The sequence below is a fragment of the Cajanus cajan genome, chromosome 3 (assembly GCF_000230855.2).
Source record: "Cajanus cajan strain Asha chromosome 3, NIPB_CcT2T_4, whole genome shotgun sequence".
In the NCBI taxonomy this organism is placed as follows: Eukaryota; Viridiplantae; Streptophyta; class Magnoliopsida; order Fabales; family Fabaceae; genus Cajanus; species Cajanus cajan.
Window position 1 is genome coordinate 67,236,090 of NC_138519.1, and position 51,492 is coordinate 67,287,581.

At 34.5% G+C, this 51,492-nt stretch overlaps 6 protein-coding genes across 7 annotated transcripts; 3 read left to right on the forward strand and 3 right to left on the reverse strand.

Annotated features, from left to right (window-relative positions):
- Positions 1-7,504: 7,504 nt before the first annotated feature.
- LOC109817150 (Vacuolar import/degradation, Vid27-related protein) lies at positions 7,505-11,547 on the reverse strand. The gene is made up of 2 exons (XM_020382389.3): positions 9,820-11,547; positions 7,505-8,046 (listed from the first exon to the last, which is right to left on the reverse strand). The coding sequence occupies exons 1-2, from the start codon at positions 11,416-11,418 to the stop codon at positions 7,759-7,761; spliced, it is 1,887 nt and encodes a 628-aa protein (XP_020237978.2). The 5' UTR covers positions 11,419-11,547; the 3' UTR covers positions 7,505-7,758.
- Positions 11,548-22,038: 10,491 nt separating this feature from the next.
- On the forward strand, positions 22,039-25,870 carry LOC109803576 (Leucine-rich repeat (LRR) family protein). The gene is made up of 9 exons (XM_020365212.3): positions 22,039-22,297; positions 22,514-23,054; positions 23,851-24,314; positions 24,538-24,673; positions 24,849-24,920; positions 25,016-25,084; positions 25,198-25,269; positions 25,452-25,498; positions 25,602-25,870. The coding sequence occupies exons 1-8, from the start codon at positions 22,054-22,056 to the stop codon at positions 25,483-25,485; spliced, it is 1,632 nt and encodes a 543-aa protein (XP_020220801.2). The 5' UTR covers positions 22,039-22,053; the 3' UTR covers positions 25,486-25,498; positions 25,602-25,870.
- Positions 25,871-27,321: 1,451 nt separating this feature from the next.
- Positions 27,322-32,143, forward strand: SCO2 (protein disulfide isomerase). Of its 2 annotated transcripts, none has more exons than XM_083071128.1 (3): positions 27,322-27,916; positions 28,304-28,430; positions 30,095-30,458. In XM_083071128.1, exons 1-3 carry the CDS (start codon positions 27,575-27,577, stop codon positions 30,097-30,099), a joined length of 474 nt encoding a protein of 157 aa, XP_082927254.1. In that variant the 5' UTR covers positions 27,322-27,574; the 3' UTR covers positions 30,100-30,458. The 2 variants fall into 2 exon arrangements, with proteins under 2 accessions (XP_082927254.1, XP_020220756.1); XM_020365167.3 differs by lacking the exon at positions 30,095-30,458 and adding an exon at positions 31,811-32,143 and having other exon boundaries at positions 27,327-27,916.
- A 146-nt stretch (positions 32,144-32,289) lies between these two features.
- On the forward strand, positions 32,290-33,124 carry CML30 (Calcium-binding EF-hand family protein). Its single transcript, XM_020365154.3, has one exon. The coding sequence runs from the start codon at positions 32,332-32,334 to the stop codon at positions 32,887-32,889; it is 558 nt and encodes a 185-aa protein (XP_020220743.1). The 5' UTR covers positions 32,290-32,331; the 3' UTR covers positions 32,890-33,124.
- Positions 33,125-44,126: 11,002 nt separating this feature from the next.
- LOC145955854 (serine/threonine-protein phosphatase 7 long form homolog) lies at positions 44,127-49,137 on the reverse strand. The gene is made up of 5 exons (XM_083071129.1): positions 47,080-49,137; positions 45,617-46,316; positions 45,098-45,524; positions 44,929-45,013; positions 44,127-44,840 (listed from the first exon to the last, which is right to left on the reverse strand). Exons 2-5 carry the CDS (start codon positions 46,032-46,034, stop codon positions 44,589-44,591), a joined length of 1,182 nt encoding a protein of 393 aa, XP_082927255.1. The 5' UTR covers positions 46,035-46,316; positions 47,080-49,137; the 3' UTR covers positions 44,127-44,588.
- A 140-nt stretch (positions 49,138-49,277) lies between these two features.
- On the reverse strand, positions 49,278-51,249 carry LOC109803129 (Tetratricopeptide repeat (TPR)-like superfamily protein). The gene has a single exon (XM_020364581.3). It carries the CDS (start codon positions 51,178-51,180, stop codon positions 49,471-49,473), a length of 1,710 nt encoding a protein of 569 aa, XP_020220170.1. The 5' UTR covers positions 51,181-51,249; the 3' UTR covers positions 49,278-49,470.
- Between the last annotated feature and the right edge of the window lie 243 nt (positions 51,250-51,492).

Here is a 51,492-nt window from a genome sequence, read left to right on the forward strand (position 1 = left end):
ATTCTGAGTAATTTTAATTTTTTTTTGGTTTGTGGTCCAATTTGCGCGAATCTTGGAAGTGGCACGGCCTGTTCCGAAAGCAGAACGGCCCGTTCTGCTTGCACACGTAAACTGTAATTTTTTAAATTGGAACGGCCGAAGAACGAGCCATTTTGCTTCCGGAATGGGTCGTTCCAATTTCAAAAATAACAATTTACATGTGCAAGCAGAACGGGTTGTTCTGCTTCCGGAACGGGCCGTTCCAACGCAAAGTGAGCCACAAACCAAAAAAAAATTAAAATTACTCAAAATTCAATTTCTCGGGAACTAAATTCTGAGCACAAAAAAAAAAATTTTAAGCTCAGAATTCGATTTTTCAAGAACCAAATTCTGAGTATAAACGGTGAATGGTGCTAGATGTGTAAATAACTTTGTACAGATGCCTTTTTGTAATTTTTTTTAAAAGAATTCTATATCCGTAAAAAATTCCCTTTTTACATTACGGGTTTGACGCTCTTTTGACCTCAACGGAAAGGACGCAGCCCCAAACGTCAGTTATACACTATTCTTAATGACGTCATAATCATTACGTCAACATGGTTCCAAACAAAATTAAAATAAAACTGGGCTTGTTTAAGGAAAATTACGCATGGCCAATCTGCGGGCTTTTTAGTCAACTTAAATAAAAAAATAATTTTTTAAAATAAGTATTTACTTAAATGAATTATTTTTCAACAGTGACATTGGGCGTTTTACATGTGAAGCATACATGTAAAATAAAATAATAGACGTAATGAGAATATGTGTTTTCACGAAGGCGTTTTCGTTTTAAATTCGATCCTAGAGCATTTTATTGAATTTCGAATGAGTGTTGATCCAACGTTATGGAGTTATTTTTAAAATTAATTATGTGAATAAAGTTATTTTAAAATTATTTTCATCTTTAAGATTGTTTTACTATAGAACCGCATATAAGTTGGTTTTTATTTATAATTGTTCCGGTTATAAATTTGTGATCTCGTCATGAAAATATCAATATACAAATTACTCTTTTTTATTGTGTAGTATTTTTTTTAATAAATTATTATTTTTAAGGTTTTTACATATTTATTTAACCTAATTTCTTATCGTTATTTTTTATATATATTTTTTAAGTATTTGCGGTATATCTTTTAGAATCTTATTAATGTGTGTCTTGTATGTCTGACATTTCATATTTTAATTTTATCATTTTATTTAAGATAATCCTTTCATTTATGATCCAAGTAAATTATGTATTTGTGTAAATCTCGATCTTGAGTTGAGATTCTAAAGCGAATAGGCTAAAAAGGGAGTTTGATTTCGAATCGTTACAAGCTCAGTTGGGGGCTTCTTAACACCCTTTGAAGGTGAAAAAGCTCATCCCAAAACCTAGATCTTTTCCAAAAGATATGTTCAGAATTCTTGTTGTCTTATACCCCCCTAGTCTTGCACTAGTGAAGCAAAGAGACTATAAAGCAAGAAACATTGTAACACTATTAGTCGAGACAAATCTAGTTATGAAGCAATTAAAATAACTAAGTTAAAAAAGTCAATATAAATATGAGCTTAAAGAATCAAATCAAGACAAGTCCGAAAACTTGAGTTTAAAATAATCAAGTCAAGAAATACCTGAGCCCAAACTAACTAAGTTAAGAAAAACTTGAGCCCAAACTAATCAAGTCAAGAAAAAATTGAGCTCAACTATGATGTTTTTTAAGAAATGAACTACTATAAACAAAGTCATGAGAAATCTGAGCTCAAGATAATCATGTCAACTAAAATCCAAGCTTAATTAATCAAGTCAATAAAAATTTGAGCTCAAACTAATCGATCTAGTCACAAAAAATCTGAGCTCAAGCTATGATTTAAAAAAAAATGAATTATTATAAACGAAGTCACGAGAAATTCGAGCTTAAGATAAGCAAGTCAACTCTAATTCGAGTTTAACTAATCAAGTCAAAAAAATCCGAGCTCAAACTAATTAACTCTACCTAAGTTGCATTTAATCACGTCACAAGAAATTCAATTTCAAATAAATTGCAAGTAATTAATTACCTTAGGCCAATCAACTTGTGTTATTCTCAACCTTAACATGACTCATTGATCATACTAAGGTTGGTTCTTGTTGTTCGCAATCTTAACATGACTCATTGATCATACTAAGGCCGGTTCGTGTCATTCGCAACCTTAGCATGACTCAGTAGTCATACTAAGGTTGGTGCATGTTGTTCACAACCTTAGCGTAACCCAGTGATCATACTAAGGTCGGTTTGTGTCGTTCACAACCTTAGCCTGACTTAGTGATCATATTAAGGTCGGTTTGTGTCATTCACAACCTTAGCATGACTCAATGATCATACTAAGGCCAGTTCGTGTCATTCACAACCATAGCATAACTCATTTGATCATACTAAGGTTGGTCCATGTCGTTCTCAACCTTAGCATGACTCATTGACCATACTAAGGTCTGTTCGTATAGGCTGGTTTGTGCATACTGTAGCACTCTAAAATTTTAATGCTTGATATTTATTTAATTTATAATTATTATGATACAAAAGGTATAAATATATATATATATATATATATATATATATATAAAATAAATAAAAATTCTTGTTTATTTGGTACGTAAAATTATTTATTCTATTAACACATGATTTTTTTTCATATCTATGAATTTCATTATTTTAAGTTGTGAATTATTTTTTTAGGAAATGAATTTAAATATTTTATTATGTGAAAGATTAATTTTGATTTGAAAGAATATTTTCAATAAAATTTCAAAATTTAGTTTCCACCACATATTTTTTTTAACAATTAATTTAGTATAAGTACTTTATGTTTATTTTGACTATAAATTAAGCATCAATTTTACTCTTCTTCCTTTATTTTTTTATGATCATATGGATTCAAGAAGGAAAAGAAAAGAAAGAAAGAATAATAATAATAATAATACTACTATTCATTGATTTGACTCAACCCTATTCAATACTTATTTTATTCCTTTTAATCTAAAATCAAACCTCTCATTTCTCACTTTTCTCTTTTTCTTAGGAAGCTTGAAGAAAGATGGAAGGAGAAAGAAAACTTCTCTATTTCTTTGAAGTTTTTTTACAACTAAGGCAAGTTCTTAAGCTTTTGGAGCTTTCTACTTCATCTTCTTTTAGTTCTTTTCTTCTATTTCTCTTTTATCTTACCTTAATCTTGTTCTCTTTAGGAGAAAGTTCTAAAAAGCTTGTTCTTTTGTCATCCTATCTTATGTGAAGCTTCTTTGAGGTAAGGGGAATTGATCCCAACCTTTAAACTCTTACTTGTTGTAGTTTCTTTTGATTTTGAAAAGTTGTTAAGAAAAATTCGTCACTCCCCTGTTTTGGTATGCATTTATATAATTGTTATTTTCAATTTTCGATGCTAAAAATGGATTCCTTGGGTATGAAAATCTAAGATTTGGTTCAAAGATATTTCAAAACAGAATTTTCTAGCAAAAGATATGAATAAAACAAGTTTTGAGCACTTTTATGAGATCAACTGTTTGGAACATGAAAATAGTGTATATTTTTTGTTTGGTTACCCTACTTTAACATTGTTTTTAGTGTTTAAAATTTTCTAACAAAGTCTAAAAATGCATGTTTACACATTTATTTTGTGAAAAAATTGGTTTTTGAGCAATTTAGCACTTATATTTAAGATTTGGTACTTTAACGCACCTATTGTTTTTTTTTTGTTTTAGTTGGTTTCTAAAATGATTTAATTTTGTTACTTTGACCTCAAAATGAATTTATAATATGAATAAAATTGATGTTTGTAATATGAAATATTTATTTTGAAACCTTAGGTTAGTTGCCAAAATGACAAGATCGTGAAAGTGTGAACTCCAACAATTTAACTATGGCATGCGAATTTATTTCTTGTTTATATATATATTTTGGATTGTGCGACTTAGCTGAGTTCGAGGTGTTTGACCTTCGACATATTTGTTAGGATGATATTGTAATACATGGTTATTGTTTGTGTTGATCTAACTTATTGGAATGAACTGTTTGAGGTATATAAGTTTATAGTTGTTATTCTACTCGTTTTTTTGTGACTTTTCTTGTATTTTATTTTCCTTTGAGTGCTAGTATGCTAGAAATGTTTTGTATTATTTTCTTTCAAATTGGTTTAATTCTTATTATGGTATGTAGAATTAAGGAAACTTTAATTGGTCGTGTGGGTAATTACAGAGATACACTTAGGTATAGAAAAAATGGATCTTTTGACCTTGGAAAGTTGGAAAGTGGTGAATCTGACCGACATTTAGTGTACACATTTGACGTGTTAGAAATCACAGGCCTCATGTTCCACTTCTAATGTTGATGTGAACTATACTTTTAGCCAGGGGTCATATGCGCCGACATTGTATCTGTCTAGAGCATTGACCAACTGGCAATTATCCACATGTGGCATAAGACCATCATGACTTAAAGGTTTTGATCGCGGTGTTTGGGCCCAAGTTAACAAATTAATGTGTTAATGATTCTTTTAGAATACTTGAAAGTAAATTGTTGAGAAAACCATTAGGAATTTGATGATTATGTATTTGTTTATTTTATGATGCATTATTGTATGTTTGTTTTTGTGTCTATGGAGTTTGAGGAGCGGGGGAAACTCACCCTTATAGCCCATATTTTAGGAAATGACAACTCCACAAAGAACACTCTGTCTTGCTAAGTATCGATATACTCATGAGATAGCTATAAAAGTTAGGATGCATGTATTTTATAGACTATTGGTACTTACCTTAAGTGAGCAACCCCAACCACTAATTACAATAGAGGTGAATGTGACTTTTATGATGCCTTCCAATTGGAGACCAGACATGCAAATCCATCATGTTCGATACTACTACGTTTATTATGGCACAAAGAGACCTGCAAATGCTTTGAGGTTTTATTAGAAACTCTTTGATCATGATGTTTTTGGTAGGCCTACCCGTCAGATTTTTCAATAGGACACATGAGTTCAAGTACTGTATGCTAATGATGGAGACTATGATCTTGAAGACTTGACTCTAGAGGAACAGGAATTATGTGATAGTCTGTTTGGGGAAGGTTAGTTTATATAGGTTGTTATTTTGCTCTCTTATTTTGTATAAATTGCTCATTGTATAGGTTATTTCCTTTTTAGTTGTATATTTAGGATGAGAATTTTTTCATACTCTCCATGCTAATACTCAGTAATTTACTTGATACCTACATCTCATAAATTTTGTTTGGGGTTGCATCTTTCATCTTTTTTGAAAAATAATAATGGATGTACATATTATAGCTATATGTATGGGGATATGACTTATTGACCGTCTTTGTACACTAAATTACTTATCTTTTAAATTATTGTCCTTATTTAATTATGCCTATTTCATCAATATAGGTTCAATTTATCTTTATAATTTTAAAGGGGTAACTAAAATATTTTTATTATTTTATTTTATATTGATTTTATTTAACTTAACTTTATGATTTAATTTAAAATAATTCTAATACGAAAACATCTCCTTAAACATATACATGTCTTTGGAAAAAAGAATATTTGTATGATTTTTTTGTTTTAGTTAATGGTTTTAAAGTAAAGGGAATTATATTTTAATAGCATATTTTGGGCGTTACACTTGCTAAACCTCAAAGCTCCTTTATTAAACAAATCATTAAGAATGTAATAAAAAACTAAAATATTAGTCAACAACCAGGAGCTAGGGACATACAGTGCCTCGTTAAAAACCTTTTGTGGTGTAGAGTTCTACTTCTCCTCAACCTTCTTCCTCGTTTGATTTGCCTCTTCCTCTACATAACTCAAAGTGAAAGACCTCACTTCTGTCATGGATCGGGGCTTTCTCCTTCCCAACTCTACACTAAATATACCTGACCGTAAACCCTTAAGAAAAGTCGCAATAGCCATCTTGTCATCGATCATAGGTATCCTCAGGCAACCCATTAAATCTCATGAAGAAGTCGTTTAGGCTTTCTCCTTGTTTTTGCTTTAAGTCGAATATATCTTTAATAAGAGTGGGCTTACACTTATTGGCTACGAACTGGGCGACAAACAATTGACTAAATGTCTCGAAGTCGGTTATGGATCGATCCGGGAGACTAGTGAACCAGTTCATAGCAGCTTTCTTCAATGTCCCCATGAACATTTTGCACCTAATGCCCTAAGATCCTCCATTGATCATCATCTGGGCCCAGAAGTTTGTGAGACGAGCATTAGGGTCTTGTGCCCCATCAAACGGGTCTACCTTCAGGATTTTGTAATCCTGTGGGACTTCCTCTTCCTCGATTTCAACAACGAATGGTTGAAAGTCCCTCGAAACATCCATCACCAAACCTCCTTCTTTCGCACATAGGTTTGTATGAATGGTTCTATACAACTCCTTAGCCCTTTCCCATTATTGGTCCTCCCTCCTTCACGCTGCTACATTTTCTTCCCTAAGATTGTTGATCATTGTCAACTACTCTTCCATTGTCAATTGGGCTCCGATGTTGTTCGTTATTGGCGCTACACCTCTCGCCATTTTCCCTCTTTGGTCATGTCTTCCCCTTTGTTTACACTATAACGGGCGTAGAATAATGTTCTACCTACCTCACGATGAGCGCCAAAATGTTCCAGTCACAAATTGGTGATCTCTTCACCGGAGTATCAATATACAAATTACTCCCTTTATCCAAGATAATCCCTTCACTCATGACCCAAGTAGATTGCATATCTATATAAATCTCGATCTTGAGTTAAACTAATAAGACGAATAGGCTAAAAAGGAAGCTCGGTTCGAAACCGTTACAAGCTCAAGTAGAGAGTTTTTAACACCCCTTGAAGGTGGAAAAACTCCTCTCAAAACCTAGATCTTTTCTAAAAGAAATGTTCAAAATTTTTATAGTCTATTAAGTCAATATGAAACCCAGGAGGATACAATAATTATAACACCACCCCCTCTTCATTTATTCACCCTTAACTTCTTTTTTACGTAGCAAACTCCTCCTCTTTTGTTCTTGAATTTCATTTGGGGTGTGAGTGACGATGATAAAGTTAAAGAGGTGAAGGTTGAGAGAAAACGTGGGTGGAACAATTGAAAAAGATAAAAATATTTTAAGAAAAAAAAAACTCATTAAAATAGTTTACATGTCACATGATAGTCATATTTAGAGCAAGGTTAGGAGACTTTGATATAACATTTTTTTTCCAACTTTTGAGTGATTTTCTGTAAATTTAGATTAAGAAGAGGTATCAGTCACAATCTTTAAAAAAAATACAGGAAATACAAATGTATTTTACTATATAAGTTAACTTGAGCATAAAATTTCAACTTCATGAAAATAATAATTCATCATATGTTTTACTTTCTTCTATTATAAAAGTACTTATTAAAAAACTTCCTCATCCATGACATGAACAGACCATAAGTAATCCTTTAATTACATTAAAAATAGAGAGAGAGAGAGAGAGAAAACTCCAACGGTGGAACTTACGGTACTTCATATCCAATAAAATTTTCTTTTATTTGTAAACAAAGAAGTACAGTTCAGTCTGCAAACCCAAACTTGTAATAACAAAATGAACACAGTATAAGAAAGAAAATAGATACAGAGCAACCTAAAACTCGCTGTACAGAAGAATATCAGCATCTAAGACTTGAATACAAGCAATACATTCTTCAAAGGCACTCCTAACAATAGAAATTTGAAACCTTAAAAAAAAAAAAAAAAAAAAAAGGTAAACAAAGTTTGTTTAACCACGTCGCTTTCCGGAGAGGCTGATGGAGCTGACTTTCATAGGAGTAGCCACCACCAACGGAGCTTCTGGAGAATCACTGACAGCAAATTTGTCGTGCATAAATCGCGATTCTACAATTGACTCATCTTTCAATACTATCTTATAACAGTAACAGCTCTTCAGCCCTTGTTGATTCCTGTAGCATTCATGAGCACTGTTCTTCACCTGCTGAAAATCCCATATCACACTAAACTTCCCCACAGTCGCAACAAGGTGCCGTTCTTGTTTACCGTTCTCGGTGACCTGAAACACAAAACACGAATGAGATACTTCCTAGATGCTGCAAGTTGACTGACTCGATAAACTAATAATGATCATCAGTTTCAAACAAAATTTCTAATTTATACATCACATGCAAGTATGCAACATGGAATAAGCAAGGAATTCTATCTTGAGATACATATTTATAGTTCACTAAATATGACAATTAAGGGAAATCTAACAATACACACTATTTTAAAAAAAAAAAATACACATAGTATATGAAAATGTTCTTTTACAACCATTTTCCTGTTACTAGAGTCTTTTACAATCACGGACAATTTTTTCGCAATTCAGCTCAATTAACAATTGTAAAAATTCCACTAGATGTAGCAATTTTTGTATCACAACATTTTTTCATCGTGCCTAAAGCTATGTCCTACAAATCTACACACCGTGATCGCATATTTGCTTGCACCACTCCCGTAATTCTTGCATCCCCCTTTTGCCAATTTTTCAAATATCTTCACTTAGTCATTGCAAATCTACCCGTTATCATTTATCCCGCCTATCATTTTTCAGTCAGCCACTTGAATGTCTTGTTCCATTTCCACCACATATCAGTTTCATAATAATTCCTACAGTGATCTGATATGTGAATCACATGACCATTATATTGTTATCATCTACAACAAAACCTACACGGTTACACCCCTAGGCCCATAAATAGCATAACAGTATTCAAACAATAAATAATAAGGAATTTATAATGATGGTTTCAAAATGGAAGACTTGTTTTCATCAATATCCAAATACAAAGTATAAAATTCTTCCAAATATATAGGCAGGTCCTTGAATAAAAAAGTAGGCGCCCCAGAACAATGGAAGATATACTTGTCTTTTAATATGCTAGTTAAGGCAATAAACTATGTAGTTGATTAAGACTATTTGTCAAACATGTTTCCATAGATCAAACATTCAAACTTTATGGAAAATAAAAGTTGCCTTCACTAACTTTCCTTCAAAGGAGAACATACATGAATGGCATGGCAGGGGCATATAAAACCTCTAAAAGCATATTTATTTGTGAAAATTTTCTACTTGTGTAGTTGGCACTTGGCACCATTCATTAGTGTGTGTAACTTGGTAAACATTGTCAGTGTAACCAAAAACCAAAGGAACAGAAAGCATCTGAATAACAACTTCTGTTATGATAAGAGGCCAATAATCAGGAGAAATAATTGCACCATATCAAAAGCATAGCTAAAATGAGATTTGCAGAAATGTTGGTACTATAAGCAGCTACAAGAAGCTTTTTTCTAATAGGTGAGTTTGACTAACAAGAATCATATTACACCATAATATTCTATTGTAAGTTATATCATATCATTATATCATAGATAAAAATCATTTACCCTTAAATCCTTTTTAATGCTTTCTACCATAGCTTTCTCAATCTCCTTCTACATCTAGTGATTAGACTACCCTCACTCTAATCTACTCTAATTACCAAGGCTTCTAACAGTCTTGTCCACACGTCCAAACAAGCTAAGGCAAAATTCTACCATTTTTCTATGATAAATGTTATCCTAATTTTCTCTCTAATGCATTCATTTCTACTCATATCCTGCCAAGTATAAACAAAAGCTTGTTTTAATAGGTCATAATTAAAAGTCAAGGTTCTCCAAGATCAATGAAAGACAATTAAATGCAAGTTGAAGATATTGAAAAAAATTTCATATACAAATAACTACATGAAAGATGATGCTACATGGACATGTTACATGTATCAAGAATTTAGATCTTAAAACTTACCCACGAGAAATGGCCACCATGAAACTTATTGCTCGCGCCAGCCAAATGCGAATCCAGAGGAGTCAGCTTCAAGAGCCTAGGAGCAGGAATTCTGTTTCCCATTCGACCACTAAACCCAGTCTTTGTCTTCCCATCTTTATCAGTAAACAACGTACAAATAAGCACCAAGTAGGTATCCGTAGTGCCAAGCACCCACTTGCCATCATAAGTAACATCAACACTAGTAATCGGCGAACCAAGCCCGGGAAACGCCGTCTTCGCCATTCTCATCGAAGTATTCGAATACAACCTTATCTTCCCATCAAGAGACCCCACTACAATGGACCCATCACCGGTGGTGGCAAAGCACTGAAAGTTAGTCCCTCTCGAAAACTGGTGCCCCTGGCTCCAATGCAAAACAGGGGAAGAACTAGCCGTGGCAATGTTCTGAACAATCCCCTTCTTTTCACGCATGTCCCACTGACACAACCTGTTATCATCCAACCCCAAAAACGTTGACTCCGAAGGGTCCAACTGCGACCCTTTGGTGTCATTGGTGATATCCCTCATCGTTATGTCAGCACCGTCCTTCTCAAACTTCCACTCCGTGACAATCTTCCCCGTTTCGATATCAAGCTGGTTAAGCTTCGAAGCATGGGGCTTCCCATCGTTTAACGGACTCATCAGCATCATGTTCGTCTCCGCGCGCATCAGAAGCGCCTTATTCGGCGTCTGCTGCCGGAAACCACCGCCGCCGTCGAACTTCACGGCGACGCCCTTGCCGTGGATCCCGCGGTCGAAATTGCGGTACACGTGGACGCCGGAGTCGTTGACCATGAAGCTGTTGTCGAGCGCGCCTAGGGTTAGGGTTTGGACGCCGCCGTTCGCGGCCTCCTCAAACTCCTCCATTAGGTCGTTTCTCCGCCGCGACGGCGACGCGAACACGTCGCCGTCGCCGCCATCGGCGGCGGCGGCATCCTCCCAGACGGAATCGTCGGCAGCTTCGGGCTTCACCCAGCCGATGAACTCCTTGCCGTAGATTTTGACCTTGTTCTCCTCCGTGCACTCGAGGCCGTACACGTTTTCGAACATGCAGTTCTGGAAGTCGGTGACGAAGCGGCGGTAGGTGTCGTCGGAGGGGAATTTGAGCGCCCAGACGCCGTCGGCGACGAAATCGACGCGACGCTGGTCGCCGAACATCTTCAATTGCATTTCGGAGGAAACCCTAGCGCGGACCTTGGAGCCGACGGTGAGGAACCAGACGTCGTCGTTTTCGGTGTCTTTGAGGAAGGCGTAGGTGGTGCGCTTGTCGGAGAGGATCCATTTGGCGTTGGGAGTGTTGCCGCCGATGTGGAGGTAGAGCTTAACGGCGTTTTGCGGAAGCGATTTGGCGGAGGAGGATGAAGGTGTTCGGTATTTGAGTTTTAAGGCTTTGAGTTTAGCGTCGACGTCTTCGAGGTCGGTGGAGTGGGAAGCTGAGGTGGTTTGAGCGTCTTTGTAGTGTTGTTCATTTTCTTCTTCTTCTTCTTCTTCGTGTTCGTGTTCGTGTTCTTGTTCTTGTTCGTAGTCGGAGTCTGAATCGGAAACTTCGAGGCCCTCGCGGCTCTGAGAGGTGCCCATGGAAATTGGTTCTCTGATTTGGTGGAAGGATCGAAGGAGCCAAATGTAATGAAATGAATTTGATTTTAATTTTGATTTTGATTTTGATTTTCGAATTCAACGGCGGTTTTATAGCGTCCCTAGCGGCTAGTCAGGCGTGGATTTAACGCACTTTTAAATTAAATTAATTAAATAAATAACTTTATATCGGAGCCAAGCGGCGCCAAGCTTTGTGTTGAGGTGTCGTTTACTTTGTAGCTAAGTTTGGATTTGGATTTGGAGTGAGTGATGGCTTTTCGGTATTGGGCTCGCGTTTGGACCGTGTCACACACGCTATTTGCACTTCTTTTTCTTTCTATATCCATACTTTATTTTATATATACCCGAAAGAAAGAGTGATATTCTTTGCCTTTTGTTAAAAAAAATAAAATAAAAAGATCATTTATCATTGATTAAAGTATAAAAAATAGTTCCACCAAATCGCAGTTATTCCTATTTAAAATTTGAGATCATTAATTTGAATAAATATGATATATTTTTTTTGAACAAGAAAATATTTGCTAAAAAAAATAGTTTGAATAAATCAGAATTTGAAAATAACTACTTAAATTAAATTTAATTCATTGAAAAATTTTAAGCTAAAAAAAATGGGTCGCAACAACTTTTAAAATAAATAAAATGTAAATTATTTCAAAGACACCTATGAGAATACTTTCTACTTCAAACATGATAATTATATAAAGTGAGTAACTTGAAAAAGCATGTTTTATGGATTAATCGAAATGAATAAATTATATGTATAAATTTCAATGTATTGATAAAAAAAACAATTATTAATCCACAAATTGTTATGATTACTTTACATTAATCTTAAGACATTTAAAAGTAAATGATGGAATTTAATCATGTTATTGAACTTAGTAACTTGTTTTAAACATGTTATTGTAATAAAATTCTAAAATAAAACTTGATCAAATAATTTAAAATTATGTCGTAGATAATAAATAACAATAAATTAAATAATTTTAAACTATAATTCAAGGTCACATATTTTATTAGATTACTTCTTATTAATTAAACTTCATTACTAATGTTATTAATGAGTATCACCTATATCAACATATATAACAAATAATATAGAAATAAGGAGAATAAAAAATATCTTATTCTGACTAATAACATAAAATAAGGTTGGATAGCCAACACACAAAACATAACATGTATAACATCAACAACATAATTACACGAAACATTAACTCTCATTATAAGAATTAAAAGCTCATTCACAACGTAACATATCATTAGTATAAATGAACAATACATATTCACATTCACATATGAGATGAAATGCAATGGATATCAACTATGATTTGCATGTATGGTAAATAAGTCATATTGACAAGCAAGTAAATTCTGTTTATTACGTTTTATCTCAATGGATCCCTCGTAAATGAGAGTCAAGGTGCCCCACATCATTTTTGCATTTTTAAACTATGTACCTTTCCATATTCATCCTTAAAGAATGCACACATGATGAAGTTGTGGGATTTGGAATTGAGGAGATATCCCTACTTCTATTTAATCATCACTCCATCAAGCTTGTGGGATCTCGTTCATGGTTTCATCCATGGGAATGTAGTTGCCCCTGTCTATTATGTCCCACATGTCTATGTGGCATCCATAAAAGTGAAATATATCATTTTTTTTGGTTCCTAAGAAGTTAAACTCTGATACCAATTGAAAGTGAAACAAACACTTATGGTGTGTTTGGATGAGAAATTTTACAAATTCAAGAAATTTTAAATTCTTGGTATTTGAATTACTTTGATTTCAATTTCTATCATTTTTAAAATAGTTTGTTTGGATGAGTCAATTTAAATTTCTTAAATTTTAAATTGTTAAGTTGAATATGATAATTTGATTCTATCATAATAAAATTGATTTTAAAAATATATTTATATGTTGAGATTTTTAAATTAAATTTTATAAAAATAAATATTAATTTATTTTTAAATATTCAATAATTTTAAAAATTAATATTAGATAATGTTTAATAATTTTAAAAATTAATATAAGATAATATTTAATAATTTTAAAAATATTTTTGAATATCCAATAATTAAAAGAATGAAGAGATAAGATAAAATATATAGGTGAAATAAGAAAAACAAATATGAGGAATTTCAAATTCTCCCATTTTTTAGAGAATTTGAAATTCTACTATTTTAAGGAATTTCACAAATGCTTGAATTTCAAATTCTTTGTAAATTCCTCATCCAAACAAAGCATTTCACCTCAAAGAATTTGAAATTCCCTAAATAAATGAATTACCCTATATAAATTCCTCATCCAAACACACCATTAAAGAGGTTGAATGTGTGTTTGAAGATTTTTTTTGCAACTTTTTCGCAAAGGACAAATATAATAGTTATTTGTTTGCAAAGACTTTCATTTAGGAAAACTTGAAGGATAAAAGTTTTGACACAATTTGCTTTTATACCGGTTCATTTAAAAACATTCCTTTCATGTGCATACATGTAAAATGGAAGAGAAAAAAAGAGACGCAGGAAGAGAATGAAAAAGGGAAAAGAAAGAGGAACAATAACTTACAAAATGAATAATATATGTTGAAAAAAATCAAGGAGATCATAGAATGATTGGTGAGGAGGACCAAAGACATAAATGTGACTTGTGAGGACACTACAACAAATTTGTCATATAATGACACACATCCTATAGTAACACTATACATGTCACTAAAAATTATTTTTACCGACACAATAATTACAATATATGTTGGTATATTATTAAAAAGTGTGGGTATAGACTATTGTGACACACAAAATATGTTGTTAAATCTCATTTAAAATCAACACTAAAATTGTGTGTAATTATATGTCAAATAGACATATATATACCTACATATAGTGACACTTTTTATATGTCACTATATGTAACATTTCTTGTAGTGAGAGGATGTCTATGGTGGGATTTTCCAAGGATGGAGAGGTTAAAGACTTAGGAGTAACTGTGGGTACAAGAAAAACAAACATAAACTGGTGTGGTGTGACACAGATTAAGGTTTAACTTAATTGACAATATTTATATATATTACATTAATTTTGTAATTGTATTAATAGAGAAGAAGGGACAAACAAATAAGAATAATAATGAATCAAACTATTTTAAAAATAGTTTTGAAATTTGATTTAATAATTAATTCGTTGAACTTAGTTCATGAATCAAATGAGTTGAAATTGAGTTAAAAATTAAACTTAATATATAAATAAGCTGAACTTAAATTGTACATAATTCAACTTACCTAATTCATGAATTAGATCAACATATAAATATATAATTTATATCCATATTTTTAAAATTTGATCGATTATTAAACCAACTTAAATATTAGTTTAAGTTTCAATAATTGATATTAATAAGATAATAATAATAATAATAATTTATTATTATTATTATTATTATTATTATCATTAATGAGAAAATAATATTGAATATATAAGGTTAAATACCTCTTTTGGTCCTTTACAATGTTTTTTTGTTTCAATTTAGTCCCACTTTAATTTTTGGTCTCAATTTGGTCTCTAATAACTTAATTTAGTGCAATTTGGGACTTCCGTCCAAATGATTTAGACGGAGTTAACTGTTGGCCACGTGGCATCTACGTGGATGCCACGTGGATGCGCACGTGGACGCGAAAATTCCAGAAAAAAACCTGAAACCAAAACGGCCCGTTCTGAAACCAGAACGACCGTTCTCAAACTAGAAAGGGTCGTTCTGCTTTTAGAACGGGTCGTGCTGCTTTTAGAACGGGCCGTTCTGAATTCAGAACGGCCCGTTCCAGAACGCCATGCTTTTTATTATATATATATATTTTTTATATCTATATTAATAAATATATAATAAATAAAAAATACAATAAATTAATATTCATTTATGAATAAAACAAAAAAAATCAAATAAGATAAGACCTTCCAAAATATTTCTTTGATTTGAATTTATCCAGTTCAAAATCTTGATTAAAATGCCGCAATGTATTTCAAAAATTGAAAATAAAATTTAGGGTTTAGGGGTACCTCCTCAAGAACAGGTTGTTATTGTTGGGGTACATCGTCAATGACTTCAAGGAAAAATACTGTTTCATTTTATCCTTGACTGTATAGTGTCAATTTGGTAGTAAGTGGTTCACTCTAGTTTGACTAACAATGAAATAAAACTTGTTACCATTGTCCTTAGTGATACACTGCATCATCCTTAATGATATATTGTATAGCCCAAATGTTTAGCAATTGAAGTTATTAATCCTCATTAACAATATTACCAAATCTAGTGTTTGAAATACTTTGTATTTTGGTTTTTTTGGGCACGAAATTCTAGACCAGAACGGCCCGTTCTGAAACCAGAACGGTCTGTTCTGGTTACACTGTTGGTGTGTTAATTTTGGACCTGGAATGGCCCGTTCCAGGTGCAAATTTTACACACCAATAGTGTAACCAGAACGGGCCGTTCTGGTTCTAGGTGTATTCAAGTATTTTTTGATCCACCTACGTGGCATCTACCTGGCATCCACGTAGCCACCAGTTAACTCCGTTTAAATCATTTAGACGGAAGTCCCAAATTGGAACGATTTAAATTATTGGGGACCAAATTGAGACCTAAAATTAAAGTGGGACTAAATTGAAACAAAAAATATTGTAAGGGACCAAAAGAGGTATTTAACCAATATATAAAATATCATAAACCATGTCTAGTTGTTGGGTAGAAAGGAATTGGGATAGTTAGAAGCATGAAGATCTAGGTTCAATCCTTATTGCGACCATCTTTGTAATTTTTCTATTTTTACCAAAAAAAAAATATATAAAATATCATAATTTTTTAATACTAAAAATTAAATAAAATTATTTATGGGTTCTTGACATTCAATGTATACACAAAGTCCAAACTAAATATAACATAATATTTAAAAGTTTAAATTTTAATAAACTAAAATAATTTTCATTAACATTAACAAGTTTACATCTTAAGTTAATAATATCAAATTAATATAATTTAAATTATAAAAACTCAAGCTATAAAAAATTGCAAATTAGATAAATGATTTATATATATATATATATATATATATATATATTTATTTATTTATTAAATATGTACTTTTACTTAATTAATTAAAAATTTTAAATTAAATTTTAAAATATTTATTCTTTAATTTGACCAATTTAAACTAGTTTTGTTATATCCATTTTGCACCACTTTTGGCTCAGCTCAACTGACACTTGACCAATTCGCATTGATTTTAATTAAGATGCTCCTCTCTTCATTAGTTATCAAATTGATTACCAAACCAGTTCCTAGTTTGACTAGTTGGTCCAATCCAGTTTTCAAAATTATGATTTATATAATTGACTTTTTATTTAATTTTAACTTATTAAAATTTTAAAAAAATCCTCAAAATTTAGTTTAAATTAATAATAATTAAAGAAATAGACACCTTAAAATTATGAGATAAATTTTATTATTTTATGTAAAATAAAATAATTTTTATTTATGCAGCCTTTAGTTATAATTATATATATTTCTTTGAAATCATACATTATAATCAAACAAAATTAATAAAATAATTTTTTTATATTTTAAAAAATTAAAAAATCATTTATCTAAAAATTATTTAATAAATTGAATTTTAAAATAAATAAAATTCAAAATATTTGACTTTTAATTCATGTGATTCAAACTAACAAATTGATAAATTTTAAAAAAAAATATATTAAATTTTAATTAAATTTTGAATTAAATGAAATATTATCGAATTAAGTTAAGCCGAATAAAACTTAATCAATACAACTCATTTCTAATCCTACAAGCAGATATAACATTCTTGTACATGTCTCTGCCTCTGACTTTAATAGTAAAAAAAACCTAAACTCAAACTTAATCAAAATAGATTTTTCCCATCAAAATGTGAGCGAGTACCTACGAGTTTGAGTTGATTTGCTATGCTTACTCTGTTGTAGGCAGGCCAATTTATCACTCCAATTATATAAAGCAAATATTTAAAACATGAGGACTTCAATTTTCTTGTATAGTTATCACCAATAAAACTAGGATATTGCATTTCAAGTACTAAAGGACCATACGACACAAAACTAATTGCCCTTTTATATATATATATATATATATATATATTAAAAATTAATTTTATAAAAGAGAGTGTTTATTTAAATAATCACTCTTCTTATTACTTCAGATCTTATAATATAATGTTTATTTAAAAATTATTATATAAATGACTTTATATATACTAAATTTTGGTGTAGTGTCTCTTATATAAATGTAAAAGGCACCTCGTGAGTGAAAAATCACCTAACTTTTTTTTTTTAATTGTTCCGGCCAAGGGATGGACTAGGGTTTTTTTCTAGATCAAGCCTCCGAGCCAGAACATTCAAAAGTGTAATTTGTCTTCTTAACTCTAGGGTTTTGGATTTTATAGTTTCTTGTTCACGGGCCTTATGGGCCCCGTGAATATGGGGATCTCTTTAGATGTTACAATCTGGAAAATAATTGGTGAGTGAAGGTGGGACCTCGCCATTTACTGAGTGTCCAATCGGATAATGACCGAGTAAGCCTTTATGGGTGGGAGTCGATCGGTATCTGGCTCTGAGAGGGAGAGTCGGCCAAGATTACAGTCGGGTGAGTCGGCCAATGTTACAGTCGAGTGAGTCGGCCAAGGTTACAGTCGGGTGAGTCGGCCAAGGTTACAGTCAGGTGAGTCAGCCAAGGTTACAATCGGGTGAGTCGGCCAAGGTTACATTCGGGTGAGATCAGGTCGTGAATCGGCCTAGGCAGTGCACATGTTTATAGTCGGCCTCACACGCATAGTAGCCCTTATATTCGGCGATACCAATCGTCCTACGGGCGAGACGGTCCACTTGCCTTCCAGCCTTGAGCCTATAAGGAGAAAAGGCTTAAGGTGTAGTCCTTATAGTCCGAGATACCAATCGGCCTACGGCCCAGTCGACGATACCAATCGGCCTACGGCCGAGTCGGTGACACCAATCGGCCTACGACAGAGTCGGCGATACCAATCGGCTTACGACCGAGACAGTCCACTTGCCTTTCAGCCTTGAGCCTATAAGGAGAAAAGGCTTAAGGTGTAGTCCTTATAGTCCGAGATACCAATCGGCCTACGGCCCAGTCGGTGACACCAATCGGCCTATGACAGAGTCGACGATACCAATCCGCCTACAGGCGAGTTAGCGATACCAATCGGCCTACGACCGAGACGGTCCACTTGCCTTCCAGCCCTTAGCCTATAAGGAGAAAAGGCTTAAGGTGTAGTCCTTATAGTCCGAGATACCAATCGGCCTACGGCCCATTCGGCGATACCAATCGGCCTACGACAGAGTCGGCGATACCAATCGGCCTACAGGCGAGTCGGCGATACCAATCGACCTACGGCCGAGACGGTCCACTTGCCTTCCAGCCCTTAGCCTACGAGGCGAAAGGGCTTAAGCAAGTACTCCTTAGATCTAAGTCGGAAATAAACCGATATATTATATGAGTCATCATGTGGAAAAACTTGAATTTTTGCAAACCAATCGCCCAAACTCCGATTAAAACAATGAATGAAAAATTTTCTAGTTAAAACTTGTATTTTGAAAAGGCAGTCGCCTACACGCCGATTACATACGCCGACCTTAAAAAATGAGTGACAAAATTCTTAAGTGTTATTATCTGAAAAGGCAATCGCCCATACGCCGATCGCACATGCCGATCTCATACGCCGACCTCAAAAAGAATGAAAAAATTCCTGTTATTATTTGAAAAGGCAGTCGTCCATATGCCGATCTGCATTACCATTGAAAAATAATCCAAGTTAAGAATTCAATATCACATGGGATGATCGCCCAAGTTCTGACTCTTTTTGGTGATGAAAATGACCAGGTTACAACATCTAATGAGTTATTTATACTCGCCCAGTAGGATTTTTACCGATTAATCACGAGTTTGGTCTTCGAGTTATTTATACTCGCCCAGTCGGATTTTTACCGATCAATCACGAGTTTGGTCTTCGAGTTATTTATACTCGCCCAGTCGGATTTTTACCGATCAATCACGAGTTTGGTCTTCGAGTTATTTATACTCGCCTAGTCAGATTTTTACCGATCAATCATGAGTTTGGTCTTTGAGTTATTTATACTCGCCCAGCCAGACTTTTGCCGACAATCACGAGTTTGGTCTTCGAGTTATTTATACTCGCCCAGCCGGACTTTTGCCGACAATCACGAGTTTGGTCTTCGAGTTATTTATACTCGCCCAGTCGGACTTTTGTCGACAATCACGAGTTTGGTCTTCGAGTTATTTATACTCGCCCAGTCGGATTTTTACCGATCAATCACGAGTTTGGTCTTCGAGTTATTTATACTCGCCTAGTCGAATTTTTGCCGACAATCACGAGTTTGGTCTTCGAGTTATTTATACTCGCCCAGTCGGACTTTTGCCGACAATCACGAGTTTGGTCTTCGAGTTATTTATACTCGCCCAGTCGGATTTTTACCGATCAATCACGAGTTTGGTCTTCGAGTTATTTATACTCGCCCAGTCGGATTTTTACCGATCAATCACGAGTTTGGTCTTCGAGTTATTTATACTCGCCCAGCCGAACTTTTGCCGACAATCACGAGTTTGTCTTCGAGTTATTTATACTCGCCCAACCGGACTTTTGCCGACAATCACGAGTTTGTTGCCTTTAAATAACACACCTGTCGATCATGGAAAGATAAAAGAGATGGTATTTAATAAAATTGGAATTATTGGTTAGTGGTGCCTCGTTAAAAACCTTCTCAGCAAAAAACCTTTTCACATTTTTATATGGAATAAAAATATCTTGGGACGACCCCAGCTTCTCGGCTTTCAGCTGCCCTTTTGTTGATTTGTCCCTTCTCCGTCTTGATGTGACTCAGGGTGAAAGCTCTCACCTCCGACATCGTTTGACAATTCGCTTTCTCCAGCGTGATGTCGAAAGCTCCAGACCTTAAGCTCTTCTGGAACGCGATGACTGCCATCCTTTCATCCAAGGACGCTATCCTCCAGGCGACCTCATTGAACCTTTGCAGAAAGTCCTTCAACGACTCCTCCCGCTTCTGTTTGAGGTCGAACAAGTCCGACGTGATCGGTGGTTTCTTCTTGTTAGCGGCGAACTGTGCCATGAAGAGCCGACTAAAGACATCAAAGTCGGTGATTGATCGGTCAGGGAGACCACTAAACCAATCCAGTGCTGCTTTTTTGAGTGTACCCATGAATAGTTTGCAGCGGACTTCCATACTTCCTCCACAAATCAACATTTGAGCGCGAAAATCCGTCAAATGCTGACTGGGATCCTGAGTTCCATCAAAAGGTTCGACTTGGGGAATCCGATGATCCCTTAGGATGGTCTCGGCCTCTATGGCCTCCGAAAAAGGTCGAAAATCTCTGGGGACTTCCATCATGACATCTTCCTCCACCGTCCTGGCGTTGGCCGTTATCATAGCTTGCATCTCGTCCGCCCGCCTCATAATCTCCTCGTTTTCTCGTTGAATAGCCTCCTCTCTCTCCCTGGATCGCGCATTCTCCTCCCTCAAAATGTTGATCAATGCCATCATCTCCTCCATGGTAGGGTGTTGTGAGTCGCTGTTGGATGTGCCGCCTCTTGCCATGGTAAAGTGCGGATTCTTCTGTGTTACTTGGGGCGTAGGAAAAGTTTCACCGTAGTCCCACGGTGGGCGCCAAAATGTTCCGGCCAAGGGATGAACTAGGGTTTTTTCCTAGATCAAGCCTCCGAGCCAGAACATTCAAAAGTGTAATCTGTCTACTTAACTCTAGGGTTTTGGATTTTATAGTTTCTTGTTCACGGGCCTTATGGGCCCCGTGAATATGAGGATCTCTTTAGCCGTTACAATCTAGAAAATACTTGGTGAGTGAAGGTGGGACCTCGCCATTTACTGAGTGTCCAATCGGATAATGACCGAGTAAGCCTTTATGGGTGGGAGTCGATCGGTATCTGGCTCTGAGAGGGAGAGTCGGCCAAGGTTACAGTCGGGTGAGTCGGCCAAGGTTACATTCGGGTGAGATCAGGTCGTGAATCGGCCTAGGCAGTGCACAGGTTTATAGTCGGCCTCACACGCATATTAGCCCTTATATTCGGCGATACCAATCGGCCTACGGGCGAGACAGTCCATTAATAAAAAATATCGTTTACAAAAATGACAATAATATTAATATTTAAGATTTTGTGCATATACCAGTTAATTTTCTTACTAGGCCAATCTTAATAGGTTTAAAAATGAAACAAATATTTAATACCGACAATATTAAGCAAATATTTCGATTTTGAACTTGCATTATCCGAAGAGAAATCCTAGAGACGCATGTCAAGGAGTCACATGTATTTTTTATTTTATTTTTATGTATAATTAGAATAATGAGAGGTTCCAACACCTAACGTGTATTAACTTGTAGAATGTAGGAACAGAGATAATAAACAATAACATTAATATTATAAAAGAAACTTCATGACAATATTTAATAATCCAAGGAAACTATTTTCTGATTAATACCAAGTAACACCAAAATCGCTTTAAAAATTACACATTGGGTGGGATGTATGACCAAGTCAAGCCACTATCTTTCAGGACAGCCTTGGACGTGTCAACTCTTCTGAGTCTCAAACCATGCACGTTCTCTTTCTCTTCCGTTTTCAAACAAAACCACCACAAAAGCTTCCCAAATCGCATGCTCTCAGGCGGGGCAGTGGCTTATGACAGTATGTGCCCCTCCGTCTTCCTCCTATGGCTTGTCACTATTCCTGTCCTCGCCCACTCTGCTCTAGCTTCTATCTCTCTAGGTACAAACAAATCATATCAAAATAATCCCCCGATATGATATATAATTAACTAATGAATTTCCATCACTATAATTGATACATTAATTGATAAAATCTTGTCTTGTGGTTTGTACCAAATAAGGTTTTCTTCTTGATTGTTTATTATGTTCATAACTTCATATATCTATATATATTAATGTAACATGTGACATTATATTTATGCATGCATTCATGCAGGGTATTATTTAGACTGTGGGGGCACGAAAGAGGTAACGGTAGACAATCTCAAATACATTCCTGATGGAAGCTACATCAAGGTGGGAAACACCACCCCCATCAACAAACCAGACTTGTTGCCCATACTGTCCACGTTGCGTTACTTTTCGGACACATCGGCTAGAAAATATTGCTATTCATTTCCCGTCTTCAAGGGCGGAAAATACCTCGTTAAGACCATGTACTACTATGGAGGTTTTGATGGAGGGAAGCAGCCTCCGGTGTTTGATCAAATCGTTGAAGGGACCAAATGGGGCGTTGTGAACACGACAGAGGACTATGCCAAAGACCTTAGCTCCTACTTTGAGATTGTGGTGGTGCCAGCGGGGAAGACGCTGAGCGTGTGTTTGGCTAGGAATTCACACACGGGTAGCTCAAGCCCCTTCATTTCAGCCTTGGAGGTTAAGAGCTTGGATGCTTCTTTGTATAAATCTACTGACTTTACCAAGTATGCCCTTGTAACCGTTGCAAGGAATGCTTTTGGAGCTGAAGATATCATTAGGTAAATTGATGTTTGTTTCATCTTTAATTTATATTTTCTTTGGAGTATAGGGTAAAATCATTTAATTTTATATAGGGTAATTACTTTTAATCTTGTATGTAGTCTACATTTATAATTTTTGCATAAAATTGTTATCAATGTGTATGCATTAGTTTCATTTTTATAACTCACATAATTAATCAATAAAAAAAATTATTGTTAGTAAAACTTTTAAAGTTATGCATGAATCAAACTTTTGATCTGAGAACATAGAATATCATTGAATATCATTCAGAATAGCAACATTAGTTATAAAGGTGGTATTGTTTCTTATAAAAGTAAAACGAGATTAACCGAAGATGTTGAAACAATTACATGTCATCTAAATGGTATTCATATACATTAAGAACTTTAAATTCAACAGTTGAATCGTTGAAATTTAATATAAAATATGAGTTATTGAACGAAATAAATCTAAATAGACTTACTCCTGAAATAAACGGATCCTGAAATAAAAGGATCCTTCCTCGTATATATATATAACAATTTATATATATATATATATATATATATATATATATATATATATATATATATATATATATATATATATATATATAACAATTGAAAATTTTATGGGTTAGTATGAGATCGTAGAGGGTGAGGTTGTTTGATAGAATATGAAATTATGAGTGTATGGACCATTTTCTCTTTATGTACGTCTTAAACTTGTTTAAAGAAATAGTATAGAAAATGAGGTACTAATTACAAGCATGGTGGGAGTTCTAATCACTAAGATGTTTATATGTGGACCTAGTTCTCCAGATGACAAATTCAACCGAATGTGGCAACCATTTAAGGACGATAATCCTGTTGTGAAAACTCGTGCAAATGTTACTCCTTCAGACTTTTGGAATCTCCCTCCAGTTAGAGCATTTAGTTCTGCAATCACCACTAGTCGAGGGAAGGCACTTGAGATTCAGTGGCCTCGTGCGTCCCTTCCAAGCACCTATTACTACATTTCCCTCTACTTTCAGGACAACAGAAATCCAAGCCCTTACAGTTGGAGAGTTTTCGACGTTTCTATTAATGGCCACACCTTCTTTTCCAACCTTAATGCCACAACTAACGGTGTCACTGTTTATGCTGCACAATGGCCACTCTCGGGGCAGACCAAACTTACGTTGACCCCTGGTAGTGGAATACCTGTTGGACCTGTGATCAATGCTGGAGAAATTTACCAGATTCTACCTCTTGGTGGCCGAACTCGCACTAGAGATGGTAACTTACTAATCCCACTAAGTCTAGATCTATTTAGGTAAACGTTTAAAAGAACTTTTTAAAGTTTTTCAATTAAAAAATGATTTTTATTTTTCGTAGAAAAATTCTCAAAAACTCTTCTAAGAATGTATCCAAACAAATTTTATTTTGCAATGTCGTTGACTAAATTAAATCATGAAGCTACGTATTGTTTGAATCATTTAGTTGTTGTGGCTATCCATAGTAATTGTAATGGAAGATTTGGCAAGAAGCCTTCATAATCCACCTGTTGATTGGAACGGTGATCCTTGTCTACCTAAGGGAAATTCGTGGACTGGAGTCACGTGCTCTAGTGATTTTCATGCACGAGTCGTGACACTGTAAGTTCACGCCAACATATCTGTAAAGTATGCTTTATTTGATTCATTTGACTTCCTTCTTAACTTGTAAGTAAATGAAAGTGGAAAATGGATCTATAAGCAATTGTCAATCACCTTGTTGTGCCTTCCATGTTTAAAGGTGGATTAACATGTTTCGGTTTTTGTATATGTGAAGGAACTTGACAAATGCTGGGTTGACTGGGTCACTTCCTCCAACTCTTGGCCATCTATCTGGACTTGCTCATCTGTATGGAATGTTCCCTGTGACTTGAAGTATCTCAAATGATTCCTTTTTCTTTAACCACTAAATCATGTGATCACTTTGTGAATATTTGCTTATAGGTGGCTTGGGGGAAACAAACTCACAGGCAACATTCCCGACTTGAGTGGACTGAAGGAGTTAGAAACTTTGTATGTGGCAAATAAGATACATCATGATCACTTTATTCTTAATTTTTGAGATTTCTTAAATTGTCCATAGCAACCTGATCTTTAACTCATTTTTTTCTTTGATCATTGTTAAGGCATTTGGAGAAGAACAACTTTGAAGGATCGCTTCCTTCATCAACAGAGAAACTCCCAAAACTGCGTGAAATGTAAGATTTTGCCATTTCAGAACAAAAACCCTAAAATGTTTTTCTTCTTTCTCTCTATACAATTCCACTAGGTTTGACAAATATATTGAAAAGGATCATGTCAAATTTACCGTTCATTTTCCCCCCACTGGTTTCCTATTAACTTATGTGTGCTCTGTGACAAATGGTGTCTGTAAAACCAGTTCTTCCGATTTTCAAAAGGCCAACACTAAGTGAAGTGAAAGCACAAGTAAGCACATGCACCACCATACTTTTGTGCCTTTGCTAATTATAACGAACACTTACTTTGAATCTCGAGTCCAAATTGCTAGTTGATAATGGTGTGTTTTCAGTTTCAAGGTGGCATTAGAGATTCATCGGTGAGAATGAGCATAAAGCCATCGCAAATTGGGCCAGATTTGTATGTGACTGGGGAGGCTTCAATACAATCGTAGTGTCATGATGGGAAGTGAAGATTGACACATATATACCAATATCCCATTATTTCTTTATCGCGTTGGAATTATGGTTGTATGCTTTTGTTGCTGCAAATATTAGATGCATGTGTAATTGTACCATGATATATATATTGAGTATATATGATAGAATATGATTGAAAGAATCTATTGAGTACAAATATTTGCACATTCGGTCGGTTTTGTTTTTAATGTTTTACCTCCTTGATGAGACAACATCATGTGTCTTACATTCTACTAGTTATCACTTACCACAACCAATGCTAATCTTGCCAATATATCACCAAGTTGATAGATTTGTAATAAGTATTCTCCCCAACGATACAGATTTTGGCCAGAACATTGTTGCAAAGGCAATAGAGGATCCTGGTTCCCTGGTCAGATTATTTTCGTGTAATAATAATAATAATAATAATAATAATAATAATAATAATAATAATAATAATAATAATAATAATAATAATAATAATAATAATAATAATAATAATCTTTACCTATATATAAAAGACACTCTTTGTTTTGATGTGCACATTACTTTTGATAATTTTAATTATATATGAAAACTATTTGAATCATATGATAATAATTAATAAAAAATATAAAAAAATTGTATAGAAGTTTTATTCTTGAAATCGTTGATAAGCGATAACTGCACTAACATGTGTATAAGGGAGAATATCATGATGGTACGAATTTCCTTCTTTTCATTTCCTTCTTTTCCACGATTAATAATTATTATTAAAATGATAAACTTAATAATATACAAGTTTAATATTCTATGTTTATTAGATTTTATTTTTAATTTCTAGCACTTATTTATTATTTCACTTGATGCAATTCATTTTATTTTTAGTATTACGTATTAAATTTTTTTATTTTTATATTACAAATGATGATAATTTATAATTTTTATTTTATCCTATAGTGTTTAAAATTATTAAAATAACATTATATAATTTTTTTAATGATATTTAGTTTTCATATTTTAAAAAGTGAGTGTCTCACATGTCAATTCATTTGACTTCCAACCTACCAAAGGATGAATTGAGCAAGCAAAAATTTATTTTATTATTAAATTAAATTGGCGACTCAACCCAACTCAAATTTATTAATTTATAATGAACTAGTTATTCCAAATTAACACGTCTTATATTTAGTGATAATTACTTTTAAGAAAATAATCACTTATTTTTTAAAATAAAATTAAAAAATTAATTTTTAATGCTTATTTGATATGATCGTATATTCATGTGTTCTTAGAGTCAATTTTTCTGGAACGGGACAAGATTAATGAGTAAAAAAAATTAAAAAAAAATTCTCCCGATTTTCAATATTCGATAGTTGATACAATCTGTATTATTTAAAATACTAAAAGTAATTCCGATTAAAAAATGAAATTTAATTTTTTAAGTAAAAGATGAAACTAATTTAAAAAGAATAATGAAATTAATTTTACTAAAAGTTTGTCTAAAGCTTGTTGCCGACCAAAAAAACTAGCCATTTCCATTTTCCAATGATGACAACTTATTTCCATCTCTCTTATTTATTTATTTATTTATTTTTATCACATTTTAATTGTTGTATATTTTCCCTTCCTTTCCAATAGTTTCCATGTTCACGTTTTAAGTACGACATGAACCGATAGCAGAAAGACTCATAAATTCATCCACTTGAGACAAACGTAGCCATAAAATCCGTTTACACATATAAATATATCCGATAATAAAATACTCTGCTTCAGTGCTTCTGCAACCGTCACCAATCTACACGCACACAAATAATAATAATTCCCCCAACAAAAACAACAACTCCAATCTCCTTCATCCAACCGCGGTTTCATTTTCCTGCGAATGTTCGCTGCCAATGCCGCAACCAACCTCTTCTCAGCCTGCAGCCCCTCGTCCTTCCGGTGCCGCGCCTCCGCCGGAGACCTCTCCGCCGGCCCCTCCTTCTTCCAGTCCGTCGCCGGCGGCCTCAGGCTAGGCCAGTTTCCCGACGGCGGAGGACTCGCCGCGGAAGGGCGGCGCGGCGGAGGGAACGAGCCCATAAGGGTGAAGAAATGGTCGCGGAAGAGAGAGAGCTACTTGGATAACGATTCCGAGCCTCTTCCCCTTCCCATGACGTATCCCGATTCCTCGCCTGTTTCTTCGGAGGAGATTGATAAGCGTCTTCAGTGCGATCCCCAAGTTGAGGTTTTAGTCTCTTATCCACTTTTTTGACTTCTAATTTGTCTAGTGAGTTAGTTCCGTTTGAGTATTTTACCTAGCTATGAAAATATGTTTCACATTATATGATTTTTTTTAAAAGTTTAAATTAATCTTTTTTTGTAAATTTTTATTTTTAATCTCTGAATAAATTTTATTTAGTTTTAGTTATCAACAGAAGATCTTAACCTGACGACTAAATATATTAACTAGAGAAAAAGTTTAGGTACTAAAAGAAAATGAAAATCGACAAAATTTTAGGACTAAAAAATAAAAATAAAAAATTGTTCCGAAATTAAAAGTGAAAATTTTGAAAAAGTTAAAAACATTTAATCTTTATTTATTTATTTATTTTTTGTAATGTGCGATTCTTAGGATTGTAAAGAGGTGGTGTATGAATGGACTGGCAAGTGCCGAAGTTGCCAAGGTTCGGGATATGTGAGCTACTATAACAAGAGAGGGAAGGAGACTACCTGCAAATGCATTCCTTGCATGGGAATTGGTAATGCCTTTGCCTTCAACATGCCTTGTCTTTAATATTTCGTTGTGTGACTGCTTGGGATGGTGTTCATTGGGATAAAACTTGTGTGCATTGAGATTCATTCATTGTGGAGAGAAGTGTAATTTTAATGAACATATGTTGAGTGTCATGGGATGACCTTTAAATGTCGTTGCTACATAAATGTGTTTGCCCAACGAACAAGTATATTATATTTGAAATAATCACTCACTTTAACCTTGAATTTGGAAGATACTATTCTATTAGTTCTGGAAACTGAAAAATTGTTAAATAAGTCTCTCAAAATGCAAATTGACAATCATATTAGTAAAAAATTCAAAAGAATGTGCAAATAAAGTGTTAATATATATATATATATATATATATTTATATTTATATTTATATAGATAGATAGATCAAAAATAGTGGTTAGTAGTTAAATTTAAGGACTTATTTGACATTCTAGAACTTTATTTGACAACTTCTTAGTTTCAAGGACTAATATGACAGGACTTTCCAAATTCAGGGGCCAAATTGGGCATTTACTCATTATACTTGTGACACTAGATTATTTAGAGAATGAGTATTGAGTATTCTCCTGTAGGTTCAAATTAGCATGACAAGTGGTTCATATTCTCTTGTATATAGTTTTAGAATTTTCTCTTTATTCTTTTGTTTGTTTCCAAGAAATTGGATCCATCTAACTCTCTCCACTACCCAACAATGGTGTGAGCCTTGTGTAATGGGCCACTCTTATAGTGAGACAAGGTTTGGTGGTGGTTGTTATTTAGGGTTTAGGGTTCAGCTGAAAATGTGTGTGTCTTCAAAGGAGCAGGGGAAGGATTATAGTGATATTTGGCTCTGCCTTTTGTGCTAGGCTGGCTCATTTTTATGTGGAATGTTTAGGTACATATCTAATTTACCCCCCTTCTGCAGGGATAATTGCTGTTCTTTTAGCAAAGCACCAGAATAAAAATTAACTATTTCTGAACTGTTAAGCATCATGGATGTCTTTGAAGTTAGGAACTTAGCTTCAATATGGTAAAGATAAAACCGGTGATATCCTTGATAATAATCTCTGATAATATTCACTACGTCTCCTTTTTCTGTTAGCACCTTTACTATATTCTTGAATTCTAAATAAGCCAGCTTATCGGTTCTCAAGTTTGCTTGATTAGCTGCCTTAGTTCATGGATAATTTTCATTTTTATGCATCAACTTTTTGCTCCTGTAATCACAATGACTTTCTTCCTTTGTTTGCAATCTATTATCTCTTTTTCCCTCTTGCCCTTGGTAAAAGATAGAAGCACCATTGCACTTGCACTCCTATGGAAACATACCTTTTTTTGTTGAAATTGGTACATTGTTTATGTGTGTAGTATATTTTTAATGAATATATAATATATAATTAGATGAATTTTGTCTTATTATGTATACATCATCTTATTTTGAGGCATATTTGCATATAAAAGCTTTTGAGTTGAGAGTTGTGATCCAAACCTGTCTAGATGTAATTGTTCCATGATATCCATTTGCTTGGTTATCCTTCAGTCACGACTCAACTTCAATGTCTTTCTATTTGTGATGGTCGTGCTTTGCATTATTAATTGTTGCGTGTGGCATGACTTTTCTGTAAATTTAGTTTTCTGCAATCTTAACCGTTTCAGCATAGAAGAGAGGAGGGTAGAAGAGTGATTGATAAAACTTGAGAAATCAACTGGCTGATTGGGTTTTCCCCAAGGATCCCTAGCGGGTTTGTGTCTTAATTTTATAAGATTTGGCACCAGCAGAGATTCTAAAAGGCTTGACACTGCTCAATTGGCAATTATTGGATGTATCTGGTTGGAAAGAATGCTAGAATCTTTATTGGGTGTTAGTTACCTTGTGTTCATTTGGGATCAATCAGTTCAACTAGTTTCTTTGTAGCGTTCTGCTACTGGTGTTTTGTGTTAGACTAGAGAGATTGACATGATGTATTACATGTTTCTTGTTCTTAGTTCTTTTATTTGTTTACCTTTTATTCTTGTTTTAGTTCTTGAGCATTTCTTAACCTTTTTCTTTTGTACCTCTCTTTTCTCTTTTAACAACTTTTTTTTTTTTACAAAAAATCATGTACGATATAATTTTATATCTTATGTATCTGAAATATGATTATGTGAACTGTGAACATGTTAAATTACCATTAGCCCATGTAGAATACAGGGAAAGTTTTGCTGTTGCTGAATTTTTTGCATTCATGGCACCTTTATTTAATGTATTGCATGGCTATAGCCATGCCCCATTCATGTCAACTGATTTGTGACTTAGGCAAGCTATATTCCCCATAGTTATCGATCCTTGTTAACAGTGCAGAGTTGCTGAACCCAAAAATACTGTAGCAGAATGAGTGTGAAAATAATGGGAAAATGTGTAATTTATACTTGAAAGACATAAGTGCTCAAAAATCAAAGGTTTCCCAAAATTATGAACATATTATCATTAATAATCATAACTTGTAGTCAAGAGACAATCACCATCAATCTAAAGCATAATTAACTAGCCAATAATAGCAAGGACTAACGAGAGGCTGAGGCTAAGGTGCTATGTTGGGTGGTTGTAAATGAGATGATAGTTTGTTAACCATCGCAACCATGGTCGTTTGTCCTCAGCGCACAATTCAGGCTGCTATGAGTGTATACATATGCTACATGGCAATAGTTACTGAATAATACCAAGTACACACTTCTTTGCAGTCTTCTGTTGTTTAGCAGTTGTGGCTTCATATATTTTTTTTTTCTAAGACCTAGTTGTTTCTTTCAATTGCACTTTTTAACTATGATAAGTTATCTAGATATGATTTAGGATGTTCCCTGTTCCCTTTTGGATATTTGGTTTATACTATTTTGAAACGTGTGATGTGAGAGTGGTTGATGATATAGAACGCTTTGTTGCGTATTGAAGTAGTATTTTGGATAGGAATTAATATTTGCATTGTATCCGTCCCCTAAGTCCCCTCTCCCGTGGTGGGTTTACCTTCCATGTAGGATACATTCTTAGGTACTTTGGACTGTTGAATATATACCACTTTAACTATAACAGGACAAAGCAAGTGTGTCTCTTGCTTCGGGGTCACTTTATAATTTCATTCATATCAGTGGGTTATTCCTGTTTAAGTGTTTTTCCTTATATGTAAACTTTCTGCTTAAGTAGTAAGCCTTTTCCTAAAAATGACATACAGACTTTCCTAATGGATATGCATGACGTTTCTATCAAAAACATTCCTGAGTGACCTTAATTTTGTGTCAACTTTCTGAAATTTTATATGTTCTTTTATCTTCACTTTTATCAACTGTTATTTTCAAGAATGTCAACTTGGAGTAATTTGCCGAGTGTCTGTTTTGTAGGTTACGTGCAGAAGATAACAGCTCGCAAGGATATTGACGTAATGGAGGATCTGGAGAATGGAAAACCGCCATGATGGTTGATGGTCCTCCTTCAGTCTTTTATTCCCTTTCTCTCTCCACCTCGGAAATTTATACTTTATTTATCTTGATGAGTTATATTCTTCCATAATAGTTCCTCAAAATATTACGTTAATGAACATTTATATGATTAGACTGATAAAGATTGTACTCACTAGAAAATTGACTTGGAAAAAGAAAATCCCACAAAGGAAGATAGGAAAACACACTTGCATCTTTTGGAAAGAATATATTCTTTTCCATAAATTATGGTTATCTTTTGGCGCACACCATTCTTTTCATACCTCGCATTTCCGTTTAGCATCTTGAATTTCGTACTGATGAGGAATTACTGATGGACCAGGATAGATAGGCATATAAAATGTCACCGCCTTTTCCATTTCTCGCTAATATAAAAGACCATGTTCTTTTTTCATGTCAAATGAAATCCATTGCAGCATAAAATGTCGAGGGCAAGTTTCCTTGATTTCCAATACAACCTCTCACAGAGAAAATACCTGAGGAAGCCATCACGTATGTTCTCTCGGGACAGGCAGAACTCTGGGCTGAAGGGTGCAATTCTTCAGCCTAACGATGATGAGATGAGGCAGGTGTTTGACAAATTTGATTCCAATAAAGATGGGAAAATTTCTCAACAGGAGTACAAAGCCACCATGAAAGCTCTAGGCATGGGAAACTTTGTTCATGAAGTGCCAAGTATTTTCAGGGTGGTTGATTTGGATGGAGATGGATTCATCGACTTCAAAGAATTTATGGAGGCTCAGAACAAAGGTGGTGGGATTAGGACAACGGATATACAGAGTGCATTTCGGGCATTTGATAGGAATGGTGATGGGAAAATAAGTGCTGAAGAAGTTAAAGAAATGCTAGGGAGGCTGGGAGAAAGGTGCAGCATCGAGGACTGCCGGCGAATGGTGAGAGCAGTGGACACTGATGGAGATGACATGGTTAACATGGACGAGTTCATGACCATGATGACACACTCTCTGAGACATGTTTGAATGTTTATTGCTATCTTGTTTCTTGATGTTGAATTTAGGCCACCTGATATGAAAGCCTTGTGTGTTGTATTTTAGATTTATGTATGCTCTCAATCAAGCTGGATTTAAAAATCAGTTGTACAATGCAACTGTAATGTTAAAAGGAAAATGGACAATGCCAAAACCTCCTCCCCGTCTTTTCTATTGCTTGTAATGAATCATACTAATAATATAAAGCCCTGTGTTTCAATTTTTACCTTTTCTTCAATATTTGTGGAAAATCACGTCCGAAGAGTCAAGCCTTTGCCATGCTTGTAAGTAATGTCTTTTTCCTGCTAAAAGAATAGCTGAATATGAAATCATAATCAACCAAATGCAATGTAAAACCCTCGCACCAGCACAAGTGTTACGAATGAACTCACTCTTTTTGAAAAGAAAATCCTTCTTTTTTTTTCTCTTTTATTATTTTTTCCTATCAGGAATTATCCATGCCAAAAAGTTAACTTGATTAAGGGAGTGTTTGGACAAAAATTATGTTACAACCTTTGATCAAATAAACACTACAAGTTTTATAAGCTTAATAGTATGATAAACGTTACTTTAAAGAAAAATGAAAAAGATCATTTCCAAATAGAAAACGAAATAAAATATAATTTTTTCTTAAAATCAAATGAAACAAATCATTTTGATTAGACGATGACAAATGCAATGTTTATGCATGGTCTTATCTTGTGAAGTTTTTCATGTAGTCTCATTACATTGTCGGAACAAAAGGCTTGGACAATTTGCTGAAGTAAAAAGCATATAATAGAAGTATAGAAAAAAGGTAAAATAAAGAGAACTCACACTTTGCCTTGACACTGTGTTGGTTGTGATGAGAGAAATAATGGAGAAATAATTGAATAAAAATAGTTAAGAAAAACGGTGGAAATAAGGATGTTGGTTTGAGAGAAATAATTAAAAAATGGAATAGAAATAGTGGTATAAATTTGTTTAGTTTGAATGTATAGAGAGAGAAAAAAATTATAATTAACGAAAAATTAGTTTTTCTTTCTACATTACGTACCAAAGTTTTTTTTTATTTTGAATTTCTATTCATTATTCATTCGAATAAAAATACATCATATTTGAATAAATAAATTAGCACTTACAACATATTCGAATAAAAAATCAAATAGTAGTCAGAAACTTGTTGATCTCGTGACAAGTGTACCAAAGTCAACTTGTAACAGTGATGAGTAAGGTCGTCTCCTCAGGGACTAGGTAGATTGATTGATTCTCAATTAATTTAGAAAAGTAAAAAATAAATACATATTATATATTCACACTTGTTCAACATCTGATTCATTAAACTCAAAGTTAAAATTAATAAAACTTAAAACAAGTGACAAATATGCAAATTCAAATAAGTATTAGAAAAATTCATATATGAGATGCTTGAGACTGGATTTCACCTACTACACCTCTTTGTAATCTTAATAAGCATACATATGTTAATCCCTCTCCTACAATATTATCTTGGATTACAATCACTCAATACTAATTCCTTAGTAAAGAGATTCTAATTTTTCCCCTTTAAATATCAATTCCTTGCATATTTAAATAAGGGAAAACTTGCATTAAGAAAATCCTTTAAAGACTAATGATTTTAGCTCTATTCCTAGCAACTTAAACCATTAGGTGATTCATTTTAAATCATGATCTATAAAACATTTTCCAATCGAGTTCTAAATCAAAGCTCCAAATACGAGTGATCAAAACGTAAAGGCATTAAGAATGAAAATGAATCACTAATAAATAGAAGAGATCATAACATATAAGTGAAAATCAAGAGTTACATTAAGGTGTAAGAGGTTACATCCAATCCCAAAAGGAAAAGAGTAGCTACTCATTTCCATGAGAGCCAACCAACAAAAGAAGAAGAAGAAGAACAATCTAGTAGAAATTGTTGTCGTTCCGTTCCCGAAACGTCGGAATCACCACCAAAATCTTCAACTTGGATGATCTTCGAGGCTAGAGAGAAAGAGATGGTTCAGGTGTGTCATTTCCTCCAAAGCTCTCTTCGTCTTCCTTTTCTCCTCCTTTTATATGTTATGATTTATAACAAGGGGTCATTTACTGCCACAAATTGGCTTAAGCTATTTCGGATTGGCTCAAGCCCTTTTTTAAGTACTTCACCATGAAGGAATTGAGATAGCTTAAGCCTTTCTGGAATGGCTTAAGCCTTTCTGGAATGGCTTAAGCCTTTTTTTTGGCAGATTGTAATCTTAATTTCTCTGGAATGGATTAAGCCCTTTTGATATAGCTTAAGTCTTGTTGAGTTGATAGAGATAAACATATTTTCTTTCATGAATCTTTTTGAACTTCATTTCTTCTTTGTGTCTTGATTTCTCTTCTCTTAACCTACAAAGCAAAACCATCATAATTAACCAAAAAATTACTATAATTTGATTGGATTGGATTTCTATAACATAATTTACATATTTATATATAATATTCACATCTGTGAATAATGGTTCCAGATGCTTTATTCCTCAATGGTCTGTTGTTTATATACACGAAACTGTTCCCAAAATACTCCTAAAATATCTCTTAGATTCTAACAGAAAATTAAATAATCAATCTTTTCTAATTTACATAACAACTTCAGAATTATATTTTATATAATAACAAACTTTGTTAACAATCTGTTAACAAGTTGTTACGGTATTACCCCCCCTCAAGTTGGAGCATGGAGATTGATAATGCCCAACTTGCCTAAGAAGGATTCAAACTGCGGTTTTCCCAAAGCTTTTGTGAAGATATCTGCTAGTTGATCGGTAGTGGAGACATAGGTTGGAAGAATATTGTAGCGAAATACTTCATCACGAACAAAATGACAATCTACTTCTATGTGTTTGGTACGTTCATGAAACACCGGATTTTTAGCAATGTGCAAGGCCGCTTGACTATCACAATGAATGATCATAGGTTTGGTATGAGTGATGCCGAGGTTGGAAAGAATCCCTTTTAACCATTTGAGTTCGCAGGTAGTAGTTGCCATGGACCGATACTCAGCTTCAGCTGACGATCGAGAAACAGTTTGTTGTTTCTTTGTTTTCCAAGAGATAGGGGATTGACCAAGCTGGACCAGCCAACCGGTAACGGAGCGACGTGTAAGAGGGCAGCTAGCCCAGTCGGAGTCGCACCAGCCATGAAGTTGTAGATCACAGTTGCGAGAGAGCAATATGCCTTGACCGGGATTGCCTTTGAGAAACCGAACCACTCGGAGAGCAGCTTCCCAATGCTCAATTCGTGGCTCTTGCATGAACTGAGATAGCGTGTGAACGCTGAACGAAAGCTCCGGGCGTGTAAAACACAGATAAATCAATCGCCCAACCAACCTGCGGTAGCGTTCTGGATTGGCAAGAAGAGCTCCGGTAGCAAGAGACAAATGATGATTTTGCTCTAATGGGGTGCCTGCAGGTTTAGCTCCAAGTAGGCCAGCTTCAGAAATAATATCGAGCGTGTACTTACGTTGACAAAGAAAAATGCCCGTAGGATTGCGAGCAACCTCAATACCTAGAAAGTACTTCAATTTTCCAAGATCTTTCATGTGGAAGCATTCATTGAGGTAAGCTTTAAATCGTTTGATGGCTGAGGAGACATTGCAAGCAATAATTAGATCATCAACATAAATAAGAACAACAAGTTGAACCCCTTCTTGATGCAAAGTGAACAGAGAATGATCAAGACATGATTGCTGAAATCCATAAGATATAAGTGCATGAGACAATTTAGTGAACCAGCAACGCGGAGCTTGCTTTAAGCCGTATAACGATTTTCGAAGTTTGCACACCATGTTTGGTGTTGAGACAGAAAAACCAGGAGGCATGCGAATGAACACTTCGTCATGGAGATCACCGTGTAGAAACGCATTGTGTACGTCCATTTGATGAAGTTCCCAGGATTTGGCAGCTGCCACAGCAAGAACAGTTCGCACTGTTACCATCTTTACAACGGGAGCAAACGTTTCAGTGTAGTTGATGTCTTTTTCTTGATGATTTCCGAGCACAACTAAACGGGATTTAAATCGCTCGATGGTGCCATCAGAGTTGTACTTAATGCGATACACCCACTTGCATCCGAGAGCTTTCTTCCCTGAAGGCAATGGTTGCATGCTCCATGTATTGTTACGTTCCAGTGCATCTATCTCAGCTTGCATGGCTTGTCTCCATCTTGCATCTTTCACTGCCTCATGAAAGTATAAGGGCTCTTTTTCAACGGTGATTGTTGCAAGGAAGTGTCTGTGTGGCAAAGAAAATTTGGCACAATTTACATAGTGAGCAATAGGATAAGGAGTACCTGAAGGATGTGATGGAGTTGATGAGCTAGGGGAAGGACTCAACTTCTGCGCAGTGTGTGTTACATACCCTTGAAGTCTTGTTGATGGCTGTTTTACACGATACCCACGTCCAAGTAGCAAATTTTTATCAAGATTACTGGGCATTGTGGTATTTGTGGTGTCTGGAACGGAGTTTTCAAGAATACCACCAGTAATGTCCGAAGTCTCCATTACGGAGCCTGTGGCTTCTACAGTGCTTGTGTGTGTACCCCCCTTGTCGAGAGCAAGGTCTGTTGATGATTCCATGTCATCAAGAATAGTGTCTACCATATTATCAACAGGCAAGGAGTGAGAGGATTCTTTTTCATTTTCAGAACGTTGATATGGAAATTTGTTTTCAAAGAATTGCACATCTCGTGAGATAAAAAATTCATGAGTTTCAAGATCATAAACTCTCCAACCCTTTTTCCCATAAGGGTATCCCATAAAGGCACATCTACGACTTCGACTTGCAAATTTGTCACCATTGGTGTGTTGGTTGCGAGCAAAACACAACGAACCAAACACACGTAGGTGATTGTAGGAGGGTTTTTGTCCATGTAACACTTCATATGGTGTTTTGCCTTTTAGAACTGTGCTTGGAGTGCGATTGATCAAATATCCTGCTGTCAATACACACTCTCCCCAAAAATCAATAGGCAAATTACCTTGAAATCGCAAAGCTCGGGCAATATTGAGAATATGTCGATGTTTGCGTTCGACCCTTCCATTTTGCTGAGGTGTGTTCGTACATGAAGTTTGAAAAATTATCCCACGATCTAGAAAATAATTTCTCATGCAAATGAATTCCGTTCCATTATCACTTCTCACAGTTTTAACCTTTTTGTTATATTGCCTTTCTACCATAGAAAAGAAATTTTTTAGCACTTTCATGACTTCTTTCTTGTCAACTAGCAAATATATCCATACTGCACGTGAGCAATCGTCAACAATTGTAAGGAAATACGAAGCACCACAAGATGAACAAGTTCTATATGGACCCCATAAATCGCAGTGTATCAAATCAAATATATTAGAAGCTTGATTATTACTCAAAGGAAATATTTCTCTAGTTTGCTTTGCTCTTTGGCATGTATCACAAGCTTTATTTTTGACAGTACTAGTTCTACTTCCATTGACATTGAGAATTAATTGAGTAGTTTTCCAACATGGATGTCCCAACCTTTTGTGCCATACTTCTAGCTCATTCATTCCTTCAACGTTGCACACCTTCTTCATGAGGGCCTCTCGAAAGAAATAGAGTCCATCCCTTCGTTCACCCGCTCCAATCAGCATCTTCGAGGTTCGGTCCTGTATAGCACACATATTACCAACAAACTGGACATTACAATTTAATTCATCTGACAATTGTGATATAGAAATCAAGTTGCATTTCAATTGAGGTACATAAAGTACTTGTTCAAGGTTTAAATTATCAGTAAGTTTTACTGTTCCTTCCTTATTAGAAATAACAGTGTGTCCATTTGGAAGCCCAACAGGACATCCAGACACGTCCCTCACATTGCACAGGTGTTGCAAATTTTTTGTCATGTGATTTGATGCTCCACTGTCAAGTATCCATGCATTATTTTTAAACATACCAGTCATGCTTTCATTTGGAGTGACTTTGGATGAATTAAGCATTTCTACTAGAGTTTTCCATTGCTCCTTACTTAGTCCTCCGTGTTCTGCATCACCACCAAGATTAGAATCAGATTTTTGTACTGCATTAGCGCGTACAAGTCCCTTTGGTGCACGAGAGGTAGTTGATCCTGTTCCTCCACTTCGGTTTTGATTTCGTCCTCGTGCAGCTATTTTTCCATTGTTTCTTGGACGGTCTCCCCACCATTCTGGGTATCCTATGAGCAGAAAACAATCGGCTTCATCGTGTCCTGCCCTATTACAGTGTGTGCAAACAATTTTATTTTTGTTTTCACGCCCCTTGACCTTCCCGCTTGCTTGAACTGCTAAGGCCATGACTTCCGGACGCTCTTCTCTTTCTTGGGTGATATTCCGTACTCGTTCTTCTTGTACAAGAATTGAGTATATTTTGTTCAGGGATGGCATAGGGTCTGTAGCGAGCAGATTGGAACGAATTGTTCCATACAATGCGTCATCTAGCCCCATCAAGAAGGTGTGGCATCTTTCTTCTTCCTTGCGTTTTTCAAGCTTTCCCGCAAGGCCACATGTGCACCCTTTACAGGTGCAAGTCAAGGCTGGTTCATGGACAGCTAAATCATCCCACAGTGCCTTTAACTTCCCGTAATAGGCTACCATGGACAGCCCTCCTTGTTTGCATTGTGCCAATTCTGATTTTATGCTGATGAATTCTTGGGCCATTCACAACTGAGAATCTTTCTTTTATGTCATCCCACATCTCCTTGGCAGTTTCTAAGTATGACATGGTTGTTCGCAAAGTTGGCTCAATTGTATTCAAAATCCATGACACCAACATTGCTTGAACAGTCCACCAATCTTCCAAATCTGAAGATCCTTCTTCGGGTTCTACTATGGTTCCGTCAATGAAGCACCATTTTCTTCTTGCTCTCAAAGACCGTTTCATAGCTCTAGCCCATTCATCATAATTGTCGCCTTTCAGCTGTACTTGGGCAATCACGTTTCCAGGATTGTCACTAGAATTCAAGTCGTAAGGCGAAGGCTTTTTCTTCTGAGCACCTTTATCCATTGTGTCTGCCATGTTTGCTCTGATACCATGTGAATAATGGTTCCAGATGCTTTATTCCTCAATGGTCTGTTGTTTATATACACGAAACTGTTCCCAAAATACTCCTAAAATATCTCTTAGATTCTAACAGAAAATTAAATAATCAATCTTTTCTAATTTACATAACAACTTCAGAATTATATTTTATATAATAACAAACTTTGTTAACAATCTGTTAACAAGTTGTTACGGTATTAACATCCTTGGGCAATTTAAAAGGGGAAAAATGAAAGCATGCCAATTTTTACATAATAATATTCATGAAATTCAAGTAAAAATAACAACTAACACCATATATATTCGAATAAAATCAAGAAGTATTTGAATGAAGTATCACTTATTTGAATAAACATTCTATATATTCAAATAAATATCCTTAGTATTCGAATACGTCATCTAGCTATTCGAATATGCTCCCCTAGAATTCAAATACACAATCTAGCTATTTGAATAATAATTTTATTGATAAAGATCCAACTAGCTAAGTCAAAAATCATTGGAAGATCCCTCATTCTTAGCATGTTAGACTTCATCTTAAAATTAATTGACATTAAGTGAAGTTGTTTAACAGATATATAAATCTCATTTGGAGAATTGATATTATTTCTAATATTCAATCATATAATAGAAAATAGAGTAATGGCAAATTTCCTATTTAACACTTATCACTAGAAGAATAATAGTGATAAACTTTTCTATAAGAGTCCTTCATTTCAAATTGTCTCTCCACTTTGTTAGCTTTAATCATTGCAATCCTCATTTCTTTATAATGCTCAGCTACACTCTTTGATCCTTGAGAAAGAGGTTGCAACTAGTTGATAATGATTAAGCTTCATAAATTTATCTTTGTAAGACAATATTGTTTGTAAGCTTTCATCCAAACATTTTCTTAGTGAAAGTGATTGATGTTTGAAAATATTTTATATAGAGAATGTCTATTATATTGTTTAGAAAAATAAGTCAAAGAATATTCTATGTTGAAATTGAAGATATTTCACTAAAAAAAATTGTAACCAATATTAAGTTAGTGAAAATTTTTAGTGGGTTAGTGAGAATTAGACATAGTCTTAAATTAAGACAAATTAATATAAAATTGTTGTGTTTATATCTTCTCTTTTCTTCTTTTTACAAGTTTGTTTTAAAGAGAAAAAGAAATTTCTTAAAACAGAATGTTTATCTAAAAGTCTATAGAAAGAAAAGAAAAGCTATATTGTTTATTAAAAAGATTTGAAAAAAAAACTTTAAAATAAGAATTCAACTCTCTATTATTGTATTTGGGAGCTTATGGAGGATTTGTTGGGGGATAGCCCAAGCAGAGTTATGGACAAAGCAAGCAACGGAGACCCGTAAACGGAGCTTAAGCCTCTCCGAAATATTCAACACATCAACAATGGAAGTTTTCATGCACCAAAGATCAGTCCAAAAATTAACATTGAAATCACTCTTCAAGACCTAACTCATGTTGGTATTTATTGTATGCCAATGACAAAAGATGGTTGACCTTCTTGATGCATCAAGGAATACCACATTCCCACTGAGCATTAGAATGAACAAAATTCCACGTAAACGCAGCGTGGCAGATTCATTTAAGGACGAGAAAGATTTCATGCCAAAACCTCCATCGTGTAGAGGATGACATATCTTCTTCTATGCCACCGTTATAATCTGAAGGATGAAATTAACCATTTATTTATTTATTTATTTATTTTATCTTCAACATACATTAATGGCTAACCAATTCATTGAATACCAGCTTCATAGAGGAACTTCAGATGATAAATCAGTAAATAAAGATCAATAATTCAATATACATTACAGTGGTTCATTCTCGGCGTCTCATCATCCAAGGAGATTATAACAGCTTCCCAAAAAATCAATTGACAAACAGTGGCACAAAAAGGTTATCCTATTAAACATAAAGGTAAGTTTATAATTTTTTTGGTACATCGTAAGGTTATAATTTATCAATAAAAAAAATGGGAAAATGAAATATTTGAAAAGCAAGACTTCATATTGAATTCGTAGATTCTCTGCATACATACATTCATGACTAAGTTTGCTTTTAGTAAGTTTATATTTCATGCTCTGGCTAAACGACTAATTTGGTGTAGTTTTACAAACTAATTACTAAAATGGGGTTGTTTTGAAACATATTACACCTTTGGGGCTGTTTTGTACGGTGTCGCTATGGGCCATAGCGACACCAATGACACGTGGCAATTTTTTTTTTTAGGCTGGATTGGGCTGGACCAGTGTCGCTGTAGGCTTGCCCATCACGCAAAAGTGGCGCTGTGGCTCACAGCGCCCCCTTTTTATATATTTTTTTTTCTTTATTAAATTATTTTTTACATTATTTGCTCAAGAGGCGTTGTGGCCCAGCACGCCTGAGTGGCGCTGTGGCTCACAGCGCCCCCTTTTTATATATATATTTTTTTATTAAATTATTTTGCTCAAGAGGCGCTGTGGCTCAGCACGCCTGAGTGGCGCTGTGGCTCACAGCGCCCCCTTTTTATATATATTTTTTTTCTTTATTAAATTATTTTTTACATTATTTGCTCAAGAGGCGCTGTGGCCCAGCACGCCTGAGTGGCGCTGTGGCTCACAGCGCCCCATTTTTTTTTTTTTTCGTTTTGTAAATAATTTTTTAACATTATTTGTTTTGCAGGGGCTATGGCCCAGCACCTAAGTGGCACTGTGGCTAACAGCGCCCCACGTTTTTTATTTTTTTCGGTTAAAATTTTTTTTTTACATGATCTGTTGCAGAGGGGGCAAGTGGCGCTGTGACTCACAGCGCCCCATGTAGTGGCGCTGTGACTCACAGCGCCCCATTTTTTTTTTTTTTTCAATTATTTTTTACATTATATTACTTATTTTTTTAAATGTACATTTTTTCTTCTTTGAAACCTTTTTTTTTCTTTTATCTAATATTTTTTTATAAATTTTTAAGCAAATATTATAATTAAAAAATATTACATATATTTTTATTACAGCCGCTGTGACCTACAGCGACTTGTACACTATATATACCCCCATTCTGAAAAATCACGTCAATATCTCAACTCTATCTCTGCCATAGTATTTTGTTACGGTATTTGTTATTTTTTCAGTAAATCAGTCAGGTTGGTTCTTTACTCCCGTGAAGTTAAGTTTTAAATTGTTATTTATGATTGAAATTTTTTGTTATTTAAATTGTATGTGTTGTACTAATAATTGATTTTTTCTGCAGATATCATGGATCAAATTATAGCTTATATTTACACTGGAAGGATGTATGAAAGTGCAGAAGGTGTAACATTTGAGGGACCAAAAAAAGGGATGTATATTAAACGAGGTTTAACTTTGGATATATTAAAGAGAAGGATTCACAACAAATTTAATCTTAAGTCAAATCAAGTTATATTATCTGTAACTTACAGATTTGTTGTTTCACAGCATGATGAGAACAGATATTCTTCATTGGAATTGAGTGACGATGATGATGTACAATGCATGATAGAAGGTTTTATGAGTCAGAATGTAATGACAATAATGGAATTACATGCTGAAATAGGTAACTTAGAATCTTCAACAATTTCGTTAGAAAATTTGTCAATTGAACGATCACCGGTGATGACAAGAGACGAAGATGAAGATGACGAAGATGATGAAGACTATCATGTTTCATTGTCATATGAAAGCAATGATGAATCAAATGAAGATGAAATCGATAATTGTGAAGTATCTGATAGTGACGTGGAGTCAGATGCTATTATTGAAAGTCCAATGGTTGAACCTATTTCAATGTATCCATCTACTGAAGGTAACATTTAAAAATTAAATTTGTTAACAATTTGTGTTATTTGTTTAAAAAATATTGTTTAAATTTACATTATTGAATTTAAAATATTTACTATGATTAAATTAGGTGGAAGTCAATTTTGGGGTAATTTACCTCACTACACTAATATCAATTGGAGTCATCCCGATGAAGAAGAAATCCCAGGGATGGATGTGGCTAATAATTGGTCTATTGGCGAAGATTTATATGTTGGATTAGAGTTTGAGAATAAAGATGCAGTAAAAAATGCAGTAAAGCAAAATGCAATGAGAATGCATCAGAGTTTTTATGTTGTTGAATCGAAAACGACAAAGTGGGTTGTTAGATGTCCAAATGCGCATGATGGATGTCCATGGTACATGAGAGCTATTGAGTCAAAGAAATCTGACAAGTGGAAAGTGACTCAATGGGGTGGACGTCATACATGTTTGAACATGTCTTTGTCACAAGATCATAATAAGTTAGATTCTGAGCTAATTGCATCATTTATACAAGGTAAGTTCTCAACTGCAACTTATAATATTATATTAATAATAATTTATATCATTGATTTTGAATATTTAATATGTAGGAATGGTTAACCAAGATCCAGCAATCAAGATTAGCCTTATCCAAGAAAGAATAACATCTCAAACTGGGTTTAAGATATCATATAGGAAGGCTTGGATGGCTAAACAAAAAGCAATTGTTAAAATATTTGGTGATTGGGAAGAATCTTATGCTTTTTTACCCCGGTGGCTTAAATACATGAAGGAAATTGCGCCTGGATCCTTTTATGATCTGTGTCATGATGAGTTTTTCGTTGGTAATCGTTGTCACCGTGGCATTAAAATTGTAGCCCAGTCATCGTCTACCTTGCCGCGTAGGGTCAACGCATGCACATTTGTAGGAGTCATTGGAGGATGTGGAATTGGTTGTTGGCAACCAAATTGTCTCATCACCCTATCTGGCTGATGCCATTCACAAATACACAAACAGAGTAAGGGAACTACAGAACCCCAAATCTGCATCCCCTGTGTGCAGTCAGCAGGCATCTGTTCAGCAGGGGGATATGGCTGCCAAATTATCTGTAAAATAAACCTTTTAATTAGAAAATTAAAATACAATTAATATTGATAAAGTTATATTTAAAACTACAAAACGTTAATTACTTACCGATTTCCTAGTAGTACGCTCAAAGTATTTGCGATAATATTTGATATCATCGCTCATACTTATTTTAGTCCCTGTGTTTGACCACCTGAAAAAACATATTGTAAATAATTAATTAATATTTTAACAACTGATTAATTGTCAAAATATAAAGTTCCAAATTTGCTCGTACCTTAAACCAATTGGACTGGCTGGAGGAATAGGTGGAAATGGTGAAGACATAATGGTTGGGAATCGTTCCCATGCCCATAGCTGTAACAAAAGGGTAAATCCACCACAACTTGGGGTTTTGTAATCGGTTGAGGTGCATAAATTCCGATACAAATATCCAAGCACAGCTGCACCCCATGCATAAGTCCTAATAATATCTAAATCGCGCAGAAATAGCAACCATCGAAAGGACACATACGCTGAAGATCTATCAGGAAAAAGCAGTCCTCCTAGATAACGTAATATCCAGGCTCTAGCATAACGAGCCAAGACATCTACATCCTCTATGTCATCAGGAATGTCCCCAAACATTGCTGCCAACCAAGATAGCCTAACGCGATGTCCTTTTATTTCAGTTTGTGGTGGAACAACCCCTAACAGCTCCTGAGCTGCATAAAATCAAACAAAAGAATTAACTATTATTAATATTATATGAATATACTATAAATTTAGGAATAATTTAAAGTCAACTTATAATTACCTATTTCCAATATATTTGGATCGCCTCGAGATACTATCGGTTCACCATCAATCGGTAGACCAACAAGCATGCCCACATCTTGAAGAGTAATTGTGCACTCTCCGAATGGCATGTGAAATGTATGTGTCTCTGGTCTCCAACGCTCTACCAAGGCTGTTAGCAAACCAGGACTCACTTTGATATAACTCAAACGCGCGATCCAGCCGAAACCAGCTTGATCTAGCAACGGAATTATTTGTTGTGGAATTCCTGTAATTCCAGTACGCGATGGAGCAGCACGTCGTGCTACTAGTCTCCTGTCTTCATCTCTGTTCCAAACATGTTGCGACACATGCATATGTTGCAACGACAATAAATCATCGTCGACTGGTCCACATGTCACACGCATGCCCGTAGAAGATGATGATGATGATGCCATCTATAACAAAATGTAATCAAATTAATAATTTTAAAACATATCATTTATTTTTTAAATTTCATTGACATTATTAAACCAAAATAATAAATAATAACACACTAACATCATATATAATTTTCAAATAAATGTCAATAATTAATCAATTAAACTAATAATTTCATAAAACCTATACCGACTACTTAATTTTAAAAGAAAAATAAATATTCAAACTAAAAATGATAAATACCTGTAATATCTGATATGACGAAATCCACCAATAAATTCAAATTAACTAACAATAATCTGAAAAAAATAAATAACATAACAGTTATAAAAAAGTATCTTCAAAAAGGTTCTTAAAGCAATTTAAAATATAAATATAAATAATTTTTATTTTTTACCATAAATAAATACAACACACAATTAAATTAAATTAATTTAAAATTTAAATAAACTTATTTTCTAATTAAATAAAATTAACACACAATTAAATTAAATAAATTAACTTATGAAAAAAAAATGAATCACACACAAATAAATTAAATCATTTTAAAAATTAAAATTAACTTTTTAATAAATATAAATTACACAGAAATAAATTATACCAATTTATATTTTAAATATATTTATTTACGAAAATAATTTAAATTAAACAGAAATAAATTTAAGCAATTTCAAATATAAATAAAATACTTATTTATTTAAATAAATAAAAATCACACAGAAATCATTTTATAATTTTAAAAATTAAATATATTAATTATTTTAATTAATATCAATTATACTGCAATAAATTAAATCAATTAACATAACACATAAATAAATTAATTAAATAACAGACAAATCAATTCACATAACAGATAATTAATTAATATAACTAATAAATAAATTTATTTTAATTAACTTAACAGATAAATCAAAAATTTGAACACATTGCATAAATAACACAGAAACAAAATAAAAAACTAAATTTTAATTAACAATTATTAAGTCAATATTTTTGAACTTTAAATATCCTATAACGACTTTAAAATATTTATAAAAAAAAAACTTAAAAAAAAATTACCTCAAATGCAGAAACTCACGAGCACCAACAATCCAGCAATCCAAATCAACAATAATCTAATTAAAAAGTATAAATTATTATTAATCAAAATGTAATATAAATAAAATAAATTTTTAATAAAACAAAATTTAAAAAACTGAAGTAGAAAATAAACAAAAACTTACCCGGAGAAGGAGGACAAAACGAAGGTAAAAGTGGGGGAGGGGAGGGGGGGGGGGACCATCTGCATTTTATAAGGGTAAAAAATTAATTATCTTAACGGCAGCGCCACGTGTCAGCCTCTCATTGGCCAAATCTGCGGTGAAAACGTGAGGCGCTTTGAACCCCAGCGCCTCAAACGCACCCATGGCCACGTGTCACTACGTCATTGGTCAAAATTGCGGTAACAGGAGGCGCTATGAGCTGTAACGCCTAAGAGGCGCTGCAAGCCATAGCGCCTCATTTTATATTTATTTGTTTTTCCTTTTCAATTTTCATTCACGTTCTATTACTTATTTTTAATAACTAAAATTTGTATAAATGTCATTTTTTTTTTCTTTTCTATCAGACATTTTAAAATTTTTTTTTTTGCATATTATAAATTTTTAAAATATTATAAACATTTACACAAAAAAACGCCATTTGAGGCGCTATGAGCTGTAACGCCTAAGAGGCGCTGCAAGCCATATCGCCTCATTTTATATTTATTTTTTTTTCCTTTTCAATTTTCATTCACGTTCTATTTTTTATAACTAAAATTTGTATAAATGTCAATTTTTTTTTCTTTTCTATCAGACATTTTAAAATTTTTTTTTTTGCATATTATAAATTTATAAAATATTTTAAACATTTACACAAAAAACGCCATTTGAGGCGCTATGAGCTGTAACGCCTAAGAGGCGCTGCAAGCCATAGCGCCTCATTTTATATATATTTTTTTCCCTTTTAAATTTTCATTCACGTTCTAATGCCTATTTTTAAAAACTAAAATTTGTATAAATCTTTATTCTTTTTTGGTTTTTTATCAGACATTTTTTAAAATTTTTTTTATCATTAAATAAATTTAAAAAATATTATAAAGTTCAAAAAAAACACTAGTTGAGGCGCTATGAGTGCTAACGCCTATGACTCTATGAGGCGCTGCCAGCCATAGCGTCTCATTTTTTTCTATTTATTTTTCCTTTTTAATTTTATTTCATTTTATATTACTGTATTTTTTTAACTTTATATTTTCTAAAATATCAGTTCTTTTTTGTCTTTTTTATCAGACTTTTTTAAACAAATTATTTTTTAATTTTTATATTTATAAAATATTAAGTATTTTTCTTAAATACGAGGCGTTGGAAGCCATAGCGCCTCATATTTTATATTTTTTTTTCGTTTTTAAGTTTATTTCATGTTATATACTTTATTTTTTCTGTTTATATTTTTTAAAATTTAAATTCTTTTTCTGTTTTTTATCAGACATTTTTATAAATTTTTTTTTTTAATATTTATAATAATTTTTTTTATTATATATTATTTATATAAAGGTGGTGTTATAGGCTACAACGGTTGTAATTTAAGCCAGGATGAGGCGCTATGGGCTATAGCGCCTCTTCAGAGGTCTCTAGCAGCTACAGCGACTCACACAATATGGCTTTCATGGCTTATATTCAAACTCAAAAAGTCCACGTGTCACGGGTGGCGCTATGGCCCATAGCGATACCGTACAAAACAGCCCTAAAGGTGTAATATGTTTCAAAACAACCCCATTTTGGTAATTAGTTTGTAAAACTACACCAAATTAGTCGTTTAGCCTCTGCACCACGTGTAAAAAGTTCTGACTTGTCATTTCTTTTTTGCACGGGGTGAAAGGAGAATATAGGTTCAGGAACGACCAGCAAACAGTGCCAGGTGTTTTATTACATTACCAGCTGCTGTAGATTACAATTTCATATAAGTGCTTAACAAAGAAAAACGATTTCAAGGTTAACAGCTCAAAATCACATACATGTACCTAATAACCTAAAGGCTATTTTTTTCTCAATTCACCGTCTTTAAGTATGAAGATTGAAGAGAAGCTTCTAAGCATCTTTTCAAAACCAAAAACTTGTTCTACAAATTTTCATGGATCAATCAATACAGCCAAGTGTAAAGTGGCTGAAACCAAAAAACTAACATACAAAACCAATGTAAGAGCAAATTTTGATGCGAACTAGAGTAATAGCCCTGAGTAGTAGAGAGACGGAATAATTAAGGGAATATTTGAACAAGAAGCAAATACATTCTAAATCAGAGCATACTACATATTTCATTTTCTATCCTAGTAGTATTAAAGCTTCCACGAACAACAGTTGTTTTCACAACATAACGGATGCCGGGTAGAAAATGATATATCCATGCTAACGTAGGATTTCAAATAATGATTTTTCACCAGTAATCACCACAAGAGCATTTACCATCCTTGAAATGATGAAACCTTTTGTTATCTCTGACAATCAATTCTCTCCCTACAATCCTGGACATGATCTTGATGGCATTGTGACAGTCACCACAGACACGAAGGTTCTTGATGATTCTAAGAGGAGTTCTTGGTGGAGTACTAATAAGACCGTAGGCAATTGCGAGACGCTCACTGTGGTAGAGCAAGGCTTGCTCCTTTGCTTCCTGATCAATGTCATGAAGAACATATCTTGTATCAGGCACATACCCTGCTTCTTTCATCCCACTCAAGGCCTTCAACTTTTCATCATCCTTGTAAAGAGTAGGATTCTTATACTCAATAATTCTGTTCCTGCCATCAAGCATGCTAATTGCAGTATACTTCTTCGGAGGTGGCGTGGGGATCTTATTTGCAACAGCCTTTGATGGGTCAAGACTAACCATCAACTCTTCAGCATAGTCTTCAAGATCAACATCTCCATGAATGCGAGCATAATGCTTGAGAGTCTCCCATACAGTTGACGTAGGCTCGAATGGCAACTTGTCAATAAACTCCTCAGCTTCCTTGAGATATGCAGATTGTCCAAGAACATCCAAAAGCCCCATGTAGTGCTCCACCCCAGGCTCAATTCCATACTTGCTTTTCATGGACTCAAAATGTAGGTAAGCATCCTCCACAGCCTCTGCACTGGCACAAGCTGATAACACTTCAATAAAAGTCTCTGAAGTGATCTCCAAACCCAGCTCATTCATCTGCTCAAACAACTGCAAGGCCTCATCTCCATTGGTGTTATTTGAGTAGCCACGCATCATTAAGAGCCAAGAATCCATATTCCTGTTGGGCATATGATCAAACACCCTGCGTGCATCAGTCATGCTTTTACAATTCCCGTACATTTCAATCACCTTGTTGTTCAACTTGAGATCACTCCTAAAAGTGGATTGCAGAAAGTGGTCATGAGCCTTCTTGGCATCCTCAAGGGACTTGGATTGGCCACACAAGTCAAACAAAAGGTCAAAGCAACTAGCATCAGCTTTGACCCCTTTGTCCATCAATTCAATTGCCTCTTTAACTTTCCCCTCTTTGCACAAACGTGTCAAATCAGTGATTGAAGGGGGTGGAGGAGGAGGAGCATGAGGGGCTTGTCCTTGAACAGAAGCTTGATTGTTGTTGTTCAACTCGTTATTAGGGTTTTGGAATTGGTTAGGGTTTGGGAACCCCTGAGTCCTAGGGTTCCACTGGTTGGGGGTAGTAGCAGGGTTTTGATTGTTCCATCGATTGGGGGTAGTGGGTGGGCGAAAGTTGGGATTTTGAGAAGTGGGTGTTTGAAAGTTGGGATTTTGTGGTGTGGGGGGTTGCGGATTCCACTGGTTATGGCTACGCCCATGTTCCGGAAATGGAGGAGGAACATTGTGTTGGCGAGGTTGATGGTTAGGGTGAGGAAATTGATTGGAAGGAGCAGGGTTGTGGTAATGGGTTTGTGGGTTGAAATGTTGAGGGTGATGTTGTTGCCATTGATCAGAGGGAGGCTGTGGTTGGTGTTGCTGGGAAGGGAATCTTTGATACTCGTGAGGAAGTGCAGAGGTGCTTAGAGATTTTGTAGTTAGGGTTTGGCCATGGATAAGGTGCGTCCGAAGGTTGAAGGAAGAAGAGAGCATTGTTCTTCGAGCACGCTGAATCAACGGGAACGTCGCCATTTCGCAGTGAAAGAATGGCAGAAGCAACTAGGGTCTACGGAGGATTTTTGAGATTTTATTCATCGGAGGACAACACAAGTGCTCTGGTTCCTCATTTTGTCTTTGGGCCATGGGCTCTTATTTTGGGTCGTCGTACCCCCCCTGATATGCTAAACCTACACCCCCCCCTTTTGTATTTTTTTTTTTTTTGTTGTTGAAAAAACCTCTTTTAATTCTGAAATACACTTTTGCAATAAGGTCATAATTATTTCAGATTTTAGAGTGTGATAGAATTTTAACACTTTCAAAAGCTAATTTTTTGAAAGGCTGCGT

Coding starts and splice junctions, on each gene's coding strand:
- LOC109817150 (XM_020382389.3), bottom strand. CDS start 11,418: ATGGGCACCTCTCAGAGCCGCGAGGGCCTCGAAGTTTCCGATTCAGAC. Junction 8,047..9,819: donor ATGGTGGCCATTTCTCGTGG/GTAAGTTTTAAG, acceptor TTTGTGTTTCAG/GTCACCGAGAACGGTAAACA.
- LOC109803129 (XM_020364581.3), bottom strand. CDS start 51,180: ATGGCGACGTTCCCGTTGATTCAGCGTGCTCGAAGAACAATGCTCTCT.
- CML30 (XM_020365154.3), top strand. CDS start 32,332: ATGTCGAGGGCAAGTTTCCTTGATTTCCAATACAACCTCTCACAGAGA.
- LOC145955854 (XM_083071129.1), bottom strand. CDS start 46,034: ATGGCATCATCATCATCATCTTCTACGGGCATGCGTGTGACATGTGGA. Junction 45,525..45,616: donor TCCAAATATATTGGAAATAG/GTAATTATAAGT, acceptor GATTTTATGCAG/CTCAGGAGCTGTTAGGGGTT. Junction 44,841..44,928: donor AGCGTACTACTAGGAAATCG/GTAAGTAATTAA, acceptor TTTATTTTACAG/ATAATTTGGCAGCCATATCC.
- LOC109803576 (XM_020365212.3), top strand. CDS start 22,054: ATGTATGACCAAGTCAAGCCACTATCTTTCAGGACAGCCTTGGACGTG. Junction 24,315..24,537: donor CCGAACTCGCACTAGAGATG/GTAACTTACTAA, acceptor GGCTATCCATAG/TAATTGTAATGGAAGATTTG. Junction 24,921..25,015: donor CTATCTGGACTTGCTCATCT/GTATGGAATGTT, acceptor ATTTGCTTATAG/GTGGCTTGGGGGAAACAAAC.
- SCO2 (XM_020365167.3), top strand. CDS start 27,575: ATGTTCGCTGCCAATGCCGCAACCAACCTCTTCTCAGCCTGCAGCCCC. Junction 27,917..28,303: donor AGTGCGATCCCCAAGTTGAG/GTTTTAGTCTCT, acceptor TGCGATTCTTAG/GATTGTAAAGAGGTGGTGTA. Junction 28,431..31,810: donor CATTCCTTGCATGGGAATTG/GTAATGCCTTTG, acceptor TCTGTTTTGTAG/GTTACGTGCAGAAGATAACA.